General features: G+C 43.4%; 1 long non-coding RNA gene across 1 annotated transcript; it reads left to right on the top strand.

Annotated features, from left to right (window-relative positions):
- The first annotated feature begins 35,989 nt into the window (after nt 1-35,989).
- Nucleotides 35,990-61,738, top strand: LOC119705088. Its single transcript, XR_005258134.1, has 4 exons — nt 35,990-36,094; nt 53,527-53,635; nt 54,515-54,535; nt 61,555-61,738. It is a non-coding gene; the product is annotated as an uncharacterized LOC119705088 (long non-coding RNA).
- The last annotated feature ends 10,351 nt before the right edge of the window (nt 61,739-72,089 follow it).

Here is a 72,089-nt window from a genome sequence, read left to right as displayed (position 1 = left end):
CCCAGACCCTTGATCTTGTCCGTTCTTTGCACACAGTGAGAGCTGCCTGCATTGCACATCTGGGAGAGCTGCAAGGTGGAAGGACAGACAGGACATCTCTGAAGTCAGCTACTGTGTGGATTTTATTGCGGTACAAAAATCTTGGAGTTATACTGGGTGCTGCAGCGTGCTGCTAGAGGAGTCCACTTGTAAACACTAACAATGCCCCTGCATACAAAGCAGCAGGAACATGTGCACTGAGACCACTTATGCCGTGGAAAGGAAAGGAACACAAACAAACAGCCTCAGGGCTTGCTTGCGTCTGGTCTAGGAGCAGACTTCCTGTGAGATAAAGAAAACTGCTGAGAGTTTATGGTTTGATCCTGACCTGCTCAAAACTCCAGGTTCCCAGGAACTTTAGGAGTGATTTGCAGAAGACTGACTCCTCTGCCATCACCAGGTGCACGAATTTGCATTATGTTAATTACTGCATTTGGCCCATTTGAGAGATTTTTCAATCATCTCTTCTGCTTATATACTAAGTCAGAAGTGGGAAGGCCCCAAATTAGCTAAGTGCTTCCCTTCACTTGAGGATGAGCTATTATCCCCACTCCTGTGAGAAAACACAACATTCTATAGAAGACTGAGAAATAAGGTTCTATCAAGTCATTTTTCTCAAATCTTTTTGAGCTCTTGTTAAGATTTGAAACTGAGAAGCCTATTTAAAGTCATTCCATTTCACCCATTGCTAATTTTATTTATGCTGAAATACTTTCAAATAATATTTAACCAGTGTGCAAGCAATAGATATGAAGATGGTAGGTTGGTGAGTTGGTAGGTAGGTAGGTAGGTAGGTGGATAATTTCTGACCCAGAGAAAGCTGTAAGCCAGTTTTGCTAGTCATAAATGATGCTCTTTGTGTTTCAGATCTTTGACACCTTAAACCCCATTAACATATATGGTGATTTAGCCCATAAACAAATTCTGCCCCGAGACAATGCATTTCCTTGATTAAAGGGTTTCTTAAGGGAATATTTAATGTACCATATAACAGTAAAATTCTTTTTACTTAGCAAATAATTCTAGATATCCAAAACTGTGTCAAAGCAAGATTGCACTGTCAATCCTGTATCTGCTTAATAGAAACCACATTTCTCCTTTTTACACTGGATTTTTAGAAAGTAATAATAAAATATTGGAAATGTGAATAAATCAAAAATATTCAAGCCTTTCTTGGAAAAATAAAAAGAGTTTATAAGTAGCTGTACATATTTTCAGGTGTATGGATGTATGCCATCATATCACAGAAATAGAGATACAGAGCACTGGAAGGGTTCTCAAGAATTTTCTGGCTGGAGTGTACCTAGACTGTGTGACATTTATCACTGAGGATATATAAAAACATTTCTAGGATGTTCATGAAGGCAGCTCATCTATTTCTTGAGATAAACCTATCCATGCAGATAGTTGAAAAAAGCCAGTAGACCATGCTGAAAAAATAGGAAACATGAGCGATAGAAGGAGTGTAGGAAAGGTGGTGAGAAACCAGAAAGAATGGCACTGGGATCTTGATGTGAACTACGTATGTCTATGTGATAAGAGGAGGATAAAACACCAGAGGTAACTATCCTGTCCATGGCACTGTTGTGACGCCAGCACACTCTCCCAAAAGTGTCTTAGGAGAGATTTTTCTAAGAACTGGTCTCTAACCAGTTCTTAGAAAACCCAGTGAAGGAGACCACTGTAGTGCTTTAGTCATTTTCTTTCCAATGCCTTTCCTGCTGATGCCTTATTTCTCAGGGCTTACTGTAGAAAAATCTGAGGCTGGGCACTCAAACTCAAATCAAGATTCCTCTACCAGCTCTTCCTGGATTTCATCAATCTCCTGGCTGTGCTCATGCAGCTGCGAGCCACTGAGTGCAGGTGGTTTGACCTCTGTGCAGTGACAGAAACTCAAATCTCCTGTCCTGCCCACATCATGGCTGTGTCCTGATGTCCTGTGCAGGGGTTCTGCCTGTGGAACAGGGACCAGACCAAGTGACAAGCTCCATGAAGTCTTTGTCATAGGTGTGCCACAGCAGCAGCACCCCTGGGTCTCAGTGGGTGCTTCAGACAACTCATGGCATGTCACCTTTGGTCTCAGAAAGCTGTGAGTGGTGATTCATGTCCATGTGAAGAAATCACTATAAAGACAGACACAGCAAGAGGTCAGATTGGTCAGTCAAACGAGATACATCCATTTTCTAACCACTATGTCTTCCTCATTCTGTTCTTGCATTTACAAACTTCTGATTTCCTCTTCTGTTATTTTAGTAACCATCTATGTCCATATTTAGTTTAAGCACTTAATAGTGCCTTTTTCTTCCTTTATAGAAAACTGGATTGATATCCAAGTCTAACTGAGGGGTTTTCCTGAATCTATTTTCTTTTAGTGACTTTTAAATATAAGCCTCAGTCCCACTTCCTGCCTTGTATTCCCCTTTCAATCTCCAACTCTGATGTTTTTAGTAATTCCTAATTTTTTTCCCTCCTAACATTTTGAGTTGCATTTATGCATACTGAACTGCAGTCCACTACCTTTTGCAGACTATGTAGTATTAATTTATGACTCATAAGCTGGAAACTGCTGCTGTACCATCTTCTCTCTGTTCTGGTAACAGCAAAATTTAATGCATTTGCACCTGAGATTGTGTGTGTTACAAAACACTGTGGGAGCACAGGTTGTCAGAAATTGCCTGGGGAGCCCAGTAATCATATAGAACAGTCTTTTTTTTTTTTTTTAACAAGAAGGAAAAAAAGCTTTTTCTGATCAGTTTTGGTTGCTGTGAAGGTGTTCTCCAGTTTATGCTGTGCACCCACATTTCACTCAGACCCACATGTTTTCAAAAAGCCCCATTCACAGAAACCTAGGGATGGGAATGCAGAGGTCAGCACTGGTGCTCCTTGGGGTGGAGAGAAGTCAGCAGCAGCAACTCTCTCCGTGACTCAGCCTGCTGGAAATGACAGCCAGGCTCTTGCTTTGTCCTTCCCATGACACAGCAATCTCAGAGGCAATGCCGAAGGAAAAGTCAGCATCATTCACAAGCCCATGTTCTCTGTGCCCATCCTCAAGTGGCTGGCAGAGATGAGATTGCTTGGCTCAGCAGCTGCCTGTTTTCTCCTGCCAAGTGGAAATGGACCCAATCACTTTCGTGCAGGCAAGCTTTACCTTGGCTATGTTCCTTTAAATCAAAGCATTTGCAGTTCAGTAAGAGCAAGTATAAAGTATAAGTACAATGAAAGCCCGGTATATACTTTCAGTATGGAAATGTTTCCCAAAATAACTCAAATTAAATTTCAGAAGAAGAAATACATAGTTCCATCAAATTTATAGATGCATTATAGACAAAGAAGTATATTGCAGTTTAGTTGATTTAGTGTTGATCCTTTGGGCATCACTCAGCAGAGTAAAGGAGGAATGTGATTGGAAATACACTGGAGGGGATTCAGGAGTATGCTGGCAGCACCAAGTTTCATCCAATTTGAGGGGATTTTCACTCTGCTTGGATACTGTAACTAACTGGGTTTACTATCGAATTACATTTCTCTGGATCTCCTGTAAATCTCAGAACTAAAGAAAATAAATGCAAACATAGTGACTTTTGCCTCACTGCGCTCCCATTAAGTCTTTAGCTATTCTGACATAATTTGTTTCTCTTTTTCTCTCTCTGTTTTTACAGGCTGTGCATGGAGACCAAAGCTTCCATACTGCAGGAGGACGCACTCGGAAACAGCCCTTTGGGGAGCAATCCAAACAGCAACGCTCGGAGGGTTTCAAACGAGCCCTTTTGTTACAGGGTCTGTCAGGCTGACCTCAGTGTTAGGGCTAAAGGAAGGCTCTGGGAGTTTGGAGTGTATTTGGGCTCTTGGTCAACGCCTGGCATTTGAAACCAGGCCCCCCCACCTCAGAGGTGCAAGAGGTTTGTATGTCCTGTCTGCTGGGCACAGCAGACGACGCTGGCACCAGCAGGTTGCATGGTAGGTGTTGCTGGCCCATATAACACAAACTGGCAGTAAAGATAACTGGCAGTCTGGGTGACTCTTCCTGCCCATTGTAGTGGATGCATTCAGGAAAAACAAAATAGAAAAAGCCATTCCTTATTCTCATATATTAGATGCCTTACCTTCCATTAGGCACCAGAAGGAGAGAGCCAAAGGAGTCTAATCCTGATTGCACACAGCCAGGCTGGCTTAACATAGCGTGCTAAAACCTTGCAAAAACCCACCCTGGAGCCTGTGGCAAAGGTATTGGTAAGCAGACACTTGAAAAGGCTGGGTGCTTGTTAATGTTTAACAAGCACGTCCTCATCTGACTCAGTGGTGTTGAGCTTTGTTTATCTAATCCCTAAATTATCCAAGAGAAAAAAACTCTCTTTATTAGCCTATGACAAATAAGTAAAGTGGATGACCTGGAAGAATCTTGCTGGATTTTCTGTGTCGTAGTAAAGCAGCCTATTCCACACAGCCTTCCTTTTACAAGATGAAGCAATATTTTAGACTGATTTAAGCAAATCTTATTCCCTCTAGCATGATGGTGAAAGAGGTAATATTTGTCTGTCCTGGGGTTTGCAAATGGATTTGAGAGCTGTCTTCAAATTACCATTTCTGCCAGACTCATCTGTGGTAGAACTCAGGAATAAGTGAGGAGGCACTGTTTTGAGCCAGAGTTAGTTTAATTTTAGACAGATCTCATAGTTCAAATCTAAGGCCAAACCATGCCTAAATGGAATATAGCTGTGGGAAATGTGTAGGTTTTCTAGCAACTTTTCAATAATCAGACTTCTATTCTACGGAAAATACAGGTTTATCCCTTCTCCTGAAAATAATCCTTGTGGAATTCTGTGGGTTCATTCTCCCAATTTAGGCATTAGGGCAAAGGTTCTTTCTATGGGGAATGACACCAAAGTCCTGATGTGGCTGACCAAGGAGTTGCCTTCAAGCAGAATTAAACAATGGGTCTCAACCAAGTCTACAGGAGTAGGATCCAGTGCCATATTAAGGGCCCAGATTTCAGAGTTTATCGAAGCCTTCATGGCTCAGGCAGAGTAAGTGCCACAGCTGCTCGCAGCTCTGTTTCACAAAATCCATGTCAAAAATGGAACCACGAGTGGTTTTGCTTGGGAGCAGTGTGGGCTGCTCCCACAGGACACATTCTCCTGTGAAGCAGGACGGAGCTCCAGCCAGAGGGAGAATCCCCCATTCGCGACATCTGCTCTAACAGGGTTTATGAGAACTGTAGCACTTAATGAAGCTGTGAGTGCTATTTTTGGACTATGGCATGGGTAGTTCTGCCAGGTTTCTTTGATACAGAACAGTAATTTCCTTTTAAATCCCATGCCTGGTTTTACAATCTCACTGCCCATCCGTGCTTCAGCCAGCAGTTTTGATTTTGTCTTCCTATTCTGCCTTTCACCTTTTCTGGTTGCCGTGGTGATAGCAACACAAACATCTCCAAAGGATGAGCTACTTCCCTTAGAAGAAGAGCATCTTACTGTGCACATCAGGACTGCAGAAATGTTTAATGCAATTTTGACCACATGGTAAACTTGTTTGGTGGGTCATAAAGTACAAATCACCATCTTTTTCCAAGGTCATGTCAGTTCCATTGAGGGAACAATTTATTTTATTCTTTTCCATTTTGAGGACTACATTTTGTTTCCTTCTCAGGCCAAATCAGGGATATAAATTATGAATAGTATTTGGCAATCAAAAGAACTATTTATAGACTAAGCAGAATATTTACTGCCAAAAGAAGTTTCTTCTCAAATTCAGATGTAAAGCAGCTTGATTTGAAAGGTGTTTCAGCCCTTTATCCTCCAGATCATGGCGTTTTACATAGGAGGTTGAACAAAACACCTCAGCCCTTCCACAGAGAATTTATAGTTGTCAGCACACACCACAAATGCAATTCCACATCTGATAAAACTTGGGAAAAACTGTTCAAATAACTTGATCAGAGTGTATGTAGGAGATGAGTGCCAGAACCTGGAAAGGGCCTGTCCATGGACTGCATGGTACCTGCTCCCGTGCTCAGATTGCTTGAACACAACCCTTCAGCAAACGTAGTGCTGGTCTCCAAAGCAGCTTTAACATGATCAACAAGGATCTTGCAATGTTCCTGTCTTGGAACAGCACCTCAGTACTGGATGTTTGGTACAGGATGGTCTGTAGCAACCTTCCCACCTCTGAGTCTTTGCAGGGTTAAAAAATCTCAAATAGTGCTTGGGGGTGGGCTTTTTCTGAGCTGCTGCACTATTTTCCTGTGGGAAGGAATTGTTGGACCACAGTTGGACCTAGGAAAAAAAAAGTTTGTTGCAAATAAATATTCAGGTTGCAGTCAAAAATATCCTTCCAACACGAAGATGGACAACCTTGTCCATTGTAATCTAGAGACAAACCCAGGATGGTATCCCTTCTCCTTATCAGCATTCAAAGAGTTAAAGCTATATACTTTCAAATGTCCCTAGCTTCAGGCTCACCTCCTCCCACTCCTGGTCCCTGGCCTATATTCTGGAACTGTAACTGGTGACGAAGATTCGAAAGGAAAAAAGGAAGGGCAATATTATTCACATTTGGAAAATGTAAAAATAAATGTTGTTCCCTTGGGGAATCACTTGAGTGACACAATGGAAAAAAGCCCCGAGAGCATGTCTTCCTGCACCATCTGCCTCCACACCCAGTGCAAAGGCCCCTGGGCTTCCAATGAAATTAAGTCTACATTTCGTGTTGCACAAGCAGTACACATCTTGAAGAGATCTTTCTTAGCCATGAACATGTCCCAAATCAGCTGGTGCTGCTCAGCACAGAGAGTTAAGCTCACACTGTGCCAAATTTTGCAGCAAATGTTCTTCATCTATCTTTGCAATTCTGAGAGTTATAATTTCATCATAAATTCTAAAAGAAAAAAAAAAAAAAACAAAAAAAAACCCTAATAAATGAAATATTTTTGGATATAATCTCAAAGATAGAAAACATTCTTGGATATATATATATATATATATATATATATATATATATATATATATACAACCATAATCTGAATATTACTAATATATTTACCGTCTGTATTACTTTGAGGCACAGGCACATATACAGGGTAAAAAGGAACAAGAAACTCAAAGGTTTTTAATATTTTGAAAATAACACCAAGAAGGTTTCAATTTGGTATTGAAGTGCTTGTAAACCTTCCTATGTATGCAAAAATGGCGGTTTGTGAAAATGGCGGTTAGAAGGAGGCTTTTTTTAATTGACTTGGCAAAAATTTTAATAGCAGCAGCTGTCCAAACATTCTGCAAGACACCCTCACACAAATATATAACACCTACTGAGAGAACTGAACTTTTGGATTGGTATTTTATTTACAAGCAAATCCAGTTGCTCTTGTACTTCCATCACTTACTGCCTTTTACAGATGGTTGTGTGGGGTTTTTTTTTTTTTTGTTCTAAAGAGTTTTTGGGGTTTCTAACTCCTGTGGTATCTAGATATATTCAGGAGCTTTTGCATCACTATGATCCTTCCAGAACAGAGAGGATCTTTATTTAATCGGTGCTTGAAAAAGATCTTGTGACATGCTGGATGTAAATGAGCTGTCACTTATATTCTGCTCTTCTCACTGGCACTGGGACATATTGAAGCAAGTCAGACCATCACCATCTCAGGAGTACTGGAGTATCCAGGCTGGCTAGAAAGGACTCCAGGCTGTTCTGAGAATTTGGCTCTGAGAATCAGCTAGTTATGACACATAGAGCTGATTAAAATAATTTCCTCTGATATTCATATTCCTGTCTCTCACAAAAATTCTGGATTTGGCAGAATTTCTCTCAGGTCTGAAACTTTCATCTCAGTAAGGTGAACGAACCTGATGGGAACACTTTGCAACTCCATGGGTAAGCAATGACCAACAACTGCCATACTGCAAATAAGCACCATGCAAAATCCCTGCTGCCACTCTGCTGCTGTTATTGGCTCCTTAAATTCTTCTAACTTCTTTACAGACCAGTCCCACCATACATAATCTTTACTTTTTATCTGGATCATGCAAAGTTTTTGCTATTTAACCATATCATGCAAACTCTCTGCTGGTCTACTCCAGGCACTTATTAATTGCTGTACTCAGGAATCTTCCAGAGCTGAGAAGCTCTGTGGACAAGACTGAGAGCCAGGTGGCCACCCTGGGAGTTTTATGGATCTTCTGGATAGAAAAGGCCATGGTGGTGGCCATCTGTCCTTTCACAGATGAGGCCTCTTAGGTTGCCATGGTGTGACCCTTTGGCAGCAGCTCTGCAACGATTTCTCTCTCATTTAGAAGTCCTTATGACTGCCAGCTGGAAATGCTCTGTCCCACACAGTCCCTTGTACAATGGCCTGGGGAGTCACCCAAGTTCTCTTTTTAGGAGGTCTGACTGGTGAAAGCTACTCCTGTGCATACTAAAGGAGGGCCCATGCTCAGGCACCTCCCAGGAAAACCAAGGAGTGAGATGAGGCTGTAAAGAGACTTTGGTTCTTGGAAAATTTTAATATGAAAATAACCATTTTTTAGGGGCTTCACTGAATCAGCAGAACCACATACAACTATTCCAATAACCACTGAGAAAATAACTGCTTTAGGAATAACAGGAAAAAATAAACAGGGTAAGGGGGAAGCAGAAATACTTCAAGAAAAAGCAGGAAGAGAGCAAAGCAGTGAACTCTGGAAAGATAAGAGGAAACAAATGAGCCAGAGTCATACAAACATCAGTTTTAGTCTGTTGCTGAGAAACTGAGAATGCATCTGGTCTACTCCCACCAGACATAAGTGGTGGTTTTCCCAGAAGGTATGAAAGCACAAAACAAATCAGCATTCAGTTTCAAAGTAAACTTTTGGAAAGAATTAAAGTTAAGTCATTGAAATTGTCTACCAAAAAGTATTTTGCCTTCACCCCACTGTGTTTCCCACACTGTCATCCACTGTCTTCCTTATATGAAAGCAAGAGCTGTCTGAAGACCATCAAGTTGTCAGCTTGGTGGCATCTGAGCATGGGCTTAATGAGAGCATTCACCTACTTTTCTTATCTATGGAGTTGAGAGTCAACATTTCCACAGAATTAAAAAGATACATAGATTAGACATCCACGTGTGTTCCCTCTCATGTGTCCTGGTGTCTCCTCTCAGCCATGTATCAGCTCAGACTCAGAGAATGGCACAGAGGTAACCATAGTGATATGTGCTTTAAAATGGTTATGTTAAGTCATGATAGACTTAACAACTTGGAACAAACAGTTGCATAAGTCTGCCCTAATCCTAATGAAATCCTCCCAAGTCTGGCAACCTAAAAATAGAAATATTAAAAAAAAAAAAAAAAGAAGAAAATAAACCCCCCATCCACCTACTCAAAACTAGTTTTGCCTTAAAGAAAGGAGAATTTGTGCTCTGAAGTTAAATCTAAATTCTGCCTCCACAGGAGACAGAGCCTTTGTGTCACAAGTTCATTGTTATATTTTTAGACCCAGACATTGAAAGGTGGGGCCTGAATATAAACCTCATTGTACTTTGCCAGCAAACAGGAAGCAAATGATACCTCATGGAGGTCAAGCTCGACTCAAGTTCTCTGGAAGCCTGGGGTCTGTTCGTTCATTTGTTTGTTTTGGTTTTCCCAGACACTATAGTTTTCTCATTGCCTCCTTTCACAGGAAGTTTTTAGTAGCTCTTCATGTGCCTATTATGGTGGTCCCAGTGTAGAGGGTTTTAAAGGCTTCAAGTGACTTCCAAGAAGAGCATCAACAGTGGGTTAAATAACCACGGTGGGTTAAATAACCACTCTGCTAATTTAACTTGGGTCTTCTGCCACTGCAAGCCTGAAGCCATCTTTTGTGGGTAAAGATGTCAGTATCCACAGCTGCACTCAGCTTTGGAGAAAGCTGTTGGTACACCTGTCAGCACTTGCTGTTATAATAGGACAGAGTTGTACAGTATGGAGACAAAAAACAAGAGATTATGTCTGATCTGGAGCTTGTGTGCAGGACTGGCTCCTCCTGAGCACATACTGGCAGTACATCCTGGCTGTCTAGGGAGCTGTGTTTATGAGGAGATAGTGTGTTTTCCTGTGCTCTGAGGAACCCACCAGTCTCCTCTCTTTCCACTTCCCAGCTCCATTTATATATTTCTTATGTCTGAGCATCCAAGAGGACTTTCCACTTCCCAGGTGTGAAAAAAGCCATCATAATGAGGTGTTGATATGTTTGGAATGCTATCTGCTGCTATAATAGAAATTATTAACAGCGATAGATCATTTTTCACACCCACACAGATAATAGCATCTCTCTTGGGACAGCTGACAATATAATTGTGGCAGAATGCAGGGAGGCCTGAAGCACATTTCATTAGTAGTTATTGACTGGGCTAGTCTGTCTTGTCCTTCAGGGGGAAAAAAAATTACAAAAAACACCTGACAGGAAAAAGGAAAAGCCTGTGCAGTACTTTCTGAAAATCAGCACAGACATAATTAAGGTTAACAATGCAGCAGCGAGTCAGTGCAGCCGGTCGGCATTCTCTTGTTCCACCCTGCACGACAACATATTTTCCCCAGGAGACATTTTGTGAGGTGCAAAAGTTCACCTGCAGTCTGGTAATTCACTTTGAGCTGGGACTGTGATCACTTAATGGATTCTTCTATGCTGGCTGCTATGGTAACTGCTGCATCATGCTCTCTGTAGGCTTGTTTTCGGAGGACAGTGTAAACTGTGAGAGCAAATCTCAGATGGGTTTGTTACTGGAATCAAAATCCCAGGGCAGATTTGCAAGTCTACACACAGTCTTGGCCCATGGTGCTCTCGTTTTATGGGCATATTTGCTCATTTGGCTTAATAATAAACCCAGTCCTTCAGCATTGTGTGCTCAAAAACGCTTATTAGAATCGAAGTCTTTTGGGTTTGGGCTGGATTGGAAGCTCTTGTGAGATGTGTTAAAAAAAAAAATAAAGGTACAGAAAAAGTCCTAAAAGATGAGTCAAACAGAGCAGTGATTGGGTTAAAACACTGAGCCCATCTCACTCAAAGGCTGCAGAAGCAATGCCGTCTCCAAGAACGAGCAAAGAAATATCCTTAGGAGCTGGGGAAAAGAGCTAACTCGTGTTAACCAAATGTAACCAAAGCAGGGGTGAATATGAACAGTATGGAGCAATGTTCAGGGACCTGGGATTTCTAGAGATTTCTGATCCATGTCCTTGGTGCAAGCTTCACCATGAAAGGTGACATTTGCCATCCCCTGGCTGATCCGTTTGCAGAAGAGGGGCAAGCCTAGGTGTCAGGTCCAGGACAGGAAGGAGGATTGCAGTGGATGGGAAGAAGTAAAGTACAGTGGGAAAGAAAAGGAAAAAGGGACAAGAGAAAGCCAAGAGGCAGCAAACTGAAGTGGCTTCAAGTGATCTGCTAGAAGCTGGCAATCATGTTTCTGCAGAAGGATAAGCGAGTGTGGGCTTAGGCCAGTCTGGGGGTGGCACACAGGATAGAGGCAATAGCAGAGGATACAGGTTCATATCTGGGCAGGAAGCAGACCTGGAACTAGAAGGAGCCTTAAGAAATCAAGAAGGTTATTCCTCTGCCCACAGCAGGATCCTCCCTGTCAGATTTATTCCTCACAGATGCACACCTGACCAGTTCTTAAAGGTCTCCAGCAGCAGATGCTCCGGGACTTTCCCAGATCTTGCAGAGTTTCACCCTCTTCATTGACATGTTTATCTCAGAGATAGTGTCTAACTTTCCCACTCTTTCCCAGATGGATGAGAAGGTGAGATTGATAATATCTTCTTTTCAGCAGTATTTGAAGAAGATTTGGTCTATTTGTCTGCATTTTTCTCTAAGATTTTTTAGAGTCTAATGATGAAGTATTCCAGCTGGTACTTTACCAGTGAGCTTCAGAAGGATCTTCTCATGCATGCTATACTTGCCTCAGATTTCAGTGTCATACCATCTGTTTTTGTAAAAATATAAAGTTCCTGACCCACAGTCTGATTCTGATCTACCATTACATTCATACATTTCTCCTTGAAACTGCTACCAACTCATTTTCCCCCACTGTATAATCATATAGTTTATTATTTTAGCCTGAGGACTGTACCTTTTGTACCTGCTGAATACCATTTGGATTTTTCCTTTCAGACCATTTTTCAATTTGTTAAGGTAATTCTGAATGTTAACTCCTTCCTTCAAAGTATTTCCCATTACTTTGATCTCCAAATTCACTGATTGTCCCTTTTAGTCTCTCGTCTATTTTGTTAATGAAAGTACTGAACAGACATAATTCAAGACTGATTCTTGCAAAGCCAAATCGAATCTTCTCACTTTAACATGTCTCTTCTTCCTGTAAAAATACAGCATATGAGATAGGAGAGTAAAGAAGATAGTGGGGTTAGGGTGAAAAATATTTGGTGGGGGCATCAAGTTAAGTAATAGGGAAATGGTTTATTGAGCTGTTATTCCCTAAAGCCATTAAGGTAAGATAGAGAAGTGAATGAAAGGACTAAACCAAACAGACTGAAAATTGAGGCAGCCATAACTGAACTGGTGGGTTCCCAAAGCATTCGATAAAATCAGCGCATCAAAACAATTTTTTTAAAAAATCAATATGACAACCAACAAAATACGAAATTATACATGGTGGTTGTTCAATCAGCCAAAAGGAAAACACTGCTTATGGGTATGTAGAGAGGTGTTTGTGGGCTAGTCCTACAACCACATCAGCCAGTCTGAGAAGGGTAAAAGTGCTGGAGCAGCAGTTCATGCAAGGCTGGATTGTACTGTTCTCTGGGGTCTGTACCTGCAAACCACTCTAGTCACATCCACATCCTTGGATAAGCTCAAGGAGAAAGGAGCATGGTATGAGTAAATATCCAGTGAAACGCAGAGCAGGAGACTGAATGGCTGAAAGTCATCTGATATTAGCGATCAGCAAGAAAATGATGGAGAGCTGCATATCTCCTTGCTGCTGCATTTCTGCAACCTGCCATGAGTGAAATCAAGGTTGTCAAAACAGGATCAATCTGCATGGCCCCAAGGAAGACAAGCAATGGAGAAGGAGGGAGGTAATCTCACATGCTGCCCTCCCTTTCTGCCCCTTTCCAGCTGTGGCTGTGAGACACTGAGTCTCCTATGGGTTTGCCAAGCTGCAGTATCTGCGATGCCCTGACTGCCCTCATCACGTGACAGGAGCTATTTAGGCTGTGCAATGACTTCTGAGGTGATAAAAGCAGCCAATTGTGAGTGGGAGGGCTGGAGGGCTGGCAGGGGTGGACCACCATTATGAGGTTTTCCTGGTGTGCGTCACCACATCTGTCACTGTGAGGGTGTAATGACAGGTCACCAGGCAGGCATTAAGGTCATGGGTGGAGAAATGTCCATTCCAGTGTTCCCAGCAACATGCACCTGCTCCTGACTGTCCCAAAATATGTGATACCTCAGCAAGGACAAACCTCAGTCACTTGCAGTTGGCCCAAGGCCACAGTCACTGATGGTGATTCACATGCTGAGCTCCTCTTGCTCACCATACATGTGAGTCTAGATCTGATGTATATTACCCAAAATAGGAATTCCTTTAGAGCAACGTGGTTTTCTCTGGAGTCACATTTGGGCCTCACACAGCTCAGCTCCTGAGACAGTAGGTTCACATTCCTTGGAGATACAGAGCTCCTCTTCGTCAACTTACAGACACTGCAAATATCCCAGGAAGCTTTCAGCCACGCAGAGCACACAAGCTGTGATAACACTCTCTTCCCATCTATTTTGCCAATTGGCAACTCTTCCCAGATGCCACCAGCAATGGTTTTGCTCCCTCTGTGGAAGTTCTGGTGGGGCACAGCGTGAAATGTACCTGAGCTTGGTCTGCAGCTGCAGGACAGTCTGTGCTTGCATGAGTTGTACTCAGGGGAGAGGCACAAGAAAATGATACTGAGCAGCCACCTTCTGTGGCAGTGAAGGACATCACTCTAGCATTGCAGTCCTCCAGGGACTCTACTGCTTTACATCCTTCCAAATGAACCTATGGAAAGGGACCCTTGTCTCTGGTTTGTGTTGGCAACTGGTTGTCACCAAAAAGAAACCCCACATCCATTATTTCAGAGACCTTGAACTTTCTATCATCCACTGTCCTCCAAAACAAGAGCATATGTTATTATGCAGACAAACAAGGCCTAGGCTTCTTCAGCCTCTGCTTTATGCTTTTATGTATGAATTATACCTCAAGGTACCCAAAAGAAACATAAATTAGTCTGGGGCATCTATTTTCCAAGGTACCTGAGCAGAGTTTTCTGTAAGAGAAATATGAGTCTGAAGCTGTCTGTTATTTCCTGTGAAATATCTCCCCTGTCTGACAGGGCTGACTGCTGCACTTCTTACTTCCTTTACACATGCAGACAAAAAAAATGGCAGCTCATGGCCACCCACACTTTCAGCTCAGTGTACTGATCTCCACAGTTTCCTCCCGAGTCCCTGCCAGAAAGGCAGCACAGCTGACTGCAGGCAGCTCTCATTTATCTCCCCTATCTAAACAAGATGCGGAATGGAAAATTGCAAAGCCGGAACGCCAGCAAATTGCACCAAAGCAACATTTTGAGAAACCTAAGCAAGACGCTTTTTGCAGCACACCCCCACTGATGAGCAGTTGTTTCTGAGGAGTTGCTTTTTACCAGTCTAAAGCACACAAATTTGTATGCCTGTAAGGACATTTGGAACATCTCTGGAAGGGCACTTCCTTCCTTCCGTGTACCCGCTGCTTTTTGCTAGAGTTTCCACTGCATTCAGGACATTAATTAGCTGACTGGGGGCACTGACCCTTCTTATTTCTGCTCTTTTAAAATTGTTTGTATTTCAGAGGAGCTGATAAAAGGCAACAGTGGCAATGCTGTAAGAGAAACTCTGGCGCTGCCGCCGCTCTTCCTAATGCCTCCTTTGGCTGCCTTTGTGTTTAAAAACACAGCAAGAGGGACAGGAGGGCCTGTTTTCCTCTCCATTCCTCCTAGCCAACACTGCAATGGGGAAAACCTCTGTCTCCGCCGGCTGTTTGGCTGGTTCATTTCCCTGTTTGCATAGCTTATGGGTGAGATAACATAGGCAGAAGCACGTTGTGGCGGCTGCATTGCACAGGCAGTCTGGAGAGCAGGCTGGGCTTCTGGCCTGCAGGAGGTGGAGGAGCAGGCAGAGCCCTTGGCAGGTACCCCTGGCATGGCTATGTTCCGTTGTGTCCCATGAAAAGGGGGAAGCTTTATAGAGAACAAAGCCATTTCATGGGATCACAGGGTAATAGGTGATGTTGGCAAGGACCCCTGCTCAGAGCAGGATCAGCTACAGCAGGTTTCTCAGGTGTGTGTCAAGTCAGATTTTCAATATGCCCAAAGCTGGAAAGAACACAACCCCTCTGTACAACCTGTGTCAGTTTTCAACCACCTTCATAGTGAGAAAGTTTATTCACAAGAGTTTCCTGTATTTTGATTTGTGTCCATTTCTTCTTGTCCTGTCACTGGGCACCACTGAGAAGAGGCTGGTCCTGTCTTTGCTCCACTATCAGGTGTTTGTGTCTATGGATAGAACCCACTTTAGCCTTCTCTCCTTCGGGCTGAGCAGTGCCGGCTCTTTCAGCCTCTCCATGTATGAGAGATGCTCCAGTCCCTCCATCAACTTTGTGGCCCTTCATGAGACATTGCTGATGGGGATGCCAGTGACTGGCAGTTCAGAGTTCTGTATTCTGCCTTCTCACCAGCTCCTCTTGTGCTATAACCACTCTGTCAGGCTGGAGGAGCCCAGCTGAAAATTGCTCATACACTGATGCCTGTATGAAAGATCTCCCAGCCCATGCACATGACGCTTCCCTGACAGCATGCCAGAGTCGGATCACTCCACTTGCTTTTTGTTTTCCTTTCTCTGCCAAACTCGCAGACTCAGCAGCCACAGAAATACAGCCTCCAAGGCATGAATTCAGTTTTTGGTAAAGACACAGAAATCAGAGTTCATTTTTTTATTTTGTTTTGGCAAGTGAAATTGCCCGTTGCTCATATCCCTTACTACCTGTCTCCATTGGCAGTATAAAGAAAAGGGAGCTGACTCTTTGACTCTCTGTGTGCCTAGAAACTCCTTTCTTTTCTGAGCTTAAACACTGCAATTGTTGAGACCTGAAGGACAGATAGTCCTTGTAAATGACTTGGAAGCAAGTGGGGCAATTTATTGCTTTATTTAAATAGCAATAACCCTGATTATTTCTCCTTTTTTTTCTTTTTTTTCTTTTTTTTTTTAGGTTGAAGTTTCTGCAGAGCATTTGTCCTCTACTCAGTGTTAACCTAAAAAAACAATTTGTGGTGGTATAACATAATGGGATACATGCAATATATTATAATTCTAGATAGATGGGTTGTTATGTACTTGCACACATACATACATACATAAACACCTTACGAAGTCTAGCAACCAAAATACAAGGTTTATTTTTTCCTGGAGATATTCCTGTTAGAGGCACCCAGAGAAACTTCTTCCTGCCTTTTCTTAAATGAAATTACCAAAACAGGTTTCTGGGTTCTTTGCCTTTACAGAATAGTGGTCATGTACCAGGGACAGCTTCAGGACCTTCCAGCTTTCCTGAAAGCCACATCTGCATGGGTTTCAACAGTATCCATAAGTACAGGTGTGCTGGGGTAGGGGAGCAATGAAACTGCATGTTGCCGAAAATCCGAACAAAGCCAAATCAGACTGATTTACTAAGAGGATGTAACTTTGTGGCATTTCAAAGTTTTCAGGCGGAGAAAAGGTTGGTAGTTTGGTAAAAAGTATTAAAGCCCTGCAAAACCCTGGCCAAATTTCCCAGGCTTAGCAGGAAGAGGGAAACCAAAACAGTTAATTCAAATAGAAAGTAAATCCCTTACTAGTCAATCTTTCTGTTGGGAAAGAAAATTATTGCATAGACCAGGCCAGGGACAAACACGTATTCCATCAGGGCAGTTTCTGTGGGCAGAGACCCACAAACCTACAGAGAGCAGGGGCAGATGAAGAGACCCCCATGGCTGCTGGACGGAGTACAGCCCCCTGCTTTACAGCCATGTGCTGCTTCGCCAACTCAGCTGAAGTTACAGCATGTCCGAAATCCACGTAATGCACTGAAGAGTTATTAAGTTTGAGCAGACCAAACAGCAGTGGGTGTGACAGCTGTGTGGTAAGTGCTTGACTCAGATGTCTACCACAGAACTGTAGTTTCTCATATATTTCTGTCCTCAGTGAAGACAACAAGCAAGGCTGGAGGTTATTGGTCAAGGGCTCAGCATGAGGATGTGTCAGGATGACTAAACACTTGTCCCGACTGTGGCACCAATCCCTGACTAATCTCTCTGTGCCTGAGGTTTTAGTCTTTCCAATTGCTTTGTTCTCGGGAATTGCTCACAGCAGGAGAAGAGTAATATTTTTTCTGGAATAATTCCCCTAGCCCTCAGTTGATCCAAGATTCAGTTAAATGTGTTGTAAGTGATAGAGCAATAAAAAACCATGAGGAAAAGCAGGAAGTTGGTTAAATTTGCTACAAACGACTATTGTCGGCAGCCTGTGTGCACTGACAGGACACAGCACAGTTTCTGGCAGGGCAGATTGGATGCATCCTCTCATTCTGCAGATCCAGGTCAATGAGTCTTGCAGCATAAAGTGGCCCACACATTTGGTTGTTCTCAGGAACTATATCTTAGCTCTGATACTGGGAATGCTCAGATGACTGTACTACTGTGTGGGGCCATAAAAACAAAGAACGTCAAGAAGAAGTCCAAAGATCTTGGAGACAGAGTGAAGCACAGCACAAAACCACTCTTGGATGTCCTGCTACTTATAAACTGTGTCCATTCAAGCGTGGCAAAGACTCTCTTTCTGGGACAACTGTTACTCTTTAAGCTCTCTGGTGTAACTTGGCTTCAATAATTAACTTCACTTATTGATATAGCTCTTTAGATTAGTTTAAAATCTGAGGGTTTTTCAGACTCCTTTTGGTATAGCAGCTCCCTACTCAGTAAAGTGTAGTTGGAAACTTCCAGCTAAATAGGCTCTGAGCTTTTACTGTTATTTAAGGAGTGTTTTGCCACAGAAGTAGCAACAGAATTTGGTCCCCATTCTGCAGTATGAAGGTTTGTTAGTTGTTGCTACCAAAGCTGTGGCAGTAGGAAAAAATGCATAAATGCAAGCCTTGTTTTCTTGTGGGTAGATATGTGTTCAATAAAGCATGACCCAAATTTAGCTGTTCAAGTACACAAGCTAAGTACCCTAAAATAACTAAACCTCATTCTATTTCAGACCAAAATAAAGACTTTTGAGCAAAAAAAAAAAAGTCTTTCCAAATGGAAACAGTCTTAAGAAAAATATGTGATCACTATCTATAAATATTGTTTGTCTGTGGTTTTGGATTATCACAGCTATAATAACTCTACTAATACACTTCATTTTGTGTTGTAAACTCTGGTGTCAATCTGGATCTTGAGTTGAGATGCAAATTGGGCAGCGAGTGGAAGGTTTGCTAACAGAGAATGTCTCATAACAAACTAATGCCTATTAGTAACAGCAGTTACTGATTTAACCACATGATTAGCCGCCATCTGGGAGGAACTACCTTTCAATAAGTAACTAGAAGGAGGATTAAAGCCTTTGTCTGTGGTTTGTTTTGCTGTTATGCTCTAAAGGTTTTTGATTTGCTGTTATGCTCTAAAGGTTTTGGATTCTCCTCCCCCCCTTACAAACATCAGCTAAAACAAGTCTCACTCTGACACTTATTTATTTGGAATGCCTTTCAGTACATAATACTGAAAGTGATGCAGTTAAAAAAACAGCCATTGTTAGGGAGGACCTATTATGCTGACTTTGTTCTTAAAAATCCTTTGATATTCTTAATGAGATGTGAAAAAGTACTAAAGCAAGAAACAAAACTGTTCTGAATACATCTGCAGGTCCCCCTAGATTCTTCCTGTAATATTGGAATACAAAGTAGACACTGAGTCTGGGACATCAGACACCATTATCTTCCTCTCTTATGCAAGAAAATGGTTGCAGGGCACGTTCATAAGGAGATACCCATTATACGCCTAAAGTGAACCTAACTTGGTGTTTGGGAAATTTAAGCTGCTATTAAAGACTAAAGTTCAAGCCAATATCAGGTTTCAGCAATCTTCTGACACAGGCCGCCAAGGAAACTGCTGTGAGTGAGTTTTGTCTGGATCTATATGCTAGGCTATACAATAGGGATGATTCCAGGCGTGGCAAAGATGCAGTGCCAATAATGTATCCAGGAAAACAGTATCTCTGCGACACACAAGATACTTCTACTTGGGCCTCCAGGGCTGTCCTATCTCCTTTTTCCATAACTTGTAGCCCAAGCTGTGTCAGCCACAAGCAGAACTTCCCGCACTCACTCTTGCTTGAAACAAAGAACATTTCTGTCTGAAAACCAATCCGGTCTTGAGTTGGAAATTGCCAGTGATGGAAGAATAAACCACAAGACTGGATAAATGTTTCCAATGGTTAATTATCTCTGTTGTTATAAAACATTCCTTACTTCTAGTCTGAATTTGCCCAGCTGCCACTTTCAATCATTGCATCTCATTATAGTGCTATTAACAATGTTAAATAATCCATTTGCTCTTTTCTCTTATACATGTAGGCATTCACAGGCAGGATTCAATTTATCCATCTTTAGCTGCCAAGCCCTCAATCTACGATCTAAATTAATCTGGTAGGTCCCTTTGCACCCAGTGCAGTGAGATGGCCATCCTTCATCCTCACTCCTTGCTGCCAGCAGGCATGTCTGCAATACGTGACATAGCTGGGCACTCATTCACCTTCTCTCTGCTCCTGTTTGACATTGTATGTGGCCTCTGTGCCCCTGTATGACTCTTGCTGTGACTCTTCCGTGTTTGGCCATGCACAGAACCGAGGTTTTTTAGAGATGATGTCCCTGATGGGGCTTTTACATCTCCAGGCTCTTGTCTAGCCTCCTTGAAATCCCAGATATGTTTGCCAGTGACCTGATTTCTGTGGCCTCCCCATTCAATATTTCACAGAATCTTAAAATTATAGAATAGTTTGGGTTGGAAGGGACCTTAAAGATCACTCAGTTCCAACGCCCCTGACATGGGCAGGGACACCTTCCACTAGACCAGGTTGCTCCATCCAAAGCCCCATCCAACCTGGCTTTGAACACTGCAAAGGATGGGGCATCCACAGCTTCTCTGGGCAACTTGTGCAGGTATCTCACCACTCTCACAGTGAAAAGAAATTATTTTTCTCCAATATCTAATCTAAATCTGCCCTCTTTCAGTCTGAATCCATTCCCCTCTGTCCCGTTTCTACAAGCCCTTGTAAAAAGTCCTTCTCTACCTTTCTTGTAGGCTGCCTTTCTTGTAGGTAGCTACAGCTACCTTACCTGTAGTGCCTTCAGGTACTAGAAGGCTCCAATTAGGTCACTCTTAAGCCTTCTCTTTTCCAGACTGAACAAATCCATTTCTCTTAGCCATGAAGACATGGTCCATCCCTCAAATCCCTGTGATGGCTCCTCTGGACCTTTTCAAACAGGTCAATGTCTCTTCTACACTTTGAAGAGAGAAGGAGATGGATGCAGGTTGAGGAAGAAAGCTAATCTGCCAAATTTCAGGGCAAGCATGCCACTCCAAAAAAGGTGGCTGAACTTCTTCCTCTTGAGGAATGAAGCATGATTTTCTCTAGTAGAGTCCTCAGCTCCACAGTTCCCCAAGACTCTCATTTTCCAAGAACATCAAGAGCCACTGGAAGAATTTCCTCCTCTTTCCATCTCACTGTGGTCAGCTCAGCACCCAAACCACCTCCACAGCCTGCTTCTCTTCTTAAGGAGATTGGAAGGTGTTTTCTACACTCCATCACTTCCATCTCAAGATTTCTTACTGATCTGAGAGGGAAAGAATGCTCTCTTTTCTTGACTCCATCAATAGGAATCATGTCAGTTTAGTATCACTCCAGCAGATTCAGAACAATGGAACCAAACCAAGTCACTATGCCAGGGAATATCAACAGTAAGGATCTGAATGACCAGAAAATAACATGTGTGTCCAGGCCAGAGTAGCATATTTTTGCTTTTGCAGAAATTAAAGTTTAAAAGCTGAAAACAACAAATGGAGTAATTCAGTGTTGATTACTTGAAGTTTTCTACCACTTGTATTCTTAGACTGATACGAACCATTTGTACTTTTAGTATCAGAGATACAGCAGGCACTGGAGCAAAACAAAATTCTTTATGTAGGGAAGAATCTCCAGCCCAGGAACATTTAAAAAGATTAGCTGAGGTTTGAGTTTTTGTGAGTAAACAGACTGAGATGTGGGAAACACTGGACCAGTAATATCATGCTTCACCCAGTGCCTAATGGCAAAGAATTCCGCTGCAGTGGCAATGTGGCCATGGAGACCACAGGCTGCTCTTTACAGAAAAACTCCCCCTGAACGAGTGAGTGTGTCTGTGTTTATGTGTGTGTGATCACAGGCACAGCCCACGATGGATATCACATTAACAGAGTACTTTCACCACTGCTCATAGAAGCACAGATGTGCCAAAAGCTGTGATCCAGAGGGAACACGTCAAAGTCTGAGTGAGAACAGTTAATCCTTCACATTTATCCCATCTTTTCCACTGTAATTGCCTGCAGGAATGTTGCCTATCACCAGCTGTGGCAGGGTGTGTAGGCGAAACTGAGCTGGTGGATCTCAGAGCACCACAAGACCCTCCATGAAAGCTGCTACACTGTGATGGTAACACCCTGAAGCTGGCATTAGCCCAGCCTGGATTTGCACTGTAGTCAGATGCTATGCTCAGATGGCATAATTTGTGACAAATCTGCATTCCTCTCCACCAAACAAGTGTCATAGTCTCTGCTCCAATGCCTACAAGTGCAGCATCCTCCTGGGTGGCATCATAGTGTGGTGGCAGTTCCCTGACCGGGTTAAAATAGATCACTCAGATTACTCTGAGGTGTAAGACCATAAAGTCCAACAAAACTGGGATTTAGGAAGATTTTTGGGGGAAAAGCTGAATATCACCTAAACTACTTCTACTTGATCTTCACGTTTTAATACTGAAAGGGCAGAGGGTTTCCTTCTTCACTCATAGAGATCTGAGTTATGGGCCTCTGCCCTCCTCACAAGGATATTTATTCTTTGTATTTCTCTGGAGATGGTATAAGACTTTTAAATATCTGTAAATAGTTTAGGCAGATAACTCACATCCACTTAATGTAATTCTCCAGGAAGCATTCCCAAAAGTCCCAGTCAGGGGTTTTAGGAGAAATTTCTTTCTGTGCTAGAAAACCTTTACACAACTTCTGCCAATACTTCTGTGGAAATAACAACACTGTAAGATTTCAAAATCATGTTTATAAGCAGGAGCTGCTACCCAGTGATTCACCAACACTGTTGTTATGGTTAATTTTCCTGGAAAAGTACATTATTGCAACAAGTTTTCTCTTTTTTCTTTTTTTTTTCTTTTTTAAGTGATCACAGTCTTTGTTTCATTATGTTTGTTTTTACTGCTGGATCTTAGTTTGGCATAGGGATCCTTGTATCTAAAAAGGGTTTTAAAAACCGTCAGCATTTTAAAACATATACAAATTGCCAAGGGATTTTATTTTTGGCTTTTTGAGTAATGTTGTGTTTTTGTACTTTTTAGCAGCAATGAGCAATCCACCCTCTCAAATAGCAGAGTTTTTAAGTGATGTTTCAATTTCTTGTGGCTGCGGTCCACTCTTTTATAATGTGGGAAATGCCCTGCCTCTGAACTGTGTGAGTGATATGTCACACTCTCCACAAGTCTGCTTTTTAACAGAAAGGAGTAAACACCTCCGGGGTTCTGAGGACGTGTTTTTAAACTGTGTCCAGGGCTTGCAGAGATTGAGATAACGATAACTGAGGAGTCAGTAGAGAGAAAACACCAGGTCAGAGAGTTGCCGAGGACAGGGCAAGAGGAGCAACTTGAAATAACAGCATAAAATGGAGCCAAGGAAAATTACAGCTTAATTGCCCAGAAGCTGCCAGACTGCCAGCTGAGCCTCGTGGGGAAGATGGTGTGAGTCCCAGAGGATAAGCCATAAACATGGGCCTGGACAATGCACTGAAAAGTTTGCTGCTTGCTGGCAACCCTTCTGCTACGTGATGGAAGTAGCATAGATGTCCTAAGATGTCTCAAAAGTCATCTGTGAGGCATCTATAAAGGCAGATCATGAGCTCAAGGTGGTGGTCTCCAGCTCTACTTGTTATTGTAGCCTTATCATGCTTTTCTGTCCCTCATCCTGCTGCTAATTCCTCCACTCCCCTCCTGCTCTCCCCTCTTTAACAGCTCTCTAGTTTGTTGTCACTCCCTACAAGCAGTTTGATAGCGTGGTGACAGTCTGGGTTATCACAGTACACAAGGTATCAAGATCACTCATATCAACATCACTGAATGATACTGACTGTCACAGACCTTCATCACCTGCAGCTTGTAGAGATGGCCACAGCTCAGCTTAAGGTTTTCCTGAGAGAAAATGGGTATGGATGTTCAAAGCAGGGCCCTGCCACCCTGGGATAGATGAGACACAAGGGTGCAGCATGCTCATGTGCTCCTCTCTGCATGCATGTGGACCTGTGCTCATGGAACACAGGCCAGAAATCTCAGTGCTGTGGTGGATGTTTTCAGACATCCATCAGAAGACTGGTCCCACATGACAGAAACGCTAGGAAAGTTGGAATGAAGAAAAGTACAGGATAAACATCCTCCTTTTTTATAAAGAACAAGGAAGGAACAGACAGAAGCATTTTAAGAGTGGCATCAAATTTTTCTCACCCAAAAGCAACCTCTCTGGGTCAGATATCTCTCAGCAGATTAAGACACCTACATATAAGCACCCTGGGTGTCTCAGCATCTGCAGGAATAATAAGCACATCTAAAGGTGGACTTCTTATCTGTAGACAAACATTTCAAATGTGCTGTGTATTCCTTTGCATTGACTCAACAGGGATCCAAATAGTTGGGTCAGATGTAAATAGTTGTTTTGTAGACATGCAGTAGCAGGTGACATGGATGCTGCCTCCATGCCTTGACATGCCCTGCTCTCCCTCTTTACCAGGCCTGTAGGCAGCAAAGGTTCACACTGCTCCCACCAAGATAGTTTAATTTCCCTTTGCCTTTCAGTCCATTTTTTATTCATGTCTGGACTTTGTGTCTTCTTCCTTGACACTCCCTATGCACAGTTGAGGTTTGACAAACATCCTTATTCTTAAAACAGCCCACACCCACCCTGGGCATGGTTTGCTCAGCCCTGCAGTGCACTGCTGGCACTGCCAATGGAGCATCTCCTCTTGCTCCTATTTCACCAGCTTCTGATTTCAAAGAGGTGCTGGATCCCACAGACATTATAATAAATCTGCCTCTCTAAAATTTAGAAGGTCAAGTCATTCCCCTGTACAGACTGGAAGATGGAGGAAAAAGCAAAAGAAGACATGGGAATGGGAACTGTCCCTTGATTGTCACCAGGTAAATGACTCCTGCCAAAATGGGGAAATAAATTGCTCTCTGTGGCCACTGAAGGTGGGAGGAGAAGCAATGTATTTGAATTACAGTGAAAGTTAGCTGTTAGGGGAAGATTTCTGAAGGAAAAGGTTGTGGAGATCTGCAGTACATTATCTAGATTAGAGACACCCTCTTACAGCTGATTTTAAGATCAAGTTTGAGAGACATGTCACACTGCAGTCACAGCTAGAGAGCAGAGTCAAGGGTTACATGTCTGTTCATGACCTGTTTTCCAGAAGCAGATAAGTATCCCAATGTGATCAACCACAGGACAGGAATCTCAGCACATCCTGGGGCAGGACAGTGGCAGAGGGGAAGGTTAGCGATTGGTGATGTGGTTTTGTAGCCCTGGGGAATGTTGTTGTTGGGGTCATGGCCCTGCTTGATTTTTCATGAAGTTGCCTAATTCTGCATAGCACACACGAAGTACTGCTGAGGTTAACAAGAGTTGAAGTTCAGGACAGGGTACAGAGCTGGTAAAAAGGTAAAAAGCCCTTCAGATGTGGTTGTTGCTTCTACTTATTGCTCCAAGGGATCTAGAAAATGCAGATCTGACTGGTGATTTTCTCATTTGGAGTTTTCTAAGTATTCTCTTTGTAGTTATGAGTTTCATCCCATTCCTGTAGGTCAAAGAGCTGCCATTTGAACAGGCTTGTATATAGACTGAAGAAATATCTGGTTTGACCTGGGAAAATCAGGTTTAAGGTTAGCACAGGAGGTGAGAAGCTACCAGAGTTGCAGTAGAAGTTACAGCACTAAGGCAGAATGGTTCCCTGTGGACAGAGTTGGAAGACAAGGTTAGTGCTGTCTCACAACCTGTTTCTAACTCCCAGCCCAAGAACCACTGCAAGCAGCAGCTCTTCTCATGTTTTTTTCCTGTTTCCTCAGCCTCATGCAAATTCTTAGGTAGGTTCAAGTGCTCTGTCAGGCCCTGATATCCCTCCTGATCAGAGCTGAGCATCAAAAGCAAATTATATTTGCAGCTCCTCTATTGAGTTCTGCAGTCTACTCCAAGCACCATATTGCATAGCTAAGTGGTAGTAGTACCAAAGCCAGGTAGACTAGATCAGATTTTTCTTCCAGTCTTCCATTACAGACGTACGGATATAGATAGTCTTAACCTGGCCCTACAAAATGCTCTCATCAGTTCTCTTCAATTTCCTCTGTGTCATTGTCCTTTCCCAAAGAAGATTAAATGAATTCCATGACAATTGGAATTTGATAACATGAAGGAAAGAAATATTTTCCATTCCCATTTTCCTCAGAGACCTCCAAGACCTGTTAGATGTCTAGCCTGTGGGACAGACACATAAGAAACATCTCACACTCTGGTCCCCCTCAAAACCAGGGGACCATTTTGAACATGTCTTAACTCCCTTCTAACTCAGTTTCTTTTAATGGAAACACCTTTGCTGAGTCACATTCTAGCAATGAGCAGATATTTGGCTAGGGGACACAACTGGAAACATGAGTGGAGAAACATGAAAGGACACTGAACTGGCAAGCATGCTTTAGCAGGCTCTACACTTGCTTTGGCTTCCTGTCAGGTGGTCATTATGCAGCATTTTACTCTTAAGGTACGTGCCCAGTTGCTCAACTTCATCCTGCTATAAGGTCCCATCTGGCCTGTCCATTTCTGCAACCCAAGGGTAGGATCCTGGCACTGTTCCAGAGGGGTATCCTCCCTGGAGGCAAAGCAGTGCTGCTCATGTGTGTCTAATGATGTGTGATGCCCCTGACATGCGTGGCTGGACAGGGAGTCAGACTGGAGTCAGACTGCCACATGCCATAGCTGTCCCTGTAATGGCTGGCACAGACTGCAGCAAACCATGCTGCCACCTCCTGAGCCTCGTGACATGGGAGTACAACTGATTGTGTTGTCCTGCCACAGTATCCACACTGTGAAGGGGAAGCTGCTGCACTGAGGGGAAAAAAAAGTCTCAGGACTGGCTGAAATAATGGGGAGGGATAAATGCCCTAGGCTGGACTGTTAATTTGTCCTTCTGCATTTGGGCATAGACATCACTGGATGAGTCCAGTCAAGCTCATCTATATAAAACAATCCACACAACCTCCTTAGGGACTGTAAAGAAGCCAGGGACACACTCCTTCACATCACATCTTCTTAGGTATCATCTCCTGCACGGTGGTCTGGAGACAGGTAAGTAGAAGTGGGGTTTGTTTCTACCCTGTGCAAAGTCAAGACCACCTTAGCCCAAACTCATGGACCAGGAAGGTTCCAGCACTGCTGTAAACCTTCACTTAGTCCTGCCAGGACTGGCAGCAGAAAGCCCTCTGAGAAGGGGGTGTGAAGCAGCCTCAGGAGAGGTGGAAAGAGGGAAGGACTAGCAAGGGAATTGGCTGAGCGAGGCAAGTCAGGTGAGGCAGTGAATGAATGTGTCATTCCCTGAGCAACCACAAGACAAGTGCCCTTGTGGTTGCCCTTCCCAGGCAGAAGCGTGTGCCCACACAGTGTACGTGGATTGCTGCTGGGAATGAATCCCCTCTCAGGACCCAGCAGATGAGTCACAGTTGACTCAGGTCTTTGCAGTCCTCCTTGCTCAAGTGGTACTGGATAGAGGAGGCAAAATATGAATGACTCCTGTTAGTGTTTTTTCTTTGTGACTGCTAGCTCTTGCTATACACTGTAAAAATTTCACAAGGGCATTTTTTTCTGGACAAACTTGCCTCCTGGTTGCACACATTGAGCTGTAAATCCGGTCTTTCATAGGAAAAAACAGCATCTATTTATAAGCATCCCATTAGGCAAGAATATGCTTCATTTTTTGTGGGGAGACCATTCTCCTGCCCACATGTTGAGGTATCTTGGAAGCAGTATGTAGCTCTTTGAGGACCTATTATTAATTTGAATTTATTGAGTGTTGGCAGACATGCATGGCGCTTTATGGTCACATAAGGGAACCCAATGTGGCTGCAATTTTCAAGAGAAAACTCTCATGAAAAGGTGGAAGCCCTCTTGGCTTAAGGACGTTGAAAGACTCTATTCTGGTTTTTGAAATGTTGGCCTCAGAAGCACTCTGAAAAAAAGTACTGATAAACGCCAACAGGAGTAAGCAGGGACTTTCTCCTCTGCAATCACATAGCCAACATTTGCTATGCTGATTCTGGTCTGCCTGAGCTGTATCTGAGGAATACAAACATGCTGGGTACACAGAAATAGAGATTTGTTTCTTCTCGCCTATATAGCCATGAGAAGACTTTATATTCCCCTTCTGCAGCCAATTTGTAGATTTAATGTTTTCTTTGTTCTCCCATCAGTCTGTCCTGCCAAAGGGACAACAACTCCTGTAAGTTTGTGGTTGCTGAGAGAGGTGTAGTAATAAAGAAAAAGTATATTCCCAAACTATTTTATTTAAAATTATTCCTCTGTCACTTTGTTTCAGCAGGGATAAGTCAAAATTCAGTTAATGGATGGACACTCATAAAATTCTGGGTCTGGACTTGACACTAGAGAGTGGTAAACCATACAGACTCACACAAAATAACAAATTTCTTCTGTAAAACAAAACTGAGTGTTCTACATGTGTAGACATGTCTGCATTTCCTGGCTGTCGATTTATGAGACATTTTTGCAGCTTCACAAAATAAAATCCCATCAAACTCTTTACCTCACGAAGAAAGCCTTGAAATACTTACAATGGCTAAATTGTTGTAAAGGCAAAGAGCAAACAGGCATGCTCCATTCTTGCAGTAGATGGAGGGACATGGGAGAGTCAAAAGGGCCACCCACACACATGCTCTTTAAAACTAGTGAGTCAACACCATGTGGGATGGAGTCTAGGAAACCATCCCACTAACCTTTTCCAGGTCCTGGAGCTTGGTGTGTGATGGTGAAGGTGATAATGGTTAAAACAAGAATCTGTTATGTTTGGGGAGGTGACATGGCAAACCATTGTAGTTGTTTTTTTCTTTCTCCTCCCACAGGTTAGATTACACTATGGAGAAAGAATTTACCCAAAGGCAGATAATGCTTAAACTATTTAGAAATAATTAATAGACATTAGAGTCATTGCATACTACAGAAAACTGTGTCCTGAAAGACTACACAATAACTTGCTTTGTTAGAGTAAAGGATGTTTGTTTAGGCTTAGTTGGTGCTTCCGACTACCTAATTACCAAGAAATGAGGTAGCTGTGCTCTTAAGGACTTTAGAAACACACAGTGATGAATGCAACACAGGCCACATAATTTTCAGAAAAGCATGCAAATATATTGGTAAATTAGTTTTGCAGGTGGAAGCAGTGGATCTGTTTACTTCTTTGAATGTCTTTCATGTTTTGCAAAAGATCAATATAACATTGCATTTCATCTGCAGAATCAATTCCTTCCTTTGGTAACATCATGCACTGAAATAGAACCTTATGGACAGCTGATGCCTCTGCTCAGAATACACCAGAGGGCCATGGCCAGCAACAAGACCCTCTCTTACCACTCATGGGTAAGCACCATTCCTCTTTGGGACTGGCGGCAGCGGGAGGAAAGAGTGGATTTTCTCCAAACATCAAGTGCCCAAGGCAGTCCCATAAAACACAAAAAGTTATAGAATCATAGCATCATTATCATAATGATTATCATATAATCAATATAATTATATGGCTGGAAAACACCTCCAATATCATTGAGTTCAATCATTAACTCCACCATTCACCACTAAACCCTATCCCCAAGTGCCACATCCACACACCTTTTGAACACTTGCAGGGAAGGTAATTCCACCACTTGCCTGAGCATCTTGACCATCCTTTCAGTAAAGAACTTTTTCCAACCATTCATCTAAACTTCCCCTGATGCAACTTGAAGTCTTTTCCTCTCATCGTGTCTCTTGTTACCTGGGAGGAGATCAACATCCCCCAGCTCCACCCTCCTTTCAGGCAGTAGTAGACAGTGATAAGGTCCCACCCTGAGTCTCCTTTTCTCCAGGCTAAACAACCCCAGCCCCTCAGCCACTCCTCATAGGATTTATCTCCAGACCCTTTCCCAGCTTTGTTGCCTTTTAGACATGCTCCAGCACCTCAGTGACTTCTCGTAGTGAGGGGCACAGAACGGAACACAGAATGTGAGGTGCAGTTTCACCCATGCCAAGCACAGGGGGAGAGTCCCATCTCCTCATGCTCATTTTGGCTGTCCATGCTCCCAAGGCATGAGAAGTGCTGCTGCTTGGCTGCTGGAAACCTTCACACCCCAGGGACAGCGCAGCTGGCAGAAAGAGAAGCTAAACAAGTCCCAGCTCCTTTGCTTGTTAAACAGCACCATGGGGGAGGAAGGGGATACATCCGCTCCCGAGGTTTTGCAGAGGAGGTTGGGAAACATCCTTTTTTTCCCCTGAGATTCCTTGCAGCTGCAATTGTACAGCCCAACCGTGTCCCACACTGGCAGCACAGCGCAGCCCAGCCGAGCCTTTCTGTCGGTGCCGCTTCCTACCTCATGCTGCTCACAGCTCTGGCACATAAGCCTTGGTTTGGCTCAGAATGGGAAAGGTCTGTCCCACTGAGCTGGGATGTAAACAGGAGCTTAGCCTTACAGCAGCTGTAAGCAAGCTTTCTGGATTGCTCCTGTTGTTTGCCAAATACTCTCGATTCACTGGAAGATGATGAAAAACATTTAGGTGAGTTTGTGGCTGTCTAGCTCCTAGCTAGCCGTAAATATTAGGGAAGGGAGAAAACCCAACCCCCAAACCCAAAAACCTGGACAACTTACAAACCTTCTCTACAGCTTAAATAGAGGCTTGGTCTAATTCCTCTAATTGGCGGGAGCAGAGCTTACCATTTCCCAGACAATCACTTAAGTGCATGTAGCCACTTTAACTCCTATGCCTGTTATTGTGCTGCGTTCCTTTTGGTCTGCTTGACATGGAGCAATGAAATTACCCAGGTCTGACATTACAAACCCAGACACTGAAGCCAGAGAATGAATGTAAAAGGCAATAAATACCCTGCTAATCTCTCCAGCAACACAGAAGCAATAGCAGCAGCACTTTGCTCCAGAAAACTGAAGATGGTGTTAATTAAGGCTCTTTTTTTTTTTCCATTCTCAGAGTTCACCTCTTCCCAATTTTTTGAATATACACATATATTTGTGTCCAAATGATTTATACTGCTAAAGTAGGAGCCCAACTTTTTCCTGAAACCCCAGGACTGCATTTGCCCGTGACTCTGACATGTCACTTAACATCTATCTGTTACTGAAGTCCCCGTCTATGAAATAAGTTTGGCACGCTGTACTGAATTCTCACCAATGGAGCCTCTCAGCACTTCTTATTGACTGGCTTTCAAAGTGTAGCTGTGCTCAGATGGCTTTCATGGTAAAGATTTCCATCCTTGTGGCTGAGGCCCAGGTCCTTCTCTAGTGCCCTTGGACCCCTCTGACATCCTCCTTTCCCATCCCTCTGCAGGGCAGGGCAGGAGCCTAGACTAAAAACTTGCCTGGCCAAGGAAGCAGCTGGGGTATCCATTGTCTGCTGCTCATCCAGAGCAGGCATGCTTGTGTGTAACCCAGTGTGGCCTCAGACTGCCTGCCACTCTGACCCTCCTACACCAGCATCTTTCTCTCCTACAGAACTTTTGGAAATGGAAAACAAAGGTTCAGGCTGTCTGGAATCCATGCATGGGAGCACAGCAGGATGACATCTATAAATATCAAAAAAGTAATGGCATCATTTAGCTTTCAGGGGAAGGCTTATTTATCTCTGAAAAGATTCAAAGATAAATAAGGGTTTCCATGCAGAGCAGAGCAACAGAATAGATATAAAGCCTTGACAGGAAATTTTTTATACACAAAATAAGATTGTAAATTTCTGGCGTAAAGCTATGGATTCCATCCATGAGACAGCAAGCTGGATGGTTCTGGTTAACATTCACTAGAGATTTGCCCTTTACAGCCATTTGGAATTGTGATGCCTCATCAGACTGGTAAGAGAAAGTAAGGGAGAGCAGCATGCCCCAGCCCCACAAGGACCAGTTGGTGTCTGGAGGCATGGCAGGAAACCCCAGACTGGAATAGAGCCTGGCTTGCCATCCCAGGAGCTGCATCCATATGGCCAAGCACAGCACCTGAGAGAAAGGAATGATGGCTCTGTGCAGCGTGGCTGTGCTGTGAGAGCTGCTTTGGGCACTGCTGCTAGTTCTGGGTGGTAAAATAAAGAGCAGGATCAAGAAAAAGCCTAAATTCACTGAGCCTGAGGCTGGAGTTGGCATCCTGGTGTCTGCAGGCATGCCAGGCATGCAGAGGGTCATCAGCTCTGGGCTGCAGAATGGTCTGGGCCATGATTAACCAGTGGAGCAGATGCACCCTTGTCCCTGGAACAGTGATGGCAAATATTCCATGGAGTGCATAAAGCTGGTAAATAACCTTCATGACACAGAGCTTGAGTCTCATCCCGCTTTCTACAGTCTGTTAGCAGTAGGACACAACTCCTGGAAGACCAGTGACTTAGAAAGTGTCCCAAGACTGTGAAGAATCTGTCCCCACCCTACTTCTCCAACAGGAAGGTACTGAATGAATGGCAGCAACCACTGGATTTCTCAGACAGAGAGGGGAACCCTTGTCTTGAGAATATAAGAGGAATGTCAGGCCAGCTGTCCTTGTAAAAATTAAGCAGGCAACAGATTGACCAGTGCGTACTGGAAATCCCCAGAAACTGACTCCTAGAAGTTCATTGCAAATGTCCCCTGCCCCCTGCTCTAATACCACTTCAATTTGCATGAAGTAACATCTCATGTCATTGGGGTCAATGAAGCAATCCCTGTGTTTGGGACCAAAACAAAACAAAACAAACCACAAATAAAACAAACAAAGGAACCCCCAGCCCCCAAAGAAACCAGCCAAACCTCAAAACAAAACAACAATCAAAACACCCCAAACAAATCAAAACCCTAAACAAAACAAAGCAGAAAAGGAAAGGAAAAAAACCAACAAACCCAAACAGTGATTCTCCATGGGGCAACAAAAGGGATGTGAGAAACATCATTACAGTTTTTGGATGCAGGTTGAGTTAGATAAAGCTCTAGGTGTTTCTTCTGAGCTATGCTGACATTGAGGGCTCTGCAGCAGGGGAGTAGATGTGCTCCAGCTGAGATAGTCTGGAGTCAGGGCAGGTGGATTCTCCATGATTTACTTGTTGGGTAGGTAGAAGAGACAGTGAGACAAAGGCAGAGAGAAGAAGGGATCCTGCAGGGGTTAGCTAACCATATAAAGAAAGGACATGCTCTGGTCTCCTTTCCAGGATGTGTTCAGTGCTTTTACTTAAGAAGAACCTGGAACCCAAGTACAGTGGACATTTACAGTTGTTTTAAGGACACTCATAGGTCTACTTTGACTCAGAGCTGAACATACAAATGAGGAGGTAATAAGACACATTTGCTGTCCTGAAGAAGTTTTGGTCCAAATGCACATGTAAGGGCAAGGATGGGAAGAGAAATTAAGGTTAGACAAGCCTTGTGCCCACCCAGCCCATGGAGGGGGATACAGTCAGGGGAGAAGGGATTCCTGTTGCTCTGCTCACGCTGGTGAACAGTTTCAGCCTGTACCACTTGGATAGGAAAACTCTGCTTGTGAAGTAATATCTGGCCTCTGAACTCCTTGGAAGCAGATGATGAGTCTGGAGTCACAACTTCATGGAGTTTTGTCCAGGTAATTTTAGTTATGTGTTTACTGGGGAAGAAATGGGTGTAGGTAAACTTGTTAATTGAGTGTTTCTATCAAGTTAAAATTATACATCTATAGATGACCACCCATCTATAGGTGACCACCATGGTCACCCATTGCTGCTGCACCCAAGCAATAAAAGTGACTTGAGGCTTACAAGGCCCCTTCAATTTAGTGATGGTTTAGCAGCCCTGAATTACACACGGTGGAAAGACCGGAGGAAAGTCAAACTTTGTAAAAGCCATTCTAAGTAAAGCAGATTTCCTATCAATCCATTCTGCACGCTGGGTTAGCTCCCCAGGCCCCTGGTGTAATACTACCATCTCCTCCCACATCCCTTTTCCAGTACAGGGCAAAAGTGAGATTTTCCCTTTAGCCCTCTGCTGCAGTTAAGCTCAGCAGAGATCAGGGACCTGCTTAAGCAGGTGCAAGGCAGAGCAGTCCCAGGGAAGTGCCTTGGGTCTTGGCAGTGCTGCGATTTGCTCCGCTGTGCAAATGGGTTCCCAGTACACAGCAGGCTTCCCACTCCTTATTCGGTCAGTGGCTTGTCCTGGGCTGACCTGGATGCAGCAAGTGAGAGAAATAGCGGACGAAGCCTTGCCTAATCCTGGGCTCTCTTCTAACTGCTAACCAAGCCGCCTCTGTAGCAGCATGTTCCATTGAGAGGATGTGGACAAATATATCTGTGCTGAGGAGTGGCAGAGGCTGCAGTCTGCATTTAGAAATGCTGAGCAGTGTGTTTTTCTAAGCTGGCTAATTAGTATGGGCTTGAAACTAACGGCTGTGTTTAACTGACAAGGCAATATGCCCTTCACCCATCCCTTGAGATGTCAGGAGAATTATTCCTTTCAAAAAGCATGCCTGTTAACTCGTTCCTCTCTATCCCCTTTGATCTTTTCAATATAAGCCTTTCCCTCTACACTTCATTTCTCCCTGTGGAGGAGACCATGAAAGCAAGCCCTGCTGATTTGCAAATGGCTCTTCCTCCCTTGCCTGATGGCCTGCATGGCTGTGTCTCCTGTGCCAGGGACCCTGGTCTCATGTGAGGAGCTGGGGAAAAGACAGCACTACCATCACAAAGTGTCACAACTGGTGCAATCCTGAAAAAATGCTGTTAGAACTGCTAGAACTGCTGTCAGAAACTGAACTGCTGCAGATGCCTCTGTCCTTCTCCAGTGCTGTGAGGAGATCAGGAAGAGACAATGATTCAGCAAGCCACAACTTTCCTCCCAGGTTATTCCACTGGGCTCTGGATAAAAGTAAAAATCAATGACCTGGCCTTTAAACGGGAAGGAACATAGAGTTTTCTGACAAACCTCATTATGATCCAAGTACTGTGCAACCCTAGTGTAATATACACCCATATATCCAGATACAGATGATTTTTCCCCACACCAAGATCCTTGTTATTACTTGATGAAACCAGGTCAGATGAAACCAGGGAAATAAACAAAAGGAAATAGTGAGAAAGAAACAAAATGAATATAGTAATAAATAGACACTGATGTTTAGGGCCAAATCTCGACCTCAGTTTAAAGAGTTCTGTATGGAAATGTATGTGGATATCTGCAGTTGCATACACTGTTTGGTATATCCAAGAATTGAGAAGTTAACTGCCACACTGGCAAATGCTGCACTTCTCAGTCTTGGTATGAGTAGCAAATGTGGACTTGCACAGGAGTCAGAGGAAGTTTTCAGTGTCTAGGTTGCCCTTGAGATACAAGAGGCATAATTTTGCAAGATAAATGTTTATCTTTTGCATTTCCAGAAATATGCTTGAAGAGACTCTCTTCCCTCCCACAAGAGTTTGTTTGGCACTTGAAGAGACTCGCTAGCTTTGCATTTCCAAATACAGATGCCTCTAGTTTGGCTTGCACATTCAGGGAATGGGCTAACAGTAGCTGTATTCCAGAAGTGCTGAGCACTTCTCCACATTATTTACAGTTACTGCAGGATGCAGATCTTTAGGTCTTCACAAGGTCAAGTCACCCAGACTTAAAACACTGCAGCATGGAATTACGGTCCTATTTTGAGCCACCAACATTTTTGTTAATTTTGTTTCAAGCCAGCAATTGTCTGCAGTATCATACCAAATTAAAAAAAAAAAAAAGGCAGAAAAATGTAAGGGAGTTAAAGAGGTTTGGCTGTGATTAACATTGCTAAACATTGTGCAGCAAAAGGAGATGGCTTCAGGGACAAGTGACCCTTGTGACAGACTTCCCAAGTCACAGGATGTCAATTTGTTTTTTGAAGGCACCTACTATGTATTGCAAAGGACTGATGTGAAAAAGTGCATGCTGTCCCTAGACTAAATAAGTGTCGCTCTGTTTCCAACTTAGAAAAGACAGAAAGAAAGACTGAAAGGAAGGGAGAGAGAGAGAGAAAGCATGTCACAGATGAAAGCACGTTCTCAAAGGTCAGGGCAAAGTGTCCTTACTTCAGCAAATGCTCTGGCGTAACTTCATTATGAAATAATCCTGCTATCTGATACTGCCTGAGAAATAAACAGTGTTTTTATAAAGTTCTTGCCCGTTTCACAGCACTTCCCTGTGACACTGTAATAAAGTAGGTTGCAGCAAGTATCCTGCATGCCATGCCTCCAAATGTACCAGTTAATTACTGAGCCCTTTAAACCTACTAACAAGACAAGCCTTGTTCTTTCAACCTATTGCTTTTTGCCAAAAAAGAAAAAAAAAAAAAAAGAAAAAAAAAAAGTCATTGGGCAAATAAATCTTTCCAGAGAAAACAGATTTGTTTCCAAATCAGTCAACTGTGCTGAACTGGAAAGGAAGAAATGTTATTTTTTCCAGGATGAAAGCAAAACAAGATCTCTCCCTGTTTATCCTGTCTCACCCTTTTCTAAAGAAGGTCAGTTTAATTTCTTCATTACTTTTTCCTGCTGTCTTATTTATCTTGAAGTCTTCGAGTCTTTTTCAATTTCACTGTCAAAGTCCAGCCTAGTTGGTCCAACACAGGAGTGCACTGTGCTTTGCTCTTCACAGCCATGTGAAGATCCTGAATAGAGCTGGGTGAACTGTAATCATCCAGACATTCTCCTTTCTTACTTGCTTTCTCTATGCTCCTGAAAAAAACATAAATCTCAAGCGTTTATTGTTGACTTAGTTTCCTTTTAGCATCTTATTCATTATAGATGCTCCAAAGCCTGTGAAAACAATCACAAATTCAGTCTGCCCCAGCCCTATGTGTTGTGCTATGATGAAATACAAATCTTTGTACCATGAACATCTTTTAATGCTGGTGCCTGGGACTGAGTTTGGAAGGAAGAAATGTCAGTACAAATACAAACCAATCTATTAAGCCCAAGAAAAGAGCTTTGCTACCCTCAGAACTGGTAGTGTTTGATCTTTAACTCAGAAGGAGCCTAGGGCAACTCTTGGGGTGTGGGTGGGTTACTATATTTCAGCTCCAGTCAGCAGAGGCCATGTTTACCTGTGCCAGCCCAGCTAGAATACAAGTGGTGTTTTGCATGCCACAGAGTCAAATGCAGAACTGATGTACATATCTTTGAATAGCCATGGTCTGTAAGAGAGGGTCATTAGATCAGTTGGTTTGATATCCTACATGACACCTTAAGGAAAGAAAAATGCATCCTGCTGAATTCTCCTCTAAGTGTTCTCATTGTGCTGGGTTGGTTACACCAGTTTAACCTCTTCTGCAGTCACGTACACTCCACTGGCTTTGGAGCATCAGCAAAACAGCCTGAAGGGAGGTATATGCCACCTGCCATATGCAGGGCTTGGAGTTGCAGCCTCTGACACAGGATCAAGTGCCCAAGCCTTATCTACAGCCACTTCTGCCTTGTGTTACCTCACTGCTGCCTCGGGTGCTGCTCATGCAGACTCCACACCAGGAGCAGGAGCCGGGAAGCGATGATTCAGGCACCGTACCCTGACCAGGTGCCTGGGCCCCAGATGCGTCTGGGCAAGTCCAGAGGCAAAACAGGTTCATGCAGTGCACACACTGAAGAAGCTGGGAGAGCCACCACTGCTAAAGGCTCTTTGTGAAACTCTCCAGTGATATCTTGAACCCATAGGTGAATTCAGTTCTCAGCTTGGTCTCTACACAGCTCTGGTCACAGCCCTGTTGTACTATGAAATGTGCTAGTTTTAAAACCAGAAAACTACAGGATGTGATATGTGGCAGTGTCTGCTGGACTCCACAGCTTTGCTAGCAAAATGAGCAGCAATTCCACATCTTCTTTTTGTGATTCTAGTTCAAGTGCCAACATTAGGTTCAGCAGTCCTTTCAAAACAAACCAGTGCTCCTTCAAGGCACTCTTTGGTCTCCAGTCAGATTTTATCCACTGTCCTGGAGCTGCCACTGGATTTATTTTACCATGTTGTTCTTCATTTGCCCAGACACTAGAAGATTAGTTATGCATTTTGCTCTTTTCCGATTTTGGTGGCACAGGATGCAGACCTTCCTACACCCACTGTTTCATCAGAAATGCTTTCCATCTTTCAGTGTTTGTTCCTTTTAGAGGTGATGCAGGGCTTTCTGAAGTTCCTGGGTGCTCTTGCTGGAGTGAAAACTTTTCAGGATGTGATCACCTGCTTATTTCCAAGGGAAATGTCATCTCAGGAAGCACAAATACTCTTTCTTGAAGTGCTTAATTTCCCAAGGTGCAACACCTCTGTCAGAGAGAAGCACATGTTTCTACACACAGGTTTCTCTGGCACGCAGGTTTCTACTAAAAGTAATTGTCTTGGTGGTACTTTCTCTGAACTGGATTCTGCAATGAAAACAACTGATCCCATAATACCAAAGCCATTTAGAAAATGCTACCTAACTCAGCTCAGGCACCCACTGCTGGGATATACAGACTGTTGTTAAATGTCAACTGATCCGTTCTGCTGACTGTCATGGGAATGTATCCACACTCCATCATCAATGTTTTCAGTTCTCTGGCCCCCTCAGACCTCTGGGGGTTGTCATTTTGAATCATTGTTAATATTAAAGAAAGTATTTCCACAAAAGCAAATGGAGTGGCTGTGAAAATTGTCACACTCCCATTGAAGTCAACAGGAGTTACCTGAGTGAGAGCAGATGGCACCTGCTTTTTCTTTATAACCAGTGTTTATTCATTCCCTCTAGGTGCCCCTAAAAGCTTTACACTGCCAACCTTTCTCTAGATAGATGTAGCCCAGCCTGCATGAAAGCAGCATTTGCCAGCTGGGCTTCCAAGAAATTACACAGCACAAATAATTACTCTTGAGGAGAACAGCCTTGGCAGCAACTACCTAAGTACTGGAGAAATGCAAGCAGTCAAAGGGCAAGGCTTTGGAGAGCACTGCCGCAAACTATCTGGTGGAGCGTGTTAGAGAGACGTTCAGCAAATGTGACTGAGGCCTCTGATTCTCTGCCAGCTGTCAGGTTTGGAATTACAGCCGTAGCAATTAGCCATGATTACTTCCCGATGTTGTTAAGTTCAGTGCAAAGATCACCAGTTGTAGTAGTTTCTTTTTGTGATATTTAAGTGCAGTGCCAAAGAGGAGTATCAGATCTCAGGTCTGAAGACTAGGGATGCATTGGTAGGTGCGCTCAGGGAAGAGACAGGAGGACCAATATTTACTATTTATGCTTAGCAGGTCCCCCTCTAGACATGCACTGGCAATATCTGTTAAAACATTATTGAACAGATAAAGATAATAACCCTAAGTTGTGCTGTAGAGGCCACAAAGTCATCCCATGACTGTACCAGTCCAGCCAGTTGCCCTGTAGTTTGACCAAAAGCTATTCCCTTATCAAAAGCAAGAAGAAAAGATCTATTTTGTTGCACAACCAAAAGCATTAAATGTTAATAAATTATTGGGCTTTACCTAGAACTTCTGTCCACCTTTGGAAGGGCACTGGTTTAGACTGCTAAGATCTAATAGACAAAATTGATGAGCAAGTGTCAGAACTGAAGATCTGTATGAGCATCCTTTATATCAGGTAATCAAAAAAATGTTTCCATCTGAAGTCCTTTGGAGATCATATCCAAAACTGGGAGAGAGCACTTCTCTAGGCAGCTTGGGATACTGGTTGCTAATTACAACATCAGTAGTAACCTATGCAATGTTGTTATTTGAAGCAGAGGTAAACAAAATATTCTAAGCTCTCTACACCTTAATTTTGTGTTTCAGATTTACAATTTCAGTGAGTATAGGATGAGGGCTATTTACTCTGAACGGACTGTGTAACACCACCATAAACATTCTTTTCCCTCTTCATTTAAATACTCCCATACTCCTACCTCATATCCTCAAGGCTTTTCTGAAGACTTGGAAGTGAAGATAGTGAAGATAGGGTCTGTGTGGAGAAATTAATCAGTTCAGCAGACCATGTTGGAAGACTTGCTTATTCCTGTTGACATCAAAACCTGTTGAAATGTCAAAGTGTTCACCTAGAGATGCCATGACTCCAGTCATGCCTAGTTTGCTAAGTCTGAATTTGAGGTGTTTGAGCCCCAGCTATTGTGGTCTGTAAAAACACTCAATGCACACAGAATTACTATTTTTATGACCCAGCCAAATAATGAACCATCAGTAAAAATCCAAAGTTTTCTTGAGTACCTTGGCTGCTGGACACCTGCTATGCAAGAGGTGTGATATAGAGCTGTTCAGTTACAAGTGATCACAGGAGGCAAAATTGTTGTTTACCTTCCCCAACAGAACAGATGTGGCTTACAATCAGACTTTGGCTAAACTATTAGGAAAGAGCATTTTTGCCAGAACCAATGAATGCCCATGGAAACCAACTGTGGCAGACATTAATTCAGTTAAACATTTGAACTAATCCCCTCCAAAATTCTTTTGGTACTTTTTATTCAGCTTTAATTGCTTCATGAACATACAACAGTTTAAACGGGGCCTTAGAACCTATGTCAAGCCCATACAGTTCATTTGATACAATTTAATTTGACCACTTGAGAGGCATAAACATTCTTAGCACGTAAATTAAAGGTGTCTCTGGAAGGCATTCAGCTTTTTACTAAATGTTGTTAAGAAGTAGACAGAAGCCAAACAGAGGACTGTTGTACAGAGTCAGTAATCTGATATTCTGCTATCATAACCATGAAGTTCTTTTTCACAGTAAAAACACCTTAGACTTCAGATTCTAGGATGAGGTGATTTTTTAAATATGAAAGAGTAGATGCTTTGTTCTTCCATGATTGGCAGAAGAAACATCTTGCTGAAGTTTGCGAAATTTTCACTTACGCAAGATTTGGAGTTATACCGCTCCCTTACAGGACACAACCTCGTAAGTTATTGTTCCCAATGTTACTAAAAATTGTGTGGTAGTGTGAGGTTAGCAAGTACAGAGCAAACTGTTTGATTTTCTGTGTCTTCTCTAGAGACAGGAGAAATTGGTGGATAAAAAAAATACAGAACATATTCTCTTAGGTCAAGTAGGAACATTTTAACTCTACACCAAGCTGAAGGCTCAAATTTTCATTAAGTTAAATTGAACAAAAAGGCTTCAAAGACTTATCTGCAGCTGTATTGTTCAGGAAATAAAGATAATCCTATGACTTCCCAGCAAAGTTTATTGTAATGAAAGTGTGGGCATGCACAGCTCAGGGAAAAACCTTGTGCACACACTAGGAGGTACAGAACAACCTTCATCAGGATAACAATGCCTTCAGGCTCCTGTTTTCCTCTTGGTCTGTGCCTGCTGACCAATATAGCTGGAGAGATACATCTGCTTCTGAAAATCCCAAACCCCTGCAAAGCAGAGGTGCCAAAAAGGACTGACATCTCTAAGGCATAAAGGCCACTGTGAGCCAGCCTCACAGAGAGTTCTGGGTCTGCTGAGGAGAAGCAGCTTGGAGGGTGAACAAAATGCAGTTTGTGCATTTGGCCTCTGGTAGGTTTGGGTATGGGAGAAGCGAGACACAAGTATGGGGTGCTTCAGCCTAAGGCAAAGTGATTAGGGAGGGTATCTAGGGGCAATTAGACTTCTGGTTTAAATATCTCAGCACAGGCTGAAAGACAGGATGAATCTTGTTTCCAGAGTTCACAAAAATACCTAGGTAAGCCAGTGGTTACCACTTTGATTTATTATGCAAAGACAAAGAGGAAAAACAGGAAATAATAATAATCTGCCTTCTGAGCTACTTTAAGTAAAAGTGAAAGGACATTTGTCAGTCAGGCATTTGGAGAGCAAACTCAGCACAATGTTGAAAACTGGGAGATGAAAAAAGTTAGGAAGTTGTGTCCATCAACTTAGCTGCTGTTCTCTTCTTAAGAACCTTTTCTTGCCTGCTCTGGAGCAATTTGTGACTTACAGTTTGCTACCAATAAACACCAAGTGAGTGGCAGTCATCTAAACAAACAACTATATCTTGATGCAGCACTTCTCATCCCCAGATTAGGGTCACCATTTTCTATCCAGACATATTCTATTTTTCTCTAGGTCTGGATGGGTGGATTTCTATCCCTGAGTAGGGGAAAGATGAAGGGGAAATGTTCACTTATCTACTTTGGCCAAGGGAAGAGCAGGAGTGATGTCCTTCAAGGATAGGTACAGGGTGGACCTCATAGATAGATAGACCTCAGGGAGCTCCAGAATACAAGAAGGCTGACTTTGAGGGTCTGGGACAGCCAGGGTTAGAGGGGCAGGTAGAAAGAGTAGGAAGTGAATGGAAGAACAAAGTTACAGTGGTTTGGGAGGCAGTGATACAGCAGAAGTAGGATGGAGCAAACTCTGAGATGCTGAAGACACGTTAGAAAGGGTAGGAGGGAATGAGAACGGCAGGTCAGGAATTTACAGGCTGTGGCTGGGACTGGAGGATAAGGAAGGGAACAGCAAAGTGCTCTAGTGTCTCAGAGGGAACAGGCCAAGGACAAAGAAATCGCAGGGTAGCTCTCTCCTTCCCTACCTTTAATAGGATTTATTTTTGTGAGGGGAATGACATGATTGCATAGGATCTCTCTATCCTCTCCAAACCCACAATAAAAGCTGCCCACCTATAGTCTCTTTTTACTTTGACCCTTATGTTAATTTAATTACTTTTAATTGAAGTACTTTAATTTTCAAAGGACTTTTAGGTGAGCAGTACTACCAGTCACCTATGGGAACAACAGGACTGTCTGGAGGTATTTGTCAGTTCGAGGTGGGCCTGCTCTACAGACAACTCTGAAACTGCAGGGAAATATATAGTGTTTGCTGCTGATAATTGCAAATCACTCAGCAGCAAAAGCACAGAGCTCAGTTCAGGCTGCAAAAACTCAAATGAGAGGATGAGCAACTGGAACACCTTACAGCACAGAGACACAAGGGTCTCATTCTTTAAACAGGGACTTGTAGTGCTGTTTTAGATCCCTGGGGATACCTAAGAGGTCTGGTCAGCCTGACAAATACCGCCAAGGTCTTAAATGCAACATATCCCTTTGGAATAAAGAGGTGAAAGCCATACAGGATGTGTTTTGGCTTCTCAGATAGCACTAGATGCCTCTGCATGAGTAAGCTGTCCTTGTATTTTCTATAAGATTCCATCTCTACTGCTGAAGAAAAGAAGGCAAGAGCCACTGCCAAAGCCAAGGAGCACAAACTGACTCCTGCCCCTGCTGCTTAGGGCTTGTGCTCTCCTGTCTAGGCTGCTTGGTCTTGGATCTCATCTGAACAACATGTAGTCTTCCTGTGATTCTGAGAGACAAATGCTTCTTTCTGTTTGTTGTCTTTTCCAGTGGGAAGTGTGTGGAATACCCTGACAGCTGTGCCTCACTCACCTAAAGGATGTTTTTCCAGAATGCTCACAAAGACACATCACAGCCTGGGGGTATGCTATTAGAGCATGAGTGTGAGGACACAAAGCCTCTTGGGCATGGTGGAGGACTGTTTTGGGTAGAGGGAACCAAACCTGGAACATTCTGACCTATCCTGCATTTGGGAGAGCTCCATAGGATTTTTTTTCAGAGCAATAAGTATCTGGGATCAGCATGTGCATGACCTTTGCTCAGCTGATACAGACCACTGCTAACATCTGATGACATTTCAGGTCTGAAATGAATCACTGCCATTGCTGTCCAGTTTTCTTACTGCAGTCAGTCTCGCTGAACAAACACTCAGTTGTTTGGCTAATCGGGTAGCAAAAAAAATAGAAAAGGAAAGAAAAAGTGGTTGCTTAAGAACTACTGCTTTTTGAGGGCTTGGGATTTCCATTGCTTTCCAGCAGAACCAGCTGACTGCTCTGCTGTGGGTTTGGGGTGGAGCGCGTTCCCTCGGCATCCATAACCCAGCCGTGAGAACCAGCCGCGCCGCCCTGTAAACCGAGCCCTCTTCCCAGGGCTCCATGGAGTTCTTGGCCTGCTGTCATTTTGGCACCACTTCCACTGCAGGCCGCAATTTAATGCAATTATTAAATCTAAGACGAATACTGTGTAGGATACTGCCATCAAATCCTAGCCTACAGGTCTGGATCTCAAGAGATGGTGTTGCCAGTCCTCATGCCCAGAGAGTCAAACATACCCCATGCTACCCCAAATGATGTTTATCCAACTTACTCCTAAAACCTCCAGCCTCAGAAGGAGCTCTGGCAGCTCTGTAAGTTCCAGACCCACAGCAATGACACAGTGAGCCACAGTGTTCCTGTGCTGACAAGTTGCTGCTCTGGGAATCAGGAGGACTAGGCATTGCTTCCCAATTCACTTCATGATCTGCCTGATGACCCTTACAGACTTGTAAAACTTAGGAAAGAAGAAATGATAACATTGACTTCACCATGACAAACCACTTTTGTTTGAAAAGCATTTTTCATAAAGATCTACAGTCTAAAAATTCCTATTATTAGCGTCTAATAATGTTAACAATTTAAAATAGTCATTATTATTGAAATCACATAATAACTAATTTTAATGTCCTTGGAATACAAAGCCTCATCTAACTATATTTTTAATTTTTTTTTTTCCTTTCTGGAGGGGAAATTTTAGGGGACTGGTCTCCTTTCTCTGACTTCCGTAAGATTTTGGCTGCAAGTTGCTGGATGGCAAGGGAGGCAAACTTCTGCTCTTTAGTGTATCGTTTTTACCCCATCTCTATAGAACTTCAGCAGGAAAGCAAATTATTCATCCTCATAATCAGCTTACTTGAATTCCCTGTCTGATGGACAGTCTGTAGCCAGCTGTCCCCAGGTAAGAACCAATGAGCATGGTGAGAGCACACGGTCATCATATACACAGTCCTTTGCCTTTCTGACCTGGAATTTTTTCATGGCCCTAGGGATCTTTAAGGTGTTTTTAGAAGGAAGGCTTCAAATGCATTCCTGACTCCTTTTTTTTGAGAGAAAACCACAATTACATGGGCAGAGTATATAGTGGAGGTTTTTGACTGCCAGGCACTGGAGAGAATATCTGCAGGAACAGTTTTGTTTGTGTAGCTTGGGTTATTTAATCTGGAATGTCCTTTGACTCAACTGCCCTGTCCTCCTCTCCACCAGTGTGCACAGAAGAATGGGGCTCTTGGGGGACTTCCACTTCCCCCATACAAGAATTTTGCCTCTGACATGTATGAGGAGTAGGAACAGGACTGCAGCAATAGATAAATACCAAAGTGATTAAAAACAAATGTGTGAAGCATTATTAATGATACACTGGAGAGAATGGAAGCATACTATGCCAGAAACACCATCAGGAACAGAACAGATATCAAGGGCTACACAGCCTGATGTTAAAACAGCTGAAGGGGACAAAGCAGTGATTTACTGTGCAACATCTGAGTCTGCAGCTGGATAGTTCAGGGTTGATTACTGGAGTTGCTTTCTGAACTAGCAGGTCAGGTCAGACCCGGGTCTGTGCAGGTAACCTACCTCTGTCAACAGGAACTGCCATGTTTTGCCTTGTTCTCAGGATTCAACATACCCCCTGCCCTTCTTCCATCATGTTTTCTATACTCACAGCTCTTGGAGAAATTTTGACAACTTGCAGGCCATATGTCCTTGCTTTGAAAGCGTTTCTGGAAAGACAGCTGGACCGTCTGGATGCCCAGCAAAGCCCTATATTGTGCAAGAGTTTGGTGATACAGGGGGCTCTCCTTTCTATAATTTTCCCCATTTTCCACTGATATATTTGAAATGCAACCACCACATATGCAGTGCTTTACTCCAGTAAGTAATTATGTGACAGCTCCTGTTCTGAGCACTATGCAACCACGTGCAGACAGAGAAGGAAACAAGTCATTTGCATACAGAGCAAATATTTTGTCATCACCTGCTGTTCATCCTAATGAGATTTTGCCAGACTCATTAGAATGATTCCACGCTTCTTAATACCCACTGGGATTGCTTTATTATTTGATGGAGTCAACAGTTGGCATATGCCACAGTGTCTCTGTATTCAGGTCTCTTGAAACCTCTGAAGGCAGCTAAACAAAGGCAGTGAATAACCAGTTTTGTTTCCTTCTTTCTCCCAGGATGTCTTAATGCTGACACCAGTGACTCATAAGCACCACAGTTAAAGGGATCTCTTTATCAGCCCACTCCCACTGGCTTCTGAAGACAGTAGGCATCTTTTCACTAGGGACTGTCTTCTCTCTGCATGGCTGAAAGCAAGGACCCTGACCCCTCCCTGCAGAGGACTCGTGAGGATTTCTGTTTTTCTATTTCCCCTGTTGGTTTCAAAAATCTTTTTTCAAAAATCATGGGTGGTGTTTTTTTCTCTCCTCTTACTCTATCACAAAACTACATAAACAACAGGAAGGAGACCTATTAAGAAATTACAGAAGATTTGGGCATGGCCCAAATCCACATCATCCTTTTTGTGTGTAAGCTTTCCATACAAGTTGGGGATCATGGATTAGCTCAGTTGGTTAGAACTGTGCTATTAGAACATAGTGCTAATAATGCCAAGATTAAGGGTTCAGTCCCCGTATCAGACCACTCACTTAGGAGCTGGACTCGATGATCCTTGTAAATCCCTTCCAACTCTGAATATGAAATTAGTATGCTAGGAATTACAGTAAAAACAACCCAAAAAAGTAGCGATTAATGCTTTTTCTCTATTCTCACAACTGTAACCTGAGGTGTTCCAATGGGATTAGTGGGGTATAATTGGTTTGGGTGTTACTTACTGTGGAGAAAAACCAAAAATCCTGAAGTGTGATATTGAAGTTGACAGTGTCACTTTAAACAAATTCACTCAAGATGATTTTTGCTTTGGGAGTCTCCCTTTAAAAACAGACCTTGCCAGGAGCCAGAGTAAACACTGTGTTAATCTTAGATCAGCCTTTAATTTTCCTACTTCCTTTCCCTTCCCCTTTCCTTTCTATTTCCTTCTAAGACAGCAATATTATAGACAATTTAAATCAGACATGTCCATAGCTGAACAACAAAATCACCAACTGTGGACAATAAGAATAACAATAAACTCAACATAGTAAATATTTCCCCATCACACAAGCAATTACAAAAGCCAAGAAAGAACAACTGAGTGCTCTTAACCTGATATTGATCATTTAATTTTCTCAAGCCATGTAATATTAAGTAGGCTAATGCTTCTACAGGGAACCCTGGCAACAATTAAGCATAGCTATGAAAACGTCAGACTCATTGCAGGCTTGAGCAAGGGAGATAACTCTCTGTTAGTGCCAATGGTAATAATTATGAGCAATGGAAATAGTGAAATGAATGACAGATTAATATTTGGGCACAAGTTCACCATTTCAGAGAGGGTTGTATCTGGCCAGGTTTGTGTCAACATGGCACACTCTGTTTACCTGGCAGTCCGGCAAGGCCAACCCTTTGGTTAGTGGTTGCCACAGGCTAATTGGACGTGTAGCTTCTGTCTATGAGGTGAGGAGAGAGCTTGGCAAGAGGTCAGCTCGTGAGCATTGTGACGCACAAGCTCCTCATTCATGCTGTGTGCTGAGGCACCATCATAGCTTAACACAGGAGGAGCCAAGTTGGAGCTTTTTGCTCTTGGGCTGGTTCTAAACTTGAATCATCTGTTGTTCATTCCACAGAGCATGAGCCTCTCTTTAGATCTAGAAATTTGCTTGCCAAAACAGAGGTTCTGGTTGGCTTGAGTATCCTACCTAGTGTCTAACTGCTCCTCCTAGATACTATTAATAGTTCCAAATCACGTTTGCCAGCCTGTGTGAATACTTTAAATAGGAGAGAACACCTCAAAAGAAAATTGATACTTGTGTTGAGGCAACTGGCTTGCACCCCAGCATTTGGTCCCATGTGCAGCTTTCAGGTGCTGCTGACTGCACTGTCTGGGTTCCAGCTGGCCACACTGGGAGCTCAGGCACCTGGCCCATCTGTAGACACCAAGTGTGTGCTGTGTCTTCTGAAACACTGGAGCTGTCCTGCAGTGGTGTGGTTGGCCTCTGGCCACCTCTCCAGGTGGACGGACATGTGCCTCCTGTAGGTGCTGTGCCATGTCTGCCAGATCAGCCTGAGCACCTCAGCGGTCTCACAGCATCTCAGGTGGCTCATGGTGCTGCGTGTGAGCACCTTAACTGACCTCATGGAGTTTCTATCGACTGCTTCCAAACTGGGAGACCTTCCAGTGCTGCCCTCGAGATTCAAACCATGAACGAAGGACAAGCCTGCTTATGAGAGCAAACTCAGACTTGTGCTTAACGTCGAGCGCAAATAAAACCCACCATGGGTAAGAGGAGTCACCATGGGAGGAGAAAGAATGGTGAACAGACACTGTGGGGTGAGGTTTTCTTCCCCATGGTTTCATGGTGGGTGCAGTAGCAGTTCCTCAGAAGCATTCTTTCTGTAAGGATCCTGTCAGATACAGAGGAAACACCAAATTGTAACCATATGTGGGGGCCCTGCACAATGCAATCCATTCCAACTCCATTAATTTTAGTTTCTGTTATTTCATGTTGTACCACTTAAATGTCTCTTGGCAAATTATCATCAAAGTCCTGCACAAATTAGTAAAACATTGAATTTTTCCTTTCCTGATTCATGTCAAGGAAGAGAGTCCTGATTTAGACAGGTTAAGAAATTCCACCTCAAGCCTTCCACTACTTCTGCAAGACTTTAAAGAGAGTCCAAAATGTTTGAATGGGTGTGCTTTTGTTTCCATTTCGTGAGAGAAGCTGGAGTAATTTATGTTTGCAGTATTTCTGACCATTACCAATCCCTCTAGCCAGTGAAGGGAATGAGGGGGAGAAAGAATATGTCAGAGAAGTACCAGATAATCAAACATTCCCTCTAGTAAAGGATCATTAGTGAAAGATACATGGATTCTAATGGTTGCATGGTGGTATAGGAAGCAAGCACAGAATATTCTGTTTCTTTATTTTTTTATTACTCCTTTCATTTTTGTTTTATTTTCCTTTTATTTTTCCTAGTTTCCATATAAATCCCATCTTACAGAACTCCATGGTTTTTATGAAAACCAAAAATCAAAGAAGCCAGAAGAATAAGAGTTGCCGGTGACAGAAAACATGGGCAGACATAGAAAATCCTGCCCATGCATAATCTGCCCGTGTGCAAAAAAAAAGAAAGAAAAAGAGAAAAAAAAGGGGGGGTGGGGAGCACAAAAGCACAAATTGAAATTTTTTCCTTTAAATTAGAATTTTACTTATTTTAAAAATGAAACTATTTAAAGTGGTAATGAACACATGCTAAAGCCCAGATTTACAACATTTAATCACACAATTTGAGTTATATTGAAAGAAATTTATTTTGTACTAAGCACTCTAAGTTGAATTACCAATTTTGTGGAAAGGTAGAAAACTCTGAATTTGTGGAAGTCATGGACTAAGCAGAATTTATGTGTCTACTCAACTAGTTTTTAAAAAAAAACCTGTTTGCTTTGTTTATTCAGCTCAAGTGTCCTCCATAGTATATGTGGCATTGCAATAATATAATAATATTATTATTATTGAACAAAATTGACATTTTGTTCAATAATAATAATAATAACAGTAGTAATAGTAAAGCTGGTAGGCAGAGGGTGTCTTCTAGAAGAAGAGACACCCCAAAACATTTGGCACCAGCCACTTGAGCAGCTGTGCAGGGAAACAAGCTGGGCCCCACAGAATTTATGAGCTTAAGCTCACGTCTGTGCAAACAGGACCATCCACCTCCTGAACCTTCCCTGACCTTCAAATCCTAAAGCTGCCTTCACATGACACTGCACCTGAACCCATCAGCTGTGCTGCATGAGCCAGCTCAGGCCTGCACCCAGGGCACAGCTCATCTGCATCCAGATAAACTCACCACGGGCATTGGGCAGACGGACAAAGCTCAGCCTGCCATCTTATTCACTTTAGGCTGAGAATGTCTGACAGTTGGAGAACCAGGAGGACTTTTTTCCCACTTCTAGACTCTGGGGCCAGAGGATCCGCTGTATTAATCTAAAATCTTGAAAACCCAAGCAATCAGATCAATTCAACTGCATCATTTTCACAAATGCATCCTTGTAAAATAAGTGTATTTTACTTTTCATTCAATTCCACTTTCTGTGGGAGAAAAATCCAACATAAACACAATATTAACAACAACAAAAGAAGATTAGTGGATTACTTACCATTTCCTGCTCTGAAAAAACCTATTAAAGCTATGTTTCCAAACAAACATATACCATTTAAATCAGGGGCCTCCCATGCTGTATATCCTCTAGGACCTCTTTCTACTCCTGGCTAACATTAACAAAAAGAACACAGTGTAGTTTAAAGCAGCCATACCTTATTTAAGAGATGCAATTTAGTATTTACCAAGCAATCCGAATTTATTCTCCTTAAAGAAAACAAACAAATATGAATTCAAAACAAGACTAGAATAGCTACCATAGACCAAGGTTCCTTGCTTGATGGTTTAAAACATGCTCACTTTTATATACCGTGTCCTAACCTGTTCAGTCCGAAAGCTATCCTCGCAGGTTCAGTCAAAGGATTCCTTAATTACACTTCCTGCCTTATTCTGAGCCACAGATAGTACTGTCAGTCTTGGACATTCAAGACTTCTCAGTCTGCTTCTTGCAGAAAATTATCTCCATCCCGTGTGAAAATTGAGGAAAAAAGGCTCCATACAGGCTCCTTATTGACCAGCAAGTCAATACTCTCTACCTCCCAATTCAACCCCTTCTACACAACAAAAACAGAGGAACGTCTTTAATGGAATTCTCCGTTGTCACTCTTGCTTTCTGTTTTTTCTAGGAGAAAAAAAAAAAGCCAAAGATGAGGTCATCCATGCTTTCCTCCAGAAGAGACATTTAACCTCCACCTAAAGCTTATCATTACTTAATTGTTGCTTTATGCAAGCAAATTCTCTCAATATAACCCAGTATCTGATCTTGCTCTACCTTGAACATGATAAAAGCCCTTGAGAAGGGCTGGTCCTATCTCCATCTCAATCCTGCAAGATCCTGGACATGTTCCAGTTCAGCATCAAACTGGCATGTGAAACAGAAACAGTGCCTAGCGACAGTGATGAATGGTCTGCTCTTGGCTGTTGCCTGCATTCACACTGCTGGATATCCCTACAGTATTTGATTGCATAAACCCTGAAATCCTTTTGTCCACATTAAGGATGTTTGGTCAGCACTATGAGATCTAAATAATCTCTACAGAAGAAGCTGGCAAACTAGTGTTCAGTGTAAGCAGAGAGTGTGCAGAGAAAGTCCACCTGTTGAATGAAACTCACTGCTCTCTCACGACTATGGCACTATGGAATTATTTGACAAAAACTAATGATTAAAAACAAAATAAAATTGTCCCTTTTTCTACCTCCTCCCACCATGCCATGGGGCAAGGCGAGCTCTTGAACCAGAGATCTCCCTCAAAGTCTATGCTGTATTTGCAAACCCATCTGAGGTCTATCATCATGTGAGTCCACACCCTGACAACTGCCTGAGGGCTGGGGAGATATTTTTTAGGAAAGGGGAACAAAGAAGCAAAAAGAAAGCAACCCCTCCCCTTTCTGCATGTAATACTTTTTTGCCTGTTTATCATCAATAGATTTTGGAGCCTCGAAAAGCAGCATGAAAGAGACAGGTCCTTTCTGCATGTCAGGCCTGCCTCTCTGCAGCACAGGCGGTGGCAGAGGGGGCTATGATTGAGTGAAGTCTGATGCAAGGACATCATCTTCCCTTGAAAGGTCTGAAAGCATCTTGACCCCTGCATGTGCCCTTGAAAACCAGGGTAGGGGCACGAAGAAATGGTGAAATCAGAGTAGGAGAAGTAATCCAAGTTGAATTGGAGTTGGTGGGGTTTCTTCATACCCAGCAGATTTTGTTAGTTTGTCGGTAGCTTGAGGCAACCACTTTAGTAAAAAACTAATCAAAGTTTAGGGAAGACACAGAGAAAGAGGTGCATGTGTGTGCATGCTTTTACCAATGCCATTGCTGACAAACCGAGGCTTGATAAAGTACACTTCTTGCTTGGGGGGGATCTAGCTGTACACCTTTTGCCACTGCAGAAAGAAAATGCAAAATATATTTACAAAGCCACAATAAAAACATGCTAATGTGTCAGGGGGCCTTTTTTGGCACTTAAACCCTGAGAATCTGCCTGCAAATCCCTTCAGTAACTTTTGCATTGAAGATTCCCATATGAGTTACCTCAGTTAACATTGGAAGGGGTTAAGGATGAAAAAAATTCCAGCTGCAACCCTAGCTTAAACCTGCCCATGTAAATTGGTCCTGGATTCCTATGCAGGTGTGTTCTGCAAACACCTCTGTTCTAGAAGTCATGTGCCCCACTCCACCACCACACTGATTTCTTTCATGATCATTTCTCCAGCGCATCTCTTCAGGGTGCTCTCAGTAGAGAGAGGAGAGTGAACATCTAATCACTGGTTGTTGGGTCAGGTTTGTGGGAAGGCCTTTTTTTCCAGGAGAAAATCAGGAAGCCTGGGTGAAGGAAAACAGTTTGCTGTGATTAGAAAGCAGGCAACAAAACAAAAAGGCAGAGGCTTTCTGGGCAAAGTTTCTCCAGGGAATTACTGCAAGCCACAGTCCCACAATGAAGATGCTTTTCATTTACAATCATAGAATCATTCAGGTTGCCAAATCCACCACTAAACCGTGTCCCCAAGTGCCACATCTACAGTTTCTCCAAGTACCAGTGTGTGTGATTCTGCTCTTGATAAACAATAATCAGGTTGTATTTTACTTCACCCACAACATATTTCTAGGGTGTTACTTGCCATTTAACAAGTGGCAGAAGTGCAAGGAACATGAACACATCTCAACACACATACAGGAAAGGTTCATCCAGCATCCCAGTCCTGAAGCTGCCTGCTGGCAGGAAATAGTCATCAGCACCAGAAACTTTAAATCTTCTTTCCCAGAGTAAAACCAGAAACATTGCTCCCGTGACACACTGTCCGTTTCTGCTTGTGCAGGCAACTTAAGGCTGGGGCTGGTAACTGCAGCCTGTGTGACAAAGTGTCTTGATGCGTGATGCAGCTGGCAGGACTTGCATAGGATCCTTCCCCTCAAAAGCTGCAAAAACAAGACTGGTTTACTTTGGGTCTTTAGCTCTGTTTTAGCATTTGATAAAACACATGGCATTATAGTCAGGAGAGTCTGCCTCTCCCCCCGACACGCTGCCCAAGGAGTAGACAATAACAAGTAGCACTGATTTATTGCTGCAGAGGAGGTAGAGAAAGAGGAATGTAATAAATGCTGAGGAGATGAGAAACGCACCCATTCCCTCACCCCCTACACACTCACAGGCACTCTGGAGAGGGAGAGGAGGTTATCTGCCATGAACCAGCACATTGCTGAAATTCTAATGAAACAAGAGTCAAAGCAGGTAGGAGGTGGTAGAAATGCTGAGCTTGATACCCATTTATCATCTTCAAATGCTGAACCCAAGTTGAAGAGGAATGTCAAGAGAAGGGCACCCTATTATTTGCAAAAATATTTTGTAAGAAAAATAGAGCTAGCTATTTTCTATGCATAATTAGAATAAATAAGCTTTATTCCAAAACAAATCAAACCCCCTCTTTGAAGGAATACTAATAAGCTTGGCAGAACATGCACACAGATGTTAGAAAACACTAATTTAAAATTACCTTTGATACCTTAATGCATCTCCCATACATATAAGGATTATGCAGACATAGTTTGGGTTGTCTGATCAGGCAGTATTTTCCCACACAGCTCCTCCCTTCAATACACAAATTAGACCCACTTTGTGGCCATGGCAGCACCTCTTCTTCATGTTATTCCAAAAGCTATAAGGGAATAAGGAACAGGACTGCAGGACACAAAAAAAGTACAAAATTACATCCTTGGATATATAACCCTTTGTTTCAGGGAGCTGGGAAATACTGTTCATCCAGGCTTCTCACGGATGGGTTCTAATTGTGTCTTTCTACTTTCCAGGTGCCTGCCTTCCAAGCCCAGTGGTTTGGTGTGCAGAAATGCTGAGCTCCCAGTCCCAGCTGAGACAGGCAGAGAGATGCTTCAGTGATTCACACCCTCGTGTCCTACAGTAAGTGCTCTGAGAAATCAAGTCCCGGTGGGTTCAGGCTTGGCAGCTGCAGTGCTGACTTAGATGCCCATTTGCCAAATGACAGTATCATGATATCTCATCACAGAAAAGTTCTGCTAAAATGAAGCAGCTAATGGCTGGGGAGCTCTTGTTCTGCAGTGGCAAGCACTATAGAAAATCCAATGAAGAAAATAGTCCAGGATTTAAAGAGCATGGTATAAATCAGGAATATACTGGAAAATAACAGATTGAAATAGGTGCTTGCCAGCTGAGACATGTTTTTCTAGTGCACAGTATGAGGCTGAATGACTTTGAATACATGAAGAAACCCCAAGTACGTGTGTGCAATTAAAGACAAAATTAAAGGGAGTTAAGTACTGTTGCATGACATCCACATGACTTATCAGCAGGGTAAACACCATGATGCTGAGATTTGCCAAGGCAGCTAAAAGACCACACCTGTGGGGTGAGAGCTGGCCCTTACAGTATGTGGGAGATAAAACATGCTGTCATCAGTGTTTTCACACATAAACACTGACAGCAGTGGACTGGTGAAATTTAGGAACCAGCCCAGTCCAGGCTATAGACTAGTGTTTTCTCTTGGGTGCAAAACTTTAAATGGTTACCCTTGTACCTTCTGCCTCACACCCTAGCAGTTGGCCCACTGCAAAATTTCCTCAGTCTCAACAATTCAGTCCGGTTCTGTAAAGTCTGGTGTTTGTTTGGCCCATTCTCTCACTTCTAAGCATGGTACACTGCCTGTGTCAGTCCACCTCACCCAGGACCTCCATCGTGCTTCCCACAGTAACCATCAATTTGAGTTGTGCCCATAGAGTCCAATTCTTCCTTTCTCTCATACGATTATCTTTTCATTTACAGAGCACTGGAGAGTTTCAAAGGGTAAGTCATAGCATTTCTTTACAAACCAATCTTTTCCCTCAATCTAAGTCTTGGCCATGAGGAACAACTATACGAAGTTTTCCTCTACACCCTATCTAAAGTAATTCAGCCTCAGGCAAGCACCTGGACTGGAAAACTTTACTCCCAGTGGTCAAATTTTGGCAACAATGTAAATGACTGGTAAATGAGAAATCTTAATAAAATGCAAAACTGTCAGCACCACCTGTAAAAACCTTTAACTCTGGACAGAGCTCAGCCGCTTCACTGTCCCCAGCCTCAGACATGTTGCATATTTTCAGCTCAAAGCTTGGTATGCACCAATCCCCCATTTAACTCTGTCACCTTTGTTTCCATCAAAAGGAAAGCTGCAGTGTGACCTGGATGACTGTAGGGCCAGGACCTCCTCAGCTCTGTTCCCTGAGCTGGGTAGATATGAACCCCAAGAGATGCTCCTGAGCCCTTGAGGGACCTACTGACATGTCCCAGTGAAGACAGTGGTGGAGCCATGGACTTTTATCCCCAGAGACAGGCAGGAGATGGTCCCTCAACCCCTTGGGACCTGCTACCCCCAGGGTTACTTGGTGGTGACCAACGTGGTCAGCAGAGTCTTGCTGTAGGGTGTGAAACCAGTGCCCATCCATTTCTGACAATGTGAACACCCAGCAGCATCGTGCCTTCAGCACACCCTGTTAGATGCTAATGTAACATTAAACATTACCTGGAAATAAATGAAGGTCTCCAGCTCTTTCTCCTTACTGTGGACCGACTCTCTGGCCTTGAGCAAAATGCTATTTTTTCTGGGAACCAATTTCCTCAGTTAATAAAGTCTGTGGTTGGATGCAATGAAGATCAATTTATTAATGTTTGTGTAGCATGGGAACGTCCTTGAGGTGAACGCTCAGGGGAGAGCAGTATTGTTACTCTTATCTCCTCCAAGTTAGTATCTAACACATCTGCTCAGGGTGACTCAGTCCCACGTCTAGCCTTTTGCCTACTAGAAAGTATAGCAGAGTTTCTATAGTACAATGAAGCATTGGAAATAAACCTCGACAGGGATTTATAGCTGCACTTTCTTGCAATGTGTTATAATAGCCAGCATTATTTAATCACAGAAACATGATCTGGCCACAGCTAACTAGCTTTGCTCAGGTGTGCTTATAAATTTAATTTGAGTTCCTCTACCTTGTGCAGAGGTTGAATGAAAGCTAATGTGTGTGCTGGAAAAATAACAAATCGTATTATGGTATAGAACAGGAAACCTTTCAGTTTCACAATAAAATAATACAATTCAATGCATGCAGTATTTATATAGCACCATTCAGAAATATATTTTAAATCTTTTTAGAAACCACTCGCATGCTATACCACAGCCAACATGTCAAATCCTATTAAAGAGAAGAAAGCCATTTTAAAAAACAAATCTTCAATATACATTTAAACAAAGCATTCATTGGAAGAGGAGCCCACTAACAATTGGGCCTATATAGTTATTATTAGTATACAGGTCCTGATAAGAAACTGAATCCATGACATAAAATATTTATCCAGTATGTTCTCCACATAAACACCAGTATAACGTGTTTTAGTTTAAAAACAGTGTCCTGTATGGCAGAATGGATAGGTCTGGATGTTCTTTTCCACTTACATTATCCCAGCAAATGAAAAATGAAAAAAAAAAAAAAAGAGGGAAAAAAAGGTGGAACAGAGGCAAAAGATGTGACAAACTCAAATGCTCTGCCTCACTCTGCTGCCCGTGTGTTCTCCATGGTATCCAGTGCCTAATGCTTGCTGCTTACTCCATTATGTTCTCTCACCCACCTACTGATACATTTCCATTGATCCCCCACATCGCTTTAAGCATTTCCACCCCCCTGCACTGAAAGCTTTTGCAAGGCAGCCGAGGTACCAACCACTGTAATAGGTCATGTGGTAGGAGGAAGCATGTTTTGGGCCATGCACATCCCTCTGCATCAGCTCTGGAGTCTGAAAGACCCCTCACAGCCACCGAGCTGGGCAGAGGTCCCTGCTTCTGGGGACAGAGGGGTGACTGCTGTTATGGGGCTTTGGCTGAGAGAGGCACAGGCTGCTTGGCTGCTGCATGATGTAGCTTCTACACTTCTGCCTTGGCAATGTATCTGTGGTAGGAAGCATGGGAGAAAAGCCAGAAAGAAGCCAATATACTGGGAATGTGCTGTTTGGTAGTACAAACAGCTGTGAAGAAAGGACAAAAAACTGCCCTTGCAGTCTCATCCTGACTTGGTTGTAGGCAGCCTTGCTGCTGCCTTCAGAAATATTTTTACAGTCCAAAATGACTAGAGAGTATCTGTGTTGGATTTATCATAATAAAATAACAGTATGTGCCAAAATAGTATGTCTAGCCCTGGAAACAGAAACTACCTTGCTTTTCATCAACAAAGAAGTTGGAGAATAATATTAAGTACTACTGACTTCTTTTCAGATGCACCTTATGAATAAAACTGAATGCCGGTTCACTTGGGTTCCTGGAAAACCTTATCTCTAAATTGTAATGTCAAATTAATATAGTAAAGAATTTATAACTTGTGTTTCTCAGAGGTTGTTTAGCAGCTTGATTGCTTGCCAGCAGTGCTTTGTCATTCACTACTTCCCACTGGCATCATCTTAAAACTAATACCAATAGCCAGTTATTCCAAAGAGCTTAACTGAAATGTGCAATACTGGGAGACACAGCCAACACACCAGTTCCCACTTCATTTATAATTACACAAGAAGTGGTGCTTATTGTACAGTCAGCTCTGGTTCTCTTTGAGATGACTCACTTTCTCTCACCCTGCTACGCCATGCTAACTTTTACACATATCATCTATCTACATGGATATCCAGACTCATCCTCTCTAACTCTGAGCTTTTTGGCTGGGATCCTTAAATTACAGCCTGTCTTTGCTTTAGGCTCTTCCTACAGTCAGAGCAGGGGAACATGCACCTCTTGAAGGCAGTTCTGCTCCTTGGTGGGCTGAATCATTGCCGGAAGGCTGCACCCCCTCCCTGTTGCTCCATTGACTGGAGAAGAAGCCCCAGGCAGGGCTGGCAAGCCTGCTGTGTTCCTGCCCCAACAAGCCCTCCCTGCTGCTGCCGGTGGGCTGAGAGGAGACCTTGGAAGGTGTGAAAGCCTTACTGACGCTTGCTGGTGGTGACTCGACTGCTGGCTTGGGCAATTCAGTTAAATAAATAAATGCACACAGCCAAGCCCAAGATGACTTAGGTGGCAGCCCCACTCTGAATTGGAGAGGTGCCCTACCAAGCCCTGGAAGCTGCAGTCAGGCTTTCCCAGCTTGCAGTGGCTGAACTTGCACAGTCAGTGCAAACCACACAGCCCCTGATCTCATGCAGGGCTCTCCCCAGGCTGTTTCCGGACATAGCCCTCATTTCACCTCTCCTTCCATCACAGCACTTTGCCTTTGCTTGTTTCCCAAGTGCTTACCATGTCCCTGCTGCCTGTTTCCTCAGCTGCTGCCTCACACATGCTTCCTCCTCTGTTCTCTGGGTACACCCTCTCCCTCGAGCATTTCTCTCCTGCATTGCTGCTGCTCTTTCCCACCAAGCACGATTTCACCCGAGTTTCAGACAGCACTCCAGACATTCACCAGACTCCAGTTCTTTGGGTTCATGTCCTGCAGAAAGCATCCACTGCCTCCAGGGACCTCAAGTCCCTTCCTCAGTCACGGGGAAGATGAGAATTAATCATAGAGCTGCAGCACTGGCTTTTGGCTCCAGCCACAAACCAGTCTATGGTCGGAGAAAGAGACTGGAGCAGCCCAAGGGTGCTACAGACATTTTCATGGAGTAATGGCTCCCCAGTTCCTTGATACACAGAGTTACCTTCCCTAAGCCTGCTAAACATCTGATCTGCACTGTTTCGCCATCCTGTGTCTTTTGGGCATGTGGTAGGAATAATTTTCCTTAACTTTAAATGTTTCTAAAATGAAATAACTTTCAGGCTGGAAGTCTCTGCTTGTTAATGTGAAGTTACAGCCAGGGACTAAGGGGTTTCTTGTGTAGGTGTGCAGGCTTCTTGGCAGGAGGAAAACGATCCTAAAATGGCAGCTGGCTTATGGAGTGATGTGGCAAGTGTGCTGGCCCACAGGATGTAGGATACTGCAGGCATGTGACAGCCCAGTTCCCTGGACCTGGGATGCAGCAGGTCCTTTCCACAGCAACAACAAACCAAACTATGTATTTTCCACGCCAATCTTTACTCCTCACGTCAGCCATCAAGCCTAGAACAACTCAGATACTTTACAGGCAATCTCCTGTCCACATTAGAATAAGTTTATGATCCCAGCATTATTTCCCCCTTCTGGTCTGGGCAAAAAATGAAGAGCAGGATTTTTGCATCTAGCCTGAAGAGACTAGAGTCAGACTTTTCATCCTTGCTGAAGAGTCGACTGCTGTAACTATACACCATGAGGGGGTTATTGAAGTTACAGAAAATGAACTCAAGGCTCAATGCTTAAGGAGCATTGCTCATAGAACTACAAAGAGCTCTGCATGGCCTATTAATAGATTTGGTCATGGCCCAGTAAAGCTGTACGCCCACTGAGCAGGACAGTATGTTCTAATGGTGTTTAGTTGGCTGATTACCACATCAACTCTAATTTTTTTACCCCCACGTTACTACTTTATTTCCCTCCTGCTGTTTCATGCTGCTGATTGATCCAGAGCTGTGGATAGAGGCAAGAAATGTACTTATATTGCAGCATAACTAGTCTATATTGCCAAGTTAAAGGTGTGTAATTGAGCAGGGCTGCAAACGGAGGGCAGGTGTATTTCACAGCTGCTTCATCTCTGTCGTTTTTCTCGCATGAGGAGCAAAGAGTGTATGTGGGTAGGTTGGGGAGTGGGAAGGAGCAGGTCAAAGCACTGTTTGTATGACATACCAATGACAGCCTGTCAATTCTTGCACCTGTGTGAGAGCCTCAGGCTGTCAGAAGCACCAGAGCCTAGAAAAAAACCCAAAACGCAACAATTCCTGCTCTAGTAGGGCATGTGTGTGTGTATAACAACACCTCAGCAGAGAAAAAGTTCCTCTCTGATCATGGATAAAACTGGACCAGTGTGGCTACTAGTCCAAAATACAGCACAACATGGAAGATCATTATCTTGATTTGTCAGAAATATATATGTTGTCCTCCCTCGCCTCCAAACTAGCTTTCCAGGCTTGGAAGGTGTCTATGCCTGCAAAGGCCAGCCTTGCCTAGCCCATGCAGAGTTGAAAACCCTGGTGTCACCATGGCAGGGCTGTGGAGCTCAGGCTGAGGTGGCTTCATTGTTGGTGAAAAAAACAAAGAGTAAATCCAGTCTTGTGAACACTGTGGGGCACACAGCTCACTGACAAGGTAGGCCACTGGTTTGTGGTTTTTTTGCACCCATTCCTTGCACAGGCAGAGCCAAGAAATCAGAATCACAGAATAGCCTGAGTTGGAAAGGAACCCAAAAGGATCATTGAATCCAACTCTTAAGGGAATAGTCCATACAGGGTTCTAATATCTTGAACTGGGAATATCTCCCAGTTCAGAGGAGCGCCCAAGGTCACAGAGAGTGATGCTCTGTGAGCTGTGTCTGGCTCATGTTTGGTGGTGCAGGCTCTGTAACTTTCCTTGGTGCGTCAGAACCCTTTTGCAAGAATCTCTGACTCAGCTGTGAATCTTACTGTCAAAATCCTTGTACAGGATGTTATCCTTAGGAAAACAGAGGTTTAGTTGGTCCCAAAATGGATATATTTGAATCCACACACCTGGAGTCTTCTGACAGCAGCACTCACGGTGCAAAAAGCTGCAGAGCAGCAGGATCCAGCAGTTGCCTTCTTAACCACTTCTTACATGTGTTGAATAGCATCACAGCTATTTTGAAAGTGACATTTTGAAGAACAGCTCCAAGCTCCTTTTGCCTTTTCAGAGCTGAAGGAGTAGCTAGAGCAAGAGAGTCACAGCAGCCAAAGCAGCAGCAGCAATGGATGGTGCTGCTGAGGTCCTGCAGTAGCAGAAGCACGAAGTCTCACAGCGAGCATCTGGCTCTGGCACATTAACAAAGTGAGAAGGCACAGAGCTCCGTGGCAAGTTCCAGGCAGGGGAGCCAGGATGTGGCGACACCGTGAGTTAGCCCTGCTGTGATAACTCCACAGAGGCATGCTCCTCCCCTAAGATAAACGTAAGTTTGTCAGCGCACATGGGATAAGCTGCCTCAAATTTTCCATGGAGTAATATTTCGGAGACCAGGCAGTCATGCTGGGAGCTGTTGCCGTTCTAGAAGGTCACACCCAAGCTTGCCACAAGGTCACTTTTTCACATTGCCAAGCCTACACAGGGGAGAGTAGCCAACCCAAATTGATGGAGGAATACAAACAGTGTCTCGGCCCGGCGTCCTCGTAGTCACCTCAGCATAACCCCATGGGTGAAGAGTGGATGAGAAAGGAAAAGAGAAAGGCAGGAGAGAAAGTTCTGTGAAGCAGAAAGGGGAAGGCATTTGGGCTTTTCTCAGTTGTTGCATGGGGCTTTCATTTTAAGATAATTATTTTTAAAATACAGCTCTGCAGCATGAGATAAATGTCCTGTTGTTCCTGTGGGATATTTAAAAGTGACTCATTAAATATTTCAATAGCAATGTATTGTTCCAGAGATGGAAGGCTTGACAGTGAAAAAGAGACTTCACTAAAAATAAGGAGAGGGTGGCAGTGTGTCTGAAAATTCTGCTCTACAGCCCAGTAGGCATCTTGAAATTTAGCTGTATATCTGTTTTTAAAAGTTTGGCTTTATTTAGTGGTACAAGTTGGCAGTGGCCTCTTGATTTCCACTGAAGTAGACTGGTTGATACTGGAAGAAGGAATGAATTTCATTATGTATGTTAAAAAGAAAAAAAATAAAAAGAAAAAATAAAAACCTGGAGGTTTTGATGTGGAAAATGTCTTCTCCCTGATGTTAAGAAATACTGTAACACTGCCCCTCCCTATAATTCCTGTACCAAGACCACACTTTGTATTTCAGGTATAGCATGATGTCTGGAAAGATGAAGTTCAGAGACTTCAAGAAGTGATGAATTCGTCATACCCCCTCAGGACTTATTTCAATGCTTAATTAATTGCTGTTAAGATGTGCACCTTATTGCTAGCTGAAACATAGTTATCTTCAGCCTCCAGCCACGGGATCTCGTTATGTGTTGCCTGGTAGATTAAAGAGTCTCTACAATAAAAATCTATGCAAAAAATTCACTTGTTACAGAATAAAAATTGGGTGAGGCATATCAAATTGCAGGTTTATAGGTCACAGGAAGGTTTTTGGATAATTTTGTGCTGATTGCTTGTAACAAATGCTGACACCACATTTAGAAAAGAATGATAGTTCTTCTCAGTAATTAGGGAAGCCTGAAGGGCCTGAATATGAGTATGGTTTCAGATGGACTGTAAGCCTTAAATTTGGAGGATTGTTTCCAGCACTATATTTTGCTTGAATGGTTCATCTGGGTTTCTTATCTTCTTTGCCAGGTGAGTCACTTCCAGTGAAAAGTACAATTGTTACAAAGAGCTCAAGAAGAATAAACAAAAGACATGGGATTGTTCTCCTCTCCCTAAAGTGAGCTAAAATCACAGCCTTCGCCTGGTCAGGGCTCGGACACATTTGGAACATATTCACTCCTCACGCTCTGCATTCTTCTTGCAAATAATACATAATTACGGAGACATAGCCCCAAGTAGAAAAGGCTGTTTACACAAGCACACACAGCATACAGAAAATAATGCTTTTGACATGCCTGCTTTAGGGATATTTAACAAGTTAATTTCTTTTTATTTCACTTGAGGTCTGTCCTAGCATGCTAGTAGCTGGGCTCTAAATTGCTGCCTTACAGGGATTTCCAAGAGCATTGTGATTTTTATTATTGTTTTCTGAATCTCCTCCAGTTTACAGATGTCTCTTTTGTACTGAGGCACCCCTTTGTCAAACCACCATGTAAGGAAAACCAGTAACGAGGTAGTTGCTGTGCAGCATAACAGTTTTCAATTCCTGATGCAGGGAAAAGGAAAGCCAAGGAAGAGGATGTGTGACACTGAGCACTGTGAAGCCTCCAACAGCCAGAAAACATCACACAATAGTTGAATGGTTTGGGTTGGAAGGGGCCTTAAAGATCCTCTGGCTCCAACCCCCCTGCCATGGGCAGGGACACCTTCCACTAGACCAGGTTGCTCAGAACCCCATCCAGCCTGGCCTTGAACACTTCCTGGGATGGGGCATCCAAAGCTTCTCTGTGCAGCCTGTTCCAGTATCTCACCATGCTCACGGTAAAAAATTGCTTCCTAATATCTAATGTAAGCCCTCTTTTCCCTTTAAGGCCATTCCCCCTTGTCCCATCAGTACAAACCATAGCAAAAAGTCCCTCTCCTGTAGCCCCCTTTATGTACTGGAAGGTGCCATAAAGTGTCCCTGGGGCCTTCTCTTCTTTCAGGCTGAACAACCCTGATCATCTCAGCTTGTCTTCACAGGAGAGGTTCTCCAGCCCACTGGTCATATTCATGGCCCTCTTTTGGACTCACATCACCAGATCCACAACCAGTTAGGCACCCCAGAGCTGGATGCAGCACTCCAGGTGGCATTTCACAAGAACAGAGCAAGGGGCAGGATCCCATCCCTCAGAGTGCTTGGGATGCAGCCCAGGACATGGTTGCACTTCTGGGCTGCAACTGTACATTGCCAGGTCATGCCCAGATTTGCAGCAACACCCCCAAGGCTTTCTCCTTGAGGTTGCTCTCAAAGAAGAGGCACCTCATAGCCTACCCTCCTTCAAATGGGGCATGCAATAAGCTCTGCCCCCCATGTGGAGGAAATTGGGTTCTGATCCCCCATCACCTCAGAAGCATCTCCACAGCCTTCAGAGCAATCCTAAGCACCACCGTGTGAATTTGGGGCTGATGTCTTTCTGACATGCTCACTGACCTCAGTGCAAAAAGGCAAGGCTCGCAGAGCTGCCAAGAGAGACAGCAGGTAAGCCAGGAAGTGACAATGCCCTAGCAGGGGAGTCCCTGCCCTGGGAAAAGAGGAGTGCCAGGGCCGACTAATATATGTTGCATTATTAGGTAAAACAAATAAATAGTGTTTAAACTAAGGAGGGGAGCTGGTTGGACTCAAGCATTGGCATGCTGCCTCAGGATTTGAGGATATACTGCAGGGCATTTTTGAACCTGAGCCTCTTCTTACCCTTAAAATGCGGACAAAGTACTTTTCTTGTTTATAGCAAAACAAGGCTCAAGTGGGAATACTTCAACTAGGTGCATGAAGCCCAGGAAGTGCCTACAAGACATTCCCAGTGGCAAGAAGTCAAGCAAAAGAGGGAGGAGACCTGCATGGATGAACAAGGAACTGCTGTCAAAACCCAGACATAAGCAGGAGATACGTGAGGTAGAAGCAGGGACCACCCGCCTGGGATGAATATCAGGATGTTGTTAGAGTATGCAGAAATGCAAGTAGGAAGCTCAAGGTTCAGTTGGAGTTGAATCTTGCTAAGCATGTCCAGGGTAAGAAGGTCTTCTGCAAATACCTCAATAACAAGAGGAATTCTAAGGAAAATGTGTGTCCTCTGCTGAAAGGAACAGGGACCTTTAAAACATAGGTTACAGAGAAGGCTGAGATACTGCATGTCTTTTCTGCTTCAGTCTTCACTGTCAAGGCAAACCCTCAGGAACCTCTGACCCAGTGGACCAGTGAGAAAGTCTGGTCCCTTCCACCCTTTTCTGTTCCATGATTCTGCTGAACTTCTGGGATTTGCTCAAGCAGCATGAACTATTCAGCTCCAAAAGATCACTACAGGTGACACTATCAGATGTGCTCCATAGCTGGCAAATGGCCAGGTGACATTTCTGGTAGTCATGTCCTCAGACACCTTATAGGAAATGTACTCTTGAAAAGAATATCTAGTTATATGTTAAAAACATGAGTTGGGTCGTTTGGCCTAGCAAAATTCTCTCTTTGGCTGCATACTGATTTTCTGTTGGAAGACACAAGAGCAAGGAAAAGAGAAGGCAATTCTGTGAGGGTCAGTGTGAGAAGAAGCTAATGCATGGACTAACCTGCAATGATTGTCTTTGAGAATACACTGTAATTTACATAGAATGTACTTGTCAAGGTGCTCTCCATACTATGGACACCATCTGTAACACTTAAGGTCCATATCACACACAACTCTCTGAAGACAACACAGTTGTCTTTTCTCAATATTTTTTTTTTCTCTCAGAATTGTTGGGTTAGTATATGTCAGATTTCCAGGACTGTACTCCTCAACACAGAGGAAAGAGGACATGGTGACAAAAAATTTAAATTGAGTGCTATTGAAAAAGAGATTTGTGAAACCAGCATTGGCTTATGACGGAACGTTGACCTGCCTCTAATGGGGTCACTGCATACTTAAAGTTGTTCAGGTTCATCCTCATCTGTCTTTAAATCCAGTTCATGAGCTCTAAACCTCCTGAATTTGTGAAGTCAAGGCTGGAAATCCCAGGAGAATGGGCGCTGCCAGTTTCCAAGCCAGCAGAGACTGCTCAGGAATTGCAGCTTTTTGTGGCACAGGTTAAACATGCGTTCATCAGGGGCTTTGAGATCACCCACTGATAATAATTAGAAATCACCTACGTGGTCATGTGAGGTGACAGAAACCCTGCAACCCCTCTCTCTTCCTCTCTTTCTCTTCCCATACAATGTACATGTCTTAATTTGAAACTGAAAATATAGCATGTACATGAGAAGGAGAATTCATCTTTTCTGAACATCACCACAAGCATGAACACCTGCCAGCCTCTTATATGAAAAAAAAAATCTTGGCCAGGATGGGAAACTATCCTCAAGCACACTATTTTTACTGAAGACACCAGGAGTGGTATTCCATGCAGAAAAAACCATGTTATTATCTGAGCCCTTTGCAGCCAGCCAGATTTGGGAAGAAGAATGTATCAGCACAGCAGGGACTCTGCAACAGTTCCATGCCTGTTCTGTTCCATGCTCCATAATGTGCACACCTAACCAGGTAGTGTTAGCATTTGGGCAGTGGACATACAAGGGAGGCGGTGTTAACCCTTTCAGTCTCTCCCACATGCACAGATGTCTATTAGCTCTGCCTCTTTTGAAAAAAGAAGGCTCAATAAATGCAGAAATAGACAAATTGCTGCTGCAGAAAAACATGGAGAGACACCAGCAAGGGGCACGTAAAACATCTGAAGAATTACTCCCTCAGGAGAAGAAAACTTGCGATGACGCACTACTCAAGACTACAGTCCAGGCTGTTTTTTAAGGCTTTTGAATTCCTTTCTCCCTTCTTGACCTTTTATGAACAGATCAGGGCCTTCTTTGCAAGTGTCATGGGAGGATGTGTGTGTCCTCCTTGGCTATCTGCTTGCAGCTTTTAACAGCAGGCTTCTCACACTTGTGCTAAGTGGGATTTAATGATATGTCAACAAGTGAGCCCGATTAAAGGAGAAGATAACCCATTAAGTGGGTTATCTCTTTCAGAAGAGATAACCTGCAATTTGGAAGCAATATTCTGTTTTAAAAACAGGGTAGTTTGTTTACAAGTCATAGCAGGTAAAAAAGGTTCTTGTCTCCTAGATGTCCGGGACATCCCCAACAAACCTTACCTGGCTTATCTAATTTCTTTGCTATTGTGTCTGTGTAATTAGGCAGAGAAACAATCATGCCAGGGGAAAGCATCCTGATTCATCAAACATCGCATATCCCCTTCTTTCTTTCACCCCGAGAGTCTGTAGGTTTTGGAAAGACACAGCAGTGTCACTGACATTCATTATCAGTGCTCAGGTCAGTTCAGGATCGCCATCAGAAACTCCTGATGGATGGGATTGCCTGGTCTGTGTTTGGTTTCCAGAGAAAAGGGGCGAGATGGGATTATGACATACTGCTTCTCACATGTAAGAGAGTTAGCTCATTTTCCCCAGCAGTGAATAAGGGGCCACCAGCACATTTTCAGATGAACAGTGCACTCCTGTTTATTCCCTTCTTGTACAGATTTGATCATCCTATACCACGTCCTGCCAAAGAGAGGTGTAACCTGAAGGGAATGCTGATGGCATCCCTGAAGGTATGTGATACCCCAAGGTTATTAGCAAGCTTAAGATAACTGGAGCTCGAGCCCCATCCTGCTGAAGTACTAAGGAAAGCTTACTCATGACTCAATATGGAAAGTGGAAGCATAAGCTCTCCCTTGACAGTCACAAGTTCAGAATCACTCTCAACAGAATGAAAACATATTGTTTAGGGCAACATATTACACCAAAAGAAGGGGACAAATCAGCTGAAGGCAGATGGTGAACCACCCCGACCCCTTCTTCCCTCCTTACTCATCGGGGCGGGTGCTCACGTAGACACAGGGCGGTGCGGGTGCAGACATGCAGGGAAAGTTGACGTGCTGTTTATGGGACAGGGTTCCAAGGTCCATAACGTAAATGCTGCTCTGCTCCCCGTGACGTTTCAGTTGACCCAGACATCACTGCTTCCACCACGTCCCCTGGGAGCTGCCCTTGCAGCCTGCTAGCATTACAAAGGTTATTCAGTTTATGTTTTGCTTTGTTCAATTTAATCTAATTGCTCTTAGCCATGAAAGTCCTTTAACCACACTAAACAATTCCTCTTCCTCACTGGAGTTTACACCCATCAAATACTTGTAGATAGTTATCATGCTTCCTTTAGTCATTGTTTAGCCAAGAAATACAAGTCTAATCCAACTTCTGCTGGTGTAATGCTGAACTAGGGAGGAATAAAGCCTGCCTAATGGAGAACATAAGGTGGGCTACTTCAGCATAAAGCTTTTTAAGAACTTCCCTCTGGCAGATAATTCACAGTTGGCCTCAAAAGAGGCATTACTAGCCAGGAGGAGAGCAAGTCAAGAGGAGCTAAAAGATTATCTGATTTAGGGCTTTGTCAGTCAGGTTTTAGTGGTTGGGATGATACAGGACAGATTCAAGTATTCCTCAAAGCTGAGTCCTCTCCAGCCCAGACCATTGTTGGGAGTGGGTTAACCATCTGCAAACCGTGGTGACACAGGCTGGTCCATGCTGATACATTGCCTGGAAGAATGCAAGCTGGACTGCATCTGTAATGGAATGGACAGAGTATGAATGAATGTGAGACAGTGTCCAGGCTCATCCCTGACCATTTTCAGTTTTCCAGTACACACACAGTACACACACAGCCTCTTCCTGGTTTAAGCCCTGGCTGAGCGGAGGGCTCACAGAAGACCTGAGGTGCACACAACATTCAGTCCCTGCTCTTGGGCACACTTGCCCCTGCAGGCTCTGGGGACTGAAGTTCAGAGCACTGGTCTGGAGGACAGTCTGCCCTTTTGTCACTGAATCCGTGTACCCATAGGACATCATAACATTTTTGTTTCTTGCCCATGTTCTCACCTCATCTTCTATCTCTTTTTTTTTTTTTCTTTTTGCATTAATTTCCAGCCTCTGCATTGCTCCTAATGCATTTAAAATTACCACTTTATGAATATTCAGGATTAATATTTTCAATACTAGGAACAGCACAAAACTTCAGAAACAGGAGAGACACAATTGACTGGTTCCAGGACTGTCTGGAGCAATGTAGAAGAATTTGTTTCACCGGGTGAACAACCCTTTGGCCATGTGCATCAATGCTCTGGCATTTCATGCTAGGAAAATTAAGTTTAACTGGAATTGTCATATTTGAACTTCCCCACTTACTGAGGTACATGGTCATTGGCACACTCAAAGTAAACACCTGCTCCCTTCCTACACAGCATACCTTTCTTCCTCTGCCAGGCTACAGTGGGGACCAGCTTGGTCCTGCTTTGCACAACACACTCTCTGGATAGGTGCAGCAGCCAGCCCTGCACCACTCCTGGGCCATCTGTTCTGCTGGCAGCAACCAAGACCTACAGCATGACTGCCATTACCGGCAGCAACAGATGATTCTCCTCTGGTCTTTTGGACAGAACCATGAAAAGCAATGCTCCCAGCAGCAAACTAGTGTGAATATGCCAAATAGCTTCCTTGCAGTCTTTCACAGCCACAGTTGAGCATGCCTTATGGACATAATGGCATATTTCAAGATGCACAGAGTGCTGGTTTAGTGCTGGAGGATTTATCCAGGCTTGGTCTCTCATCCTGGTGCCTAGTAGGAGCAAAGACTGGAGTGAACTATGCTCCTAGCTGTACCTGAAGGTTATTTCAAAGCTAACCAACTTGCTTTCCAAAGACAACCCCAGCTGAACTGTTAGTGCAAAATGAATGACTGGAGGGACCCTGACCAAGGGTGGTACTGAAGACACAGCTTTCCCCAAACCAGTATCTGTTTCCCTTGAGAAGCACCTGAAAACAAGAAAGTATTCATGCTGAGATCTGTGGCATGCTACTGTTCTTCTCATCCCCTTTTCAGATAGCACTTCAATATTCATGCTAAGCATGGTGAGCTTCTCCAAGTAGAGAGAAGTTTGCTATGCCCAGGTTAGCTGCTCATGTAGGTTCCAGCTTTTACTTCTCCTGGAGAGGTCAGTCTTCCATGTCCATACCTTATGGTGAGTCTTGAGAACTGCTGCTTGTTAGGGACTCTTGCACAGAGACCCTAACCATAACCAAGCTCATCAAGGATGGATACTCTGATCACACAAAAGTCCTCTCTCATACGCCTCTTGTACAGTCAGGGAGGAAGATACTTGGACAGGGATGAAGTGAAACGACCAATTCTCCTCTATACCCCACTCCTCTCCAGCTACTGGCTTAGGCCACTGGTATCAGTTAGGCTTGGAAAGGCACAGGTGTGGCTCTAGATTTGTCCTGAGTGGTCTTCATGTCTTTCTCTGTGGGCCTGGCCTCTTCTATCCACCACATTCCTTCCTTGGCTTGCTAGGGCAGCTCAGCCCCAAAAAGCCATCACTTGTGTTTGGCTTGCTTTAGCCCCTATAAATTCAAGCTGTTTATTACACATGACTTCATATTTGTCTCAAATGGCTCCATATTTGTCTGGATATTCTTTTCCCTTCGTGCTCCTTAATAGTTCCCCCAAACGTTTTCCTGACCTGTATTTTTTTTGGGCATGGCTGTGTTAGGAATAGGAAGGAAAAGGAATAGTTTGTTCTGACTACAGATGTACTGGCTTATCCAGAACTAATTTTGGTAGGAGTCTGCCAACACAAGGTGTCTGAGCCAGCACTTTTCATGGTGTCTGCTGATTTTTCTCCAGAGAGTCATTTTTCTAGGCAGTGTGCTGAAAGTGCTTCCCCTGCCCAGAGGGCACACACAGGTTTGCAGTATAAAGGGGAGATAGAAGGTCCCTACACTGCACCAGTCCTCTTCCTGCAGAGCCAAGGAAGAGTCACTTTTTTTCTTGCTCTTATTCAGAAAAATGTTCCTGGAAACTTTGGAGGCATTTGTCTTGGTCATAACCACATTGCAGAGCTGTACACACTGGAGAGCTCCTAATAATGTAAATCCATTAGGCTTAAACGATAAAAGCAGAAAATAACATCATAAGACAGATGAAAAAGAGACTGGCTATTATGGGTTAGAGCTATATTTAGCACCTTGGACTCAAAAGCACTGTAGAATCACGGAAATTAAAAACAGACCAGAGCATCCACTCCATGCAAATGTAAGAGGTATGGGAGAAGGCAGAACAAACTGTTCTTGCTTTCTCCAGAATCCCTCAAACACAAAGGTAACCAGGGGTGGGGGCAAAGAGAATGGTAAGCAGTAAGACCAAACAGAAGAGAGATCTCGGGAGGCAAATAGAGATCAAAGATGATCCACTCAGTTGTGAGTGCAGGGAGGGACACCTAGGACACAGCAGCCCCGCTCACTGCTCTGTCTCCTAGGCATATGGTGAGAAAACAATATGTTATTAATAACTCACAATAACCAGCCTGTTATCATCTATTCGTATCAAACAATGCTGAGGAAGGAACTGTACAAATTAAAAGCACAATATTCTTTAATTACAACCATTATTATAATAATAATAATAATGTGAGGACACTCTGCCTCCCTTACATAATAAAATAGCCAAGGTAATACAAGGAACTCAGTCTGATCAGTTCCTCCGTGTCACAACCTCCAGATGCCTCTACTTCAAAGGTAATGTGTCAGAAACCTGTCTCCTTTAGCAGCATGGTGACCCTTACAGCGCCCCAGCCATGCACTCAGGACAGACCCAAGTCTCTGCCAAGCCCACCTCTGAAGCAGCAGGAGCAGGCTCTGTGTGGTGTAGGTGGGGCTTCAGGGACACCCTGTCCTTCTTGCCCACAAAGACAAGCTTTCCCTCTGTACCTGTTCAGCAGCTGGTGAACTGGAGAAATTGGATTCTGCCAGTGACTGGGAGGTTTGTCCATGAGTCGATGGACCCATGTGCATGAGTCCTGGATGCATCTCCAGAAGGTTTCCCTCTCCACTCTGCTCAAAGGGCAACAGCCGGAGGCTCTTGCATAGGTGCAGTTCCCACCTTTCCATAGGTGTCTTAGCTCTCCACTTACCAGAAGCAATGAAACAACCTCTTTGTAGAGGAATTATGTCCAGGATAATCAGAGCAGACAAAGCTATCTTAAATGAACATTTTTAAAGAGTTTGAAATCATCAAAGACTCATGAATGATTAAATGAGACTTGGACAAAATGCAGAAAAGAGTCCAAGGCTGAGATAAAGCCCTGAGCTGTATTTCTGCTAGTATCTCTAAGCAGGATAAATTCCTCCAATTAATTAGTAGCCTTCTGTTTCTCTGTCTGACTTTAATGATGCTGCCTTTGCCTAAGACAAGAAAAGCCCTCTCCCTCCTCACTCTCCTTCTAGAAGTTTATCCCAATAACTACCATCACAGTGTAATGAAGTTATGCCTACATAAAGGAAAACATCTCAACTTCTACCAGAAATCTTACTCAGCAGAAGTTCTTAAAGCCTGCACAAATGGAGAAAGGAAAGAAAGGAAAGAAAGGGAGAGAGAAAGAAAAGAAAGAAAGGAAGAAAGGAAGAAAAAGAAAGAGAGAAAGAGAGAAAGAGAAAGAGAGAAAGAGAGAAAGAAAGAAAGAAAGAAAGAAAGAAAGAAAGAAAGAAAGAAAGAAAGAAAGAAAGAAAGAAAGAAAGAAAGAAAGAAAGAAAGAAAGAAAGAAAGAAAGAAAGAAAGAAAGAAAAGAAAGAAAGAAAGTCTTGTGGGTGGCAATGCTGGGTATCCATATTCCGGTGCTTAAACTCAAGGGTGATCATTTGGTTTAGCTGTGCATTGTACTTTGCAAAGTTCTTCCACTGTTTCCCACTGGTTAATTAGAAAATTTTAAGTCTGAAGCAATTTGGGCTGCTCTATACTTAAGTCCAAAAATGACAAGGAAGTAAACATGCTTCTGGTATGACCTATTACTATTTAAAACAGGGGTGGAGATGGAAAGCGAAGTTTATATACCCTTGGGATGCAGACAAACATTGAGGGCAATAACAACGGCATCTGCTGATGGTTTGGGATCATGGGCTGTAAACTGCTTGTCTGTACAGAGAGAATTCCTAGGGGCAAGGCTTCATGTG

Source organism: Motacilla alba, chromosome 1 (genome assembly GCF_015832195.1).
Source record: "Motacilla alba alba isolate MOTALB_02 chromosome 1, Motacilla_alba_V1.0_pri, whole genome shotgun sequence".
Lineage (NCBI taxonomy): Eukaryota > Metazoa > Chordata > Aves > Passeriformes > Motacillidae > Motacilla > Motacilla alba.
The sequence above is the reverse complement of the archived record's forward strand: the minus strand, read 5'-3'. Positions and strand labels throughout refer to the sequence as shown.